This window comes from Spea bombifrons, chromosome 3 (assembly GCF_027358695.1).
Source record: "Spea bombifrons isolate aSpeBom1 chromosome 3, aSpeBom1.2.pri, whole genome shotgun sequence".
In the NCBI taxonomy this organism is placed as follows: Eukaryota; Metazoa; Chordata; class Amphibia; order Anura; family Pelobatidae; genus Spea; species Spea bombifrons.
In genome coordinates this window covers 83,076,271-83,148,359 of record NC_071089.1, presented here as the reverse complement: position 1 = coordinate 83,148,359, position 72,089 = coordinate 83,076,271, and the positions used below count along the sequence as shown (strand labels likewise).

The following is a 72,089-nucleotide window of genomic DNA, read 5'->3' as shown; positions in this document are numbered from 1 at the left end:
AGATTCCACAGAAGGTTGTAGAGAAAAGCAGGGACAAGATCCGTGTGGGCTTCCATATCCAGACGGACAAACAGGTAGTGGCCAATCAACCAAACATTGTGGTGGTAGACATGGGCCAGAAGACAGCGGTGGTGATTGGTGTAGCAGTGCCAAGTGAGAGCAACGTTCAGAAGAAATAGCCTGAAAGAAAAACTAGAGAAGATGTGGACGGGGAAGGCCAAAAACATCCCAGTGGTCACGTGAGCACTCGGGGTGGTGACTCCTAAACTGGGAGAGTGGCTCCAACAGATTCCAGGAACATCAGAACAGTCTGTCCAGAAGAGTACAGTGCTAAGAACAGCTAAGATACTGTGCAGAACCTCACACTCCCAGGCCTCTGGTAGAAGACCTGAGGTTGAGGAAGACACATACCACTCATAGGGGTGAGAATTTTTTTTTGTGTATGTTTGATGAGAAAGGGCAAGGGGTAACCAAGGCACAGGGGAGTTGTTTGGGGGCAATCATGGCACATACCAGCTGTTTGGGGTAAAGATGTTGCTGATAATCTGTTTAGGACACTGACAAGCTCAGGGCAAAGATGACACAGATAGGCTGGGCGTTAGGATGGCACTAATAAGCTGCTTGGGGACAAAGGCACTCACAAACTGCTTGTTGCAAAGGTGGAACACGTTGGTTGGTAAAGTTGGGGGGGGCAGGGGCAATTTCTGCACCAGGGCCCAGTGATTTCTAGTTAGGCCCCTGGCAAGAACATCTTAATTTTAATATACCCCATTGTATCCTTTTTTTACCCACTGTACAGCACCATCTTGCTACATAAATCAATCGATAAATTAAATGAGAATGAAGGTTTAGAAAACAGCAGTAGCGCTGCCAATAATTTTAATCACCCTCCTTAATGACAATATTTTCTGTTAGTCGACTTTTTTGCTAAAATATTAAGGATACGAGATAATATGTACACGACCTGGTCCTTATACAAAGTCATCCTATTCAAACACAAAAAAAGTTAAATATGCCTAACTGCAGAATTGCAAACGGTTTCTGTACTAAAGTTATGGTTAATGCTATACTACTATATAATATACATAAAACCGAGGTTTGTTTTAATATCGGATGGATCTTCCTGAGGGCACACGGTCTTCTGTTGTATACGTTTGCGCACTTGTTGGCGCCTTTCATGACCTACGACAGGTCAAGCACGACGCTTGATGTGCACGCGCTGCTGAAGCTGAAAGCAACGTGCGCGCGCTTTTTTCTGGTGCTGTGGATCGCGCGCTTTCATGCCTCTGCTAGAGAAGCCGGCGGTAGCGCGGCCTGATCCCCGGGAATATCAACGAGAGGCTACCGAGGAAACTAGGCGATTACCGGGTTCTGAGCATGCCGGGTAGGTCTATGTGTAGGCGAGGCTACTCGTCAGTAGAGTTTACTGCAGCATTAAGCAGCCTAACCCTGACTAATAGATATTGCCTTACGTGAATTACTACAATACATGTCAAGTAGTTTGTCAAAAATGGATACGTCTGGTTTTATATATAAATATTTTTTTTCTTCCCAGAAAGTGTCTGTTAATAATCTGGATTACTATATTTATTGCATTATTTAGTTCACGTGATAAATTCATATTTATTCCAATTTAACCACATACTTGGAAACATTTAGCCCAAATTCGCCTGTAAGTGGGCCAAACTATGGCGATGTTGGTTCACGTAAATGACAGCATTGTGATACTGCCCTTTTAATTCAGGTGTTTCATTTGTAATTTATCCTGATGGTAAGGGGGAGATGTATATCATAAGCATTTCCAAAATGAAAAGGTCGGATGTTAAGCTGTCACCATGGAAACCAACCATGTGTTTTCACTATGTGCCAGTATTAAGTAGTTTGGACTGGAATCGCATTTTACGTCATAAATCTTGTATTTTTCATACTGAGAGTATTTATATATATATATATTAAAAAAAATACTTATTTTTGAAGATAATTTATTGTAAATTGTTCCAACAAGCTGATTTCAACAGGACCTAATCTATTGACTAAAATCGGGATGCAAATTAGCAAACGGAGGAAGAAAACTTTTCCATCTTTTCTTAGAATATTCCAGGCGGTTCCTTAAACTTAGCTGGATACGTTATGATGGCCCTCAACCCTTACAGGACAAAAGCATTTTTACACTCGTGGACCACGGTACTTTCAACATTTCTGCTACTTGCTTGTTCGTCCGTAATTGCTTAAAACAATTAAATAAAATCTAAAAAAAACAACAACAAGTTTTAACGTTTTTACACAGCTAATGCAAATGAGACATGAAATCCCAAAATATATTCATATACCTGTCCTGAGTTTGAATACACCCCATATGGCTAGGATTTTCATTTAATGTTGGCGTTATTAAAAAAAATATTAAAAGAGGTGTGTAATTTTTTTCCAAAAATCTAATATTTTCAAATTTGGTGTTCTGCGGCTCTAACTTCAATAGCACTGATAGATCACAAAACTGCTACGTATGAGTATATGTTTCTGAAAAGTACGCAACGCGGGTATTGCACAATGGTCGTTTTGACATAAGTTGTCTATCCATTTTCCCACGAATCTCACCCCCCCCCCCAAAAAAAAGAAATGTAACAAGCTGTTAATGCTGCTTTGGATTTTTTGCCCAGGGTATGTCCACTTGGAAAAAGCAGTAAGCCAGGGGCATCCAACATGTGCCCCCCTGACATCAAGGTGCAGCTGCCCGAGGATCATGTGGACATATATATATCCTGTGTTAAAATGTAGCAGGCCCTACTTGCTGTGGCCCGGTGGGACAGGCAGCTACAGACCATCTCTGACTCTCCCCTGGTGCCCGATCGCTCCATGACACGATTGTGGCACTTCAGGGGGTTAATGCTTGTGCCCATGCTGTACTCATATGTTACATTATAATAGATCAGTTGGTTAGGGCCAGAGGAAAAGAAAAATAATAGCTGCTACAAAGACACTATGCTTTTATTAACAAGCATTCCCGGAATCATCTAATTAGCCAAGTCCTCCCCCGGAGCAGGCAGTACAGCTGTATGTGAGGTTAGTGAAACAAGCAACACAGGGTTTCATTCAACTTAAACACTCCACCCCATTCATAAGTGTAAGAGGCAGGGACGGAATCACATCAGGGACACATACCTCACCCACACTTACTGAAACATCAGGGAAATACACAACATAAGCTTGTTACTTATGTCAGGGGTATCCCTTCCAACCCCTGCACAGATATTAGGACACCACCTCTCGGTGCCAGCGCACAAATCGGAATGCTAATTGTTACAGAACACACATTCCGGAAACTACTTGTTTGTAGTTTATTCAATAAACCGTGAGTTTGCAGGGGAGTTGCCGTTTGAATTTAAAGAATGACATTTTGCATTATGAAGGGCCAGCACAGACTAACTTCTCCTGCAAGAAGAGGTATGTTGACCCTGCGGCACGTGCCCACTGGGGCTAGCACTTTGTAATGCATAGTGACGTTAGTGATTTGAAACTGCAACTCATTTGCAGTTCCCGCTTTATATAATAAACCACTCTTTCACAAGCGTAACAACCACTACTACCCTTACTACTAGCAGAACTAATTTGTTCCTTAGTAGATCTCTCTATTGTGGTGTTTTCAGCCCTTGTGCATTCCAGCTCTCCCTTGTTCTTTTTTTTTTTATTTATTGTGGTTTTGTGTAGTGACTATGATTTTGAACAATATACTACTGGATAAAAATATTTTTAATATGACAAGGAAATGCTCGCTTGGGTGAATGGCATCCATGTGAAAACAGAATTCCTTAGAGACACAGGTCATCTGAACATATTGACACTTTCTGTTGTCATTCCATTTGTTACTTGAAATATTATGATGATATGTTTGTATTAGTTGTAATTTTTTTATTTATTATTATTAAACAAGTCTAGATACATACAAACATAAAAAAACCATAATACACATTGATTACAACGACTTCTGGCATCAAATAACGAGCAAAAGCAAAAAAAAAAACAAAAAAAAAAAAAACCCAAAAGAAAATAAATAAATAAATTTAAAAAATATTACGATTGGAAAGTTGATGAGAGTCCCAGAAGAGAGAGAGACATTTTCATTTGATTTTTATTTTTTTTATTTTTTTTTTGTCTCTACAATGTCCTGGGCTTTTTTTAACCCCTTAACGACAATCCCCGTACATGTACGGGGTTGCCGTGCAACGGGTTAACGACAATGCACGTACATGTACGGGCTGCCGTTAAATAGCTGCATCGCCGCGATCGCGGCGTTTTCGACGCGATCGGCGGCTTTGCAGCATCCACGGAAGCCTCACAAGTGAGGCTGACCGTGGATCCGGGGAGGGCAGCCCTTGGCAGCCCTCCCCGGAAGAAAAATGGCCGCCGCCGCACCGATCATCAAAGATCGCGGCGGCGCCTGGCTAAAACTGCTTAGGAAGCGATCGGAATCGCTTCCTAAGCATAAACTGTGTTGCTGACATGCCTCAGTATCGAGGCATGTAGCAACACAACCCCCCGACCCCCGATCGCCTTGTGATTGCTCCGAGGAGCAACCACAAGTGCCATCCTGTGAATGACGTTGCCGTCATTCAAAGGATGGCATTAACAATAGATCTGAGTTCAGAGGGTCTATCCAGACCCTCTTGTGAACTCTCGAGCTCCTCCTGCAGGTTGAATGCAGGTACTGCATCCAACCATGCAAGGTCAATGGAGCCCAGCTCACTATTGAGAGTGATTAGTATTAAAAAAAAAAAAAAAAAAAATTGGTCAAAAATGTTTAAAAAAAATTAAAAAAATATGGTAACATGTAAAAATCCCCACTGTCACCAAAAAAAAAAAAAAAAAAAAAGTTTTTAATAAGCAAGTCCTAAAATTCTTTATCTTTACAAAAATTCCAGCATGGAAAGAGTTAAAATATTGGCATTACAAATGCCCATAGGGTGTCTAGTATTAAAAAATATATGAGTTGATGGGGTAAATTGAATTGGCCGGGTTCAAAGATGTCCCAAATATGGGACATGGGGCAGATGTCTAAATGGCAAAAAATACACACCTCACAAAGGCGGCATTTTACTTCCCAAATAACCCTACAAACCCATGCATGGGGGGTATCACTGCGCTCAGGAGATGTTACTGAACACATATTGGGGTGTTGTTTGACACGGACATATACCAGGAGCGATAGATTTATACCTGAAGTACAACACGTGTGAAAAAAATACAAAAAAAAATTACTACCATAAAGTTTCACTAAGGGTGGTGGTAAAATTACTGCATGGAAAGGGTTAAAATACCAGCATTTCAGATGCCTTGGGGTGTCTAGTTTTTAAAAATATATGACTTGATGGGGTAAATTGCATTATCCGGCTTCAAAGATACCCGAAATGGCACATGGGGGGAAGAATTACCAGATTTGGAAAAAATGGTTTTGAAATGGCAAAACGCTACCTGTACTTATTGCCCCATAACGTGCAGAAAAAAGCAAAAAAACATAAAAACATTGGGTATTTCTAAACTCAGGACAAATAGTAGAATCTATTTAGCAGGTTTTTTCATTCGTTTTTGCAGATAAGTAAAAGTTTTCTGTTTAAAAAGTGAGAAAAAGTAATTTTTTAACAAAAAATCCCCATATTTTATCATTTTTTTTATAGTAAATTAGATGATATGATAAAATGAATGGTATCTAAAGAAAGCCCTGTTTGTCCTGGAAAAAAACAATATATAATATGTGTGGGAGCATGAAATGAGAAAGAAGAAAATTACATCTAAACAGTAACACTGAAAAACGTTAAAAGAGCCATTGTCCCGCAATATACTACGAGTAAAAACCCCTATTGTCCTTAAGGGGTTAACCAATTGAGGTAAGTCCAAGCAGTCATACCGGTTGTATCTAAAGACCAGCTAATATCATTTTCCATGCTTAGTTGATGAATCAACAGGGCTGAATAATGGTCAATTTGAAAGGGGTTAGTAGATCTCCAATTTCTAGCTATTATTATTTTTGCAGCTGCTAAACAATGAATCGCTAGTGGTCTCCTATCTTTTGGAATATTTTTTATATTTAGAAGGAGCAGCGAGATCTTAGGGTCCCTGTCTAGTTTTATATTAGATGGTTGATTAAACCATTCATAAGCATATTTCCAAATTTGAGAAACTAATTTACAAGACCACCAGATGTGTAAAAAAGAACCATCTTGATCACATCTCCAACAATTAGGAGCCCTCCCTTGTTCTATCCCTTTATTCTAGCTCCTTACAGTGTATTGTAATTACTTTATGAAAAACATTAAAATGTACCTATTGAATTGTGGTTTCTTTCTGCCAGCCATTGAGAGTTTCTCTTGAATAAGTTGTAATGTCACTGTGTAGACAGTGGGGAGCAATAGCCCTCTGGCTCTTGGGAGGGAGCAAATACTAAGGAAGGGGTAAAGAGACAGAGACGTGGTGCACATTTTCCTTCTGTCAGTACCATGTGCATGAAGACAAACGTGCTAGGTGTGCTGGAGTTTTGGCCAGTGTTTTCACCTGCTTTTATATTCTAGTTTGAAAATGGTTAAAAAAAATTTTTCAAGCAGCACGTTTGTCCATAAACACAAAACTGTGTTAAATAAATAACAATCCCCTGGTAATTGTATTAAGTCTGTGTGTTTACAGAAAGAAGGTTCCATAACCTGTTTTTCTGCTGCAGTAAACGTCTGTGGTATTTTCATCTTAATATTGTGAAATTTCTACAGTGTTACTTTTATTCAATTCAAGGGAGAGGCTGTGTGGCTCCAATGTTCTCCTCCACCCCCCCCTGGAAATAGGTAGGCCCCTTAATAGCCTTACAGAATGCTGTGGTCACCCCTACATAGCAATGTACTAATCTTGGTCGTGTTGCTGTATGCAATCTAGATTGCAGAAGCTCAAGCTAAATATGTTAAAATAAGACATCTCTAATAAGCTCTGAATGACCCACTAAAAATGATCCCCAGTAGTCTAAGGCCATCCACGGAAGTAGACAGACATAAAATATTGAGCAAAATACACAATTCTCCTATGCTTTGCGGTTCAGTCAATTAGAATTAGGACTTCCAAGAAAAAGTCATCATTATATGTTCTCTGATCTCCCTCAATCACTTATATTCTCTAAACAGGAATTTCAGGCTGCTTTATTGCTTGGTGAGAGAGGAGTAGCATAAATGTAAAGTCCCAAGTGGCCTGTTAGAGAACTGTTTGTATGTGCCCTTTTTGGAAGAGTGGTCCTGGCATCCACATCCTGTTCACTTTCTAAGCTAGTTTATGTGATTACTGCTATTAAATACTCCAAGTGACAAAGACTTAAGTGCATTATTTGACATTGTTTTAGAGCAAAATAACTCCTAATGATGTAAATCTTTTTGCAAATAATGGACAGAGCTACCTTCTTTTTGACTCACTGTAAATTATGTTTTACAGCATGGTCTGTGTTTTACTGCTGATTGGATAAATGAGCACATAGCTGAAACACACACTGTCCCATTTTTTTTCAGTTAAAGTAGGATGATTATAGTTACAGCAATTCATTATGTGTGTCTTTGGACAGAGCTGAGGGGTTTGTTGCCCTCCTTTGTCTTTCCCCAAGTTGTGATGCCTTTCTTCATCCGCTCACCCATTGATAAGGCTGTGGTGTGAGCGTGGCAGTGATGATTGGCTTTTCTGTCACAGAAAAGCAAATCTGTAATATCTTCCTTGCATCACTTGTAACACTCTGTGCCAGGCATGAGACGACAGTGACACTGAACAACACTATACATCATTGAACACACAACCTTTTATAATCCATTTATACCCTTACAATATTAACCAGTTTGGTATATGGTAACTCATTCCAAGCCACGTAAAGACCCCTACAAAAGACACAGATGTGCACGCTCCCCCCCATAATTGCAGTTAAAATTTTAAAACTAATCTCCCGCAGTCCTGCCTATCAGTATGTGCTCCTTTTCACAAGTTGTGGAGAGGAGCTGGCTCAAGTAGGGGCAAACCTTTGTGGGTTACATATTCTGTGATTCTCAGGCTGCCTCAAAAAACTTGCTGGTGCGGGCGGTGTTGCGGGTGGGAGCGTGGTGGTCAGACAATGTACCTGCGGGTCCCAGTAATCCAGCCCACTCCCGCAAGGCTGCCTTCACGTTGCTCGCACACAGCGTCTCTTCTCTTGTTCCACCCAGGAACCCAGCGGAGTCACGTGATTTTACACGTCACGTGACTCTGCTTTGTTCCTGCTTCCCCTGGGCGGTACAAGAGAAGGGATGCTGTGTGCGAGGAACGCGAAGGCAGCCTTGCGGGAGTGTGTGGGAAATCTGCAGTTCATTTAAGGGTAAGAGCGGGCGGGATTGGACACATATGTTGCGGGAGCGGGTGGGAATGGAACACACAGGTTGCGGGAGCAGACTTTAATGGTAAGAAATTCAGCGGGAGCGAATTCAGAAAACAGTCCCGCGCAGGGCTCTACCCTAGTCCTACCTCCACACTACTGTACATAAAGGTCACCCTTCCCCCATAGTGTCACCTTATATTCAGACCTTTTCTTCCAAAAGTGTGTGGGGAGTTGTCTTATAACTGAGCAAATATGGTATTCTGATACCCAATGTATAATTTTAAATCATTTTAACCTGGTGGTGACTGGTCCATAGACCTACAATACTCACCTGTTCTTTTTAGTTTTTTGCACACATAGACATATGGTTAAAACAGACTGATTGATGAGACCTACATTTCCATTGTTACAAAAACAATTATTACATTCTGCACTAAGTAACATTCTTTGAAGGACAAAGGAAGAATTATGCATTTGATTTGGTTTCTCATATCTAAGATAAAATCCTAATTGAATCCTGCAGAGAAAAAACGCCTGTCATCCATATAGTTGAGATTATGGTTTTAAAGGTACAGTATGCTGACCCAAAATAGCTTCATCACATTGAATGCATATTACTTACTTCTGAGCTGCGGTGTACTGCCCCCAACACTCTCCATCATTCCATCAAGTTTTACAGCACTTGTTTATTAGCTTTATGGGATTTAAAGAGAAAATTTTTTTTACTACAGTTCTTAAACTAAAGGATTTAAACATTTTTGAAAATTTCCTGGCCTCCCAGGGGTAAAAAATTGACCAGACCAAAAAGTCAATCTCTGTTAATCAGGGCTTGACAAACATTTGGTGTTTTACTTTTTGGTGCATAGGGTTTTGCGGGGAAGCACTCTAATTTGGCCCTCACATTGCCGGGGGCCTCTGCCTGTTACTGCCAACACTGCTGCCCCCTGACATACGCTGGCCCACACTTCCTCTGTCCCAGCATGCCGACTGAGTCTAAGTGCAGGCTAATGACATCGTTTCCCAGCACTCAGAAGCAAGCAGCTTGTGACAACTGTGAGAGTGCAGGCAGCAGAAGAGCTGTCCTGAGCCAACAAAAGTGAAAGTACAAATTGCTGTACATGTGTAAGTATGTTAGTGTATGTAAGTATCTTACTGAATGTGTCTGTGTAAGTATGTTAGTGTATGTGTTAGTATACATGTGTAATTATGGTTGTGTGTGTGTTTAAGTATGTTAGTATTTGTGTTAGTAAAGAAAAAAAAATGCTAATTTTTTTCGCTGGCTCCTAAACCAAATTTATCCGCCCCTGCCCAGCATTCCCTGGTGGATTAACTTGAACATCTGAATTTAGTAAGTGAAGGCTTTTTCATTTACAGGTCTTGACAAGACAGATGTGAGGATAGTTCTATGTTAGACAGAAGAGAAGTATATTAGTCTGGCTACTGCCTCAATGCATTTCACTTAAACAAGATCCTTTCAATGTGACAGATGTGTAACTTCTCAATTTAGGCAGTGATGTGAGACTTTCTTTAGTGGATACGCAATGCCTTCTCCCCCTCCGATGAATTGCATGAACCCCACAAAACATACCTCTGTGTCCTGCATACAGAAACAGTAACATAAACAGAGGACTGGGCAATGAATATAGAAATTACTGAACAGCAATTCTGGGATTTAGTAAAATAGTTTTAGAAAACTAGATCTATAATTTTTCTTGATCTTTTTCTTCTGCCTAAATATTCTGACAGACCTTGGATATTTCACATGTAACCATGTTTGGATATTTGCTTATGAATTAAACAACCGTGTGTGTATAAATAATATCCTCATTGTTCAATGAGTAATATGAACTACAAGCCACATGAATTTGTCAGACCTGAAATAGATTCTCATTATGATGTGGCACCACAAGCTACTAAAAGGAAGAAAACTTAAGTATTGTATAGGAACAAAGTTCAGTCACCTCCCAAACTTTGGATGTGGATAGTTTGTGTAAAGGGAGTGATTTATGTACACATCATTCCTTATTAACGTGTAGCCTTTAAAAACCTCCCCAGTACCATGTGACAATTTTAAATAGTAGTTTTGTTATCTTATTTGGCAATAGATTTTAAAGACTGTGGCTGGGAGTAATATGTTAAAAAGTGACTAAGAATGAAGTAATGGCAATGTTGTTATTAACATGATCACTCTGTCTTCAGGCGTATAGGTGTGGACCCAGACAGCACTTTAGGATTCTGTGTAATCACAAGGAAACCATGACACAACCGGAAAACTCAATGCAGGAGAATACAAACCCATGGAATGTAATTCAGGTCTGAGGACGTTGTGAGAAGAGCGGTTTAAGGTCTGGTGTTTAACAAGTAGTATCATGTGACCATGGCAAGAAATGTGTTCCTTTACAACTCTTAAAACATGAAGAATATCAACAGCAGCTCTTGGGCACAGGAGCTTGCAATCTATTATATGCACAGTGTAATTAACACATAACTGTGAACAAGGATTGACTGAGGTGGCGGGAGTAACAGGAGACTGGCAGAGAGGCAACTCAAGCCGGAGGGTCACTTGGGGTAAGTAATTGGAGGGCTTAGGTCTTTCTTAACTGGGCATTGATAGTTTTATGAAGTGCTACATTATATATAAATATCAAGTTAGTTTGAGGGAACCTTTGCTAATATTGACTTGAATGAGGACTAATAATACAGTGTTTTTTGTCAAGGTGTTGTTAGCTTACAATTCTCATAGTGTCAGTGGTGTTGTAACAATACTACATCTACTCCCTTCCATTTATTCAGTAGATGATCACATGGACTTGCAGCTGTTATCAGGAAGTATGTGTTTAATTCTTATATAGTTTTAGTTATATATTCTTATGTCTCTGATGATTTATAAGTCCAATTGTTCCACCCCTTATTTTGAGTGAGATGGGGAAAAATGAAGTTAATCACAGCTTTGATTAGGCATGGATATTTGAGCATTGCACAGTTATAAAGTATTTCTTGGTAGATAAGTAATGAGTACTCTTGTTGGAAGATTGATAAAATAAGGGTAAATGGAGTACTAATCTCAGCATTCACATCCAGCCAAATAACATGAATGTGAAATTCAACATTCAATAACTGAACAGGAGTGGCCCTTGTCCCTCTAGCTTTTTGACATTGGATGTTTAGGAAAGTGGCAGCCAGTATGCGGGTAGCAAGTACTTCCTGCCTGTCCCTCCCCACATTCATTACTAGGTCAAGTTAGCTGTACCTGGGGCAGGCAGGAAGTCAGGCGGCATTCCTGGGAGCATTCCACTGTAGATACCCGCTCAGTGTGGCTTTCTACCGCCTCCTGCTAATTACAGGCTGCATGTTACACCTGTCATTCTTTGAACATATTCTTTGTTGGTTGTGATATGTATGGTTTTGAGGTTTTTTTTTTGTTAAAAAGTAAATTTTAATGAGAAATGGTCGGGGTAACTTCTAACATATGTATCTTTGCAGAATACATATGTTGGTTGTTTCAGTGTGACATTAGCATGACTGTATGTCCGCATATAGTGTTAGTGTGTATTAGTGTATGGTAGTAGCACGTGTGTAGATGAGTGTATAATGTTAGCGTATGTCTGTTGCTGTATGGTGTTTAGAATGTAAATGTATGTTAGTGTATGACAAGGCTCGACAAACCACGGGCACCAGGAAAATAAAAATATGATTGTGGAAGAAACAAAACTAGCTACTAACTTTTTTATTTATGGCTGGCTTCTAGGTCCAAGCCAAATTTGTCGCGTTACACAACGTACAAACCAGCTTGATTTAGTGGCTGCACTTTGCAATATTTTTTTATTATTATTTTGCATTCCATTCCGGCTGACTTCCCACAATAATATGAAAATACATAATGAACTTAACAGTACTTTTTTCCTGTGGTGGTGTTGGGAGAAGTGAGAGACAAGGCAAAGTTAGTGAAAAGATAGTAAGTATATTTTTAACTGTGTGATTAGCTCTCCCTTGCATGTCCCCCTAGACACGAGCTGGGTATGAACCGAGCTCTCACGTGTCCTTCGGGCCTGCAGCACCATGCCTAGCATATGGAGGGTTTTATCTGGGAAAAGCTGATTATACTACGGATCTTAACGTGAGGCTTTTCCTGGGACTAGCCTGTTCTGCTGCTAATTGATCTTGTGTGTACTGCGAATCCTACCCTGTGTGGAGTGCATGTGCTTATTATGTATGTGTAATCAAGTGATATTTATAGAACTCTTTATAGGCATTTTCTAAAATGAAATGTGGATTGTTTTATCTCATGTTATATTTAAAGTGGATCTGTCATTCTGGTTACCAAACTGTTCTTGACCTGGTTGTCTTAACAGGTGCCCTGATTTTCAGCAACCTATCTCGGTAGCTAAAAACACGTGGTTTAGTGCACAGTCTCTTGTATTTGGACTCACTGTGGAGGTGCACTATAAGGAGCTTCTAGGTTCAGAGGTCACTGGTAAACCGTTTCCCCTGTTCACCAGTAGGTACTTTTATGTTCAAATGCTGGGGGCACCAGACACCTCATGAACCCAGGTATTGGGTAGAACTTTTAATTGAAGAAGTTGAATCAATTCTTTCTATATAGCTTTTCTATGGCTTGTCTTATGTGCTGAAATTTGGGCAAGACTGGCCACTGTGCATTTAACCTGTGGGAGAACTCTGATTTTATTTGAAACATATACTTTTGGAATGCTCTGTTTGGGTAAATCAGTTGGTTATGCCCCTAAGAATGGCCTGCCTGTCCAGACTGTGGCACAGTTTGTTTTGCAGGATTTCTTTTCAAGGCAAACCAAGCATGGGCACAGTGTTATTAGAGTGTCATTATAGAAATGTCCAGACTTTATACGGTATGATACCCTGTTCAACAGAAGATATTGGAAGATGTTTCAGAGCAGTGGATGCATAGATTAGCCCTCTAGCAGAGGTGGTGAGGCATGAATAACATAATTTCTGAGAGATACTCCTTGCTTTAGGAAATGTATATTTATACCAAATAATATATTTACACACACATTGTTTGGTGTTAGTAGAGACCTTTACCTTTAAAAGCAGCAAAATAAACTAGGAATCAAGCTAAACATAGATGGTATTCTAGTTCATTCAATCGTTTGGTGTGGAGTTTCAGGATAGATTGTTCTATACTCCATACTAAACCCCCGGATAATGTCAAAAATCTCCTAGGATTAGAGTTTTTCTCCCAAAAAAGGCAGGCTGTATGCTCAATTTCTCCTCATACTTGGTTCCTTGCCAAGTATCCTCAGAGACTAGTGAGTGGGCGCACAGATTGCAAGGAAACTTCTCAGCCTGGTAAACATTGTAGAAAGCCCACAGAATGTTGGAGGCATGGTGACATCACAGCCTGGCCATGAATGGCTCCTTTAAGAGGGCTGTGACATCACACTCACGTGTCCTAGAGCACAAGCAGGGGTTTGCATAAGCTGCTTCAGGTTAGACGCTCGAGCTCAGCATTATGCTGGAGGTAAGAAATCTACAACTCTGCACCAAATCCCTCCTCATGCCTTGTCCTTTAATCACTTTACAGCACACATGACTGATGTCGTGACATAGCTGTGACGGTTTCTCAACGTGAGATAAACAAGGCAGTCAGTCGACATTAGGTTTTAACCAGCAGAGTGGACTGTATCTGCAAACAAAAAAGCAACAAGTACCTCAGCTCTTATTTATTTTGTTTGTCTTTCTGTATTTTCGGGAATAAAGGGCTGACATATCGCAGTTTTCAGAATTATAGCGTCAATGAGTAATGAAAAAACATTTATCTATTATACTGCATGAACTGCATCAAATGAGATCAAAGCACAACTTAGTAACCAAAGAAACATCCTTACATTGTATTTGTGGCTATTACAGTAACACATGCAACAATGTTTTGAAAGCATGGTAAAGCATTGTAAAAAATGCATATTAGTTTGATATTCATTTGTGTTTTTAATTAACTTTTTTTGTATTTCACTGGAAAATGTGTTTTATGAAAGTGGCATAGAAGGAGTAATCTGGGAAAAAAACACTTTTTATACAGACACAAAAATATTCCAATTTTAAACCGTGACCCAGAGAAGCAGTGTTGTGGATTAGAACCCGGATTTCAGCAATCTTCAGGACATGCTGTATTTAGTGGCATATGCAGTATAGCGGTCATTGTCCAACCTTACAAATCAGATTTTATTTTAGAAACATAGAATTTGATGGTTGAGCCATTTGACCCATCTAGTTGTCCGCTTCTCCAGATGTAAAGACCCTTAATCATTCCTTGGTTTTGTCTAGCTTTATGCCCATGCCATGCATTTTTAGTTTGCTAAAACCTTCATGACCTTCATCACATGATCGACCAAGAGAGGATGAATGAACCATCAGGTAGCGGTGTACACAGGTGTGCATGCCACTCCTTTAATCATGACGTTCCATGCCAGCCAATGTTTTCATGATGATAGTAGCGGCATGCACATCTGTGTACACCGCTACAACCTTTTAAAAAAAATAAAGTGTGCCAACAGGTTAAATCAACTTTCTAGTGCACTGGAAAAGCTATCTTGATCCCTAGGGGATCAGCCATTATGCCACAGCCAGCTACCGCCCTCCCTCCACCTGCAAATCGCAAAAAAAACCATACCCTACACCCATATTTTATAAATGTTATAATTTTTTTTTATGTAAATGAGCTGATGGCCATCTGTGGATTACAACTTCCATCACCTTCAATCAGTCTGATGATAAGAGTGTTGTGAGTTGTAGCCCACAAAAGCCTACCTTGTATTATGATTTTTTTTTTAACCCCTTCGTGACAAAGGCTGATTTTACTTTTTGTACTCTTCGTGACAATGGCCGTTTTAACATTTCTGCGCTGCTCATGTTTAGCTGTAATTTTCTTCTTTCCCGTTTACTGAACCCACACAAGTTATATATTGTTTTTTTCAGGACAAGAAGGGCTTTCTTTAGATGACATTGTTTTGATTGTATCATATTATTTACTATTAAAAAAAGTATAAAATATGGTGAAAAATGTAGAAAAAAATGACTTTTAGTTGAAAAATCTTTTACTCATCTATAAAAGGTAATGAAAAAACCTGCTAAATAGATTCTACTATTTGTCCTGAGTTTAGAAATACCCAATGTTTTTATGTTTTTTTTTTGCTTTTTTCTACACATTATGGGGCAATAAGTACAGGTAGCGTTTTGCTATTTCAAAGCCATTTTTTCCAAATCTGGTAATTCTTCCCCCCCATGTGCCATTTCGGGTATCTTTGAACCCGGCCAATGCAGTTTACCCCATCAAGTCGTATATTTTTGAAAACTAGACAGCCCAGGGTATTCCAAATGCTAGTATTTTAACCCTTTACAAGCACTAATTCTACCATCAGCCTTTGTCAAACTTTATGGTAGTAATTTTTTTTGCATTTGTTTTTTCACACACATTTTACTTCAGGTATGAATTAAAAGGTTCTCGTATATGTCACTATCACAAAACACCCCAATATGTGTTCAGCAACATCTCTTGAGTACAGCGATACCTCACATGAATGATTTTGCCTGGCTGTTTGGGGGCAAAAGGGCCACATTTGGGGCATGCGCATTTTTCAATGTTGAACTTTGGCATTTGGGGATCCACTGCCCATGCCCTATTTGGTACATCTTTGAGCCGGGCCATTTGTGCCCAACAAAACCATATATTTTTGAAAACTAGACACCCCAGGGTATTTTAAATGCTGGTATTTTAACACTTTGCATGCACACATTTTACCACCAGAATTTTTTCAAAGTTTGCAGTAGTATTCTGAGCGGTCACAGTCCATCCTGGGGTAAGTGTTTGGTGTCGCTGGATGCCTCCTGATCGAGGCATTCTAGCGACACCGCTTTTAAAACGGGCGTCCGCCCCGGGGAGGGGCCAGAGATGGCCCCTAGTGGCGATCGTGGCGTTGCTGAAGGTCGAGGCATTACAGCAACGCCGTTTGGGTGCAGAAAGCGAAAGTAGATCGCTTTCTGCACCCGTTTAAAGACATGACTGTCCTGGCACGTCAATTGTCGTAAACGACTTGTTTTTCCGTGACGTGCTCGGACCGGCAATTGTCATCAAGGGGTTAAAGAAAAACACAAAAAATAAAAATGGCTGCATAACAATAGCCTACAATCTCATAGTAAAATTCTGGGTTGTCTAATTTTTTAGAAATTGGTACTTTTTAGGTTATTGTTTTCATTCATGTAAGGCATTTCCCAACTCAATGTATTTTGGTCAATTAAACTACTTTAGTGGCAATTTTTTTCACATCTCTCCTCTAAGCTTTGCGTATTGAACTCCCTTTGTCTTTCCTGATTTTTTTTCTTCCTGCCCTTTTAGGGGTCAGAATGTGAATTATAATATGATTGATTTTTTTTGGTTTTCTTCCTACAAATATACAATGCGGATCTTTTTAGTTCTAAATGTTTAATACCTATAAAGTATAGGTGAAGTGGCCATATAAGTAGTAATATACCGTATTTGCTCGATTATAAGACAAGGTTTTTTCCAGAGCTAATGCTCTGAAAAATACCCCTCGTCTTATAATCAGGGTTGTCTTATAATCAGACCTCAACTAGGTCTGACTATGAGACTAAGATCCAGATCCCCCGCAGCGATGCAGGGGACCTGGATCCTCCTGTCTTCCCCCCACTTACCGGTACTTCTGAGTCCCCGGTGCTTAGTCCGGGCAGCGTGTAGAGCTCTTCGCGATTCCCTGTGGACTCTGACAGCCGGGGAAGGTCTTCACGATGGACGCAGACAACCCCCGCTGCTAACCGCACCTCCTCCCGGCTGCAGCGGAAGTTGTCTACACGCTGCCCAGACTACGCACCGGGGAGTTTGGAGGAGGGAGGGGGAGAGAGTGTTAAATGGGGGGCATAAGGCATTTCTAGAGGCAGAGTGCTCTGTGAAATGCCTTATACCTCCCTATATGCCACTCTGCCCCATAATATGCATTTTAACCCCCTAAATGCCAGAGTGGCATATAGGAGTATAAGGCAATTCTGGAGGCAGAGTGGCACATAGGGGGTCAAAAGGTATATCATGGGGCACAGTGGCATATAGAGGGCTAAAAGGCATATCATGGGGCACAGTGGCATATAGGGGTTATAAGGCATTTCTGGGGCAGAGTGGCAAGCCAGGGGGCAGATGTGCATAACTGGGGGGGCAGGTTGAAAAAAAGGAAATAAAAACAAAATATTTTTCTCAATCATAGCTTTTATTAAAAAAATGTTCACATAGTTATACATGAATTAACATTTACTGGTAAAAAAAAATTCCTATAGGGTCATCTTATATTCAGGCTTTTTCTTTTTTTTCATAAATTAATATTCAGATTTGGGGGGGTCGTCTTATAATCGAGCAAATACGGCATGTGCCATGCTGCTGTGATACTACAAATGTAAACATTATTACTGTTTTTTTTTATATATATAAATCTGTACCAGTTTGTCATGTGTGCATAAATATAAAATATTGAATTCCCCAGATAAAATAAAAAGTAAACAAAAGAGGCCCTTGTATATAAAAAAGAGGTGAGGAGTAATACATGATTCTTAAGCGTTAGAATGGAACTAACTAGTTAGAAAACATTCAGTTTGTCTGTGATTGTTTCATTGATAAACACACATATTGATTGTAGGGCTGCTGTTTATACCAACAGTAGGTGAAAAAACTGTAAAGTAAACCAATTCTGTGTCGTGCCTGCCTTTGTTAGACTGCAGAGCTGCAAAGGGAATGATACAAATTGAAAGCTGGTTTTAACAGGGGCCTCCTTGCCTTTCATTTTTAAAATTCTATAAATTATGTCATGTGCTACTTGTTACGTTCAGATGTACATCGCTTCCGAATATATAAATTAATGAATAAAATGGTGCAGTGTACCCTAGAATGTATCCACATTTTGGCTCCCTTTACTTTTGATGGCCAGATACACTAAATAAGTATGTCGCCATACATGGCATAGCGTATAAAGTCAATGTCCAGGTACTGGGTTAGATTACTCCTTGGGGGTCATGGCTCTAAGCAGTCAGGTCAGCTTTGTCTCAGACCCTGTCCATGGTACTGATACCCCTGGCCTCAATACACCTCCTTATGATTAATAATACTATGTGTAACATTGATTGTTTTGTTTAGCTTGTACATAGCTTATTTCCTTTTAGCTGTGTATTTCCATGGATACTTGTCAAGTACAAGTCATAACTTCTTACCTGCTGCGCCGTCCTACCTGGAGCTCAGCTTGGGAGTGTTGCTTTTGGTGGTATGTGACCTATTGTGTTCATCAATCATGGTAACAGGACTTATAGGTTAGGCTGTAGGACCCATATTTTAATAGAAAAATATTATTGACCTGAGGACTTAAGGGAATGTTATCTGAACTTCATTCATAAATGCATAGCAGTGGTTATTTTCTGTCATCCTCTAAATTAAATTCAGTGAATGTTTGCAATAAAATAATAATCACAAGTCATTGAAACATAACTAAAATTGCACAGCACTGGTTAGTTTAATACAGTTCTCTATTACAGACAGATTATAGTCAATTCTATCCCAAAAAAAGTCATTTTGAAGGGTACGAAATAAATAATAAACAAAACTACCAGGCAGTTTTACTTTGTGTTTATTTATTTTAAACCTCATTCTTTGACATTCCAGCACATGAATGAGAATGATTGTAGTTGCAGCCAGAGTTAGCGTAGATGATGCCTGTTGCCATTTTTTTAAGTAAAGTAAAAGTAAAGGCATGTTGATTCTTGAACTGTTATAGCACTTTATAGAGGAATCTATGAGGCTTATAAAATGTTCCTCCTATCCAGGTGTGTGCTTTTCCATTCTGCTGTCTTTCTGCCTCCGCCTCCACCCTCTGACATCCTTCTTTGTCTTTATCTGCCGTCTCCATTTTACTACTACTCCATTGTGCAGGTGTTAGTCTCGCTCACGATCAAATGCCCAGGGTTAGTGGTTGAAGGCATGGTAAGACCCACCAGGCACGGCATTGCCCCAACCACCACCCCACACGTTATATTACCACTGCGTTGCTAGGATGTTGGGGGCAGTGCTACCAAGCAGATGTGCTCAGAGTGATTGCCGCTGGGTTGGGAGGCTCAGCTCAACCTTCACTAATCTGCAGTGAGAGGTGGAGACAGAAGAGAGCTGCTGCCAGTGACACGGAAAGGGAGGGTGCGTTGTGTACCCAGCAGTGGGGGGGGGGCATGAAGCTGCAGTGCAGAACTGCGACAGCCTTTTGTATGGACAGCCCTATCTCTGCTTCAAAAGGATGCACTCAAAATGCTTTATCAATCAGACTCTTAACTCCTGGATTCTGTGTCATGTATACAGGCCGTGCTGGACTTTGTTGAGAAAGCTACATCTGCACAAGGTGCATCTTCTTATGACTGTGTATTGATGCAATAACACTTTGTGTTTTAGTGTATATTTGGTGTCCATGGATCACCCCTGAGCAAGGACATGGATTAAACGCTGACCCGACTATCTTATTGGACTGAACCTACAACACCCCTGTGTTTTTATTATTCTTACACGTGAGCTACTTGTCGGGTAACGGAGGATAATAATTTTTTGCAGAGAAGACTGGTACTTCTGTTAGCCGGCGGTAAAAGCTTCTAACCTCTTGTTATGGCTACTTGACATGCTCAGAATATACACAGAAGTGACTGACTGCAATTGCAAACCTATATCACTCTGCTTGCATCGGTTTTTGATATTCTCATCTTCTACTTCCCTCGTTTCTTGCTATTCATCATTGCAATGGAAAAATTTGATTTTTTTGCGGTGGAAAATATATGAGATATGATATCTGGATATCTTGAGACATTTTCCACATTTTTCTTTTGAAAGGAAATGGTGTGAGCAATGTGTGCTCACTGTCCTTGACCATTTATATGCTTTCTAATGTATATCTTATCCACTGTGGATTTTGTCTTATTGACACCTTGATGCCAGACTGACGCTGTCCTGGCATCCCTGGAGGACATGGGGGAGAAATCTGACTACCAGAGGCTTCCATGCACAGAGGGCAGAGAAGAGGAAGAGGTAACAGGATCATTGTTATTCCTACCAATAACAATGTGCATTACTAAATGCACAGCCCGAATCGGTTTGAATGTGCGCTAACACTGTGTATCACAGGGATTAGTTAGTGATTTACCATAAAACTGTGTGTCTATTGCTTTTTTATTGTAAGCAATGCAAATGTCCATTGAGATTAACATTTGCATTTCATTGGCAAATATGTAGGTCATTGCAAATAAAACATTTGACCTTGTTATTTTTATGTTCCTAGTAACATCTGGATGGAGCTTGAGCTGGAAAACAGAATTTTTAAGCATTTCTGTTATTCCTTAGGGATTTTTTTAAACGGTCTGTGTCTTTAGCTCCATCCATTTTTTTTGTATTAACACATAGACATACAAAATGATAAGGTTCATGGGTTTTTTGTTTTCCTTTTTCACCCCTATAGATACCATCCCTCTCTGTTATTTCTCTCCTTCCATGCTTGTTAAGTAATGAAATTCCTCCCTGGTTGCCCAGAGGTCTCCATAGTAACTAATCAGTTGCTAACTACTGATTGGTTGCAGTATTGTACCATGAACCAATTAAACAGCATTTTGAATTATATCCTCACTATGGTGGTAATTTTTTTAACCCTTTTCTCACGCAAAATTATGTGGCTAAGTGTTGGTTGTAGAGATTATACGATATTCTCAGTTAACTACAGCAGATAATAAATGTATCCGTTTATTAAACTGTATTGGAATTCAGCCTTCAATGATTAATATGTGTTGAGTTTATTTATAAGGGCATCATAGTATATGGCTCTCCATGAGAAACGTGTAGCTCTGTATGTGAGAGAATTAGTACGTAAGCAGTGAGGTGAGCCAATTGTTTTGCAACCAGTTACTATACAAAAGCAGACCAATCAATGAAGAATATGTATTCAAATGCTTTGTAAATACTTTAATATGCATTATTCAACCCAAAATAAAATGAATCACTTGCCCTGCTTTTCCTGCCACTGTTGGTGCTTGGATCAGCCTGTCGATGGAAGGAAAATGCTCCCATTGAATTCAATCTTGTTAGAGCCCCTGGAACTCTCACAGTGCAAGCTTAGGAAATGGGGTAGGGGTAAGGAAAGCGGCAGAACAATGAGGCAAATGCATATGGAGGATTGCACAATCCCTCCATAGATTTGCAAAGGAGGCCAAATGAAAATTTAAAGGCACCTCTCAGCAAGTGCATATGGTGGTTGTATTGTCCCTTTAAGTTATGTAATTACTAGTTAAACAGATTCAATACATAAACTGGTAGGTATGACATAGCTCTCACCCCTATGAAGGATGCTAATGTGAATTAGTTGATTTGTGATATTTGTTGCCACATGTGTGGGTTTATAGCGATGGGGAACCTTTATGTTAAAAGGAGTGATTGTGTCCCTGTTACAGGGATCCCCTAAGGACTGGATAAATATCACCCAGGGATTATATATATATATACACTGCTCAAAATAATAAAGGGAACACTTAAACAACACAATGTAACTCGAAGTCAATTTCACATGCTGTTGTGCAAATGGAACAGACAACAGGTGGAAATTATAGGCAATTAGCAAGACACCCCCAATAAAGGAGTGGTTCTGCAGGTGGTGACCACAGACCACTTCTCAGTTACTATGCCTCCTGGCTGATGTTTTGGTCACTTTTGAATGCTGGCGGTGATTTCACTCTAGTGGTAGCATGAGACGGAGTCTACAATTCACACAAGTGGCTCAGGTAGTGCAGCTCATCCAGGATGGCACATCAATGCGAGCTGTGGCAAGAAGGTTTGCTGTGTCTGTCAGCGTAGTGTCCAGAGCATGGAGGCGCTACCAGGAGACAGGCCAGTACATCAGGAGACGTGGAGAAGGCCGTAGGAGGGCAACAACCCAGCAGCAGGACCGCTACCTCCGCCTTTGTGCAAGGAGGAGCACTGCCAGAGCCCTGCAAAATGACCTCCAGCAGGCCACAAATGTGCATTTGTCTACTCAAACGGTCAGAAACAGACTCCATGAGGGTGGTATGAGGGCCCGACGTCCACAGGTGGGGGTTGTGCTTACAGCCCAACACCGTGCAGGACGTTTGGCATTTGCCAGAGAACACCAGACGCCCTGTGCTCTTCACAGATGAAAGCAGGTTCACACTGAGCACATGTGACATACGTGGCAGATGTGTAGAACGTTCTGCTGCCTGCAACATCCTCCAGCATGACCGGTTTGGCGGTGGGTCAGTAATGGTGTGGGGTGCATTTCTTTGGGGGGCCGCACAGCCCTCCATGTGCTTGCCAGAGGTAGCCTGACTGCCATTAGGTACCGAGATGAGATCCTCAGACCCCTTGTGAGACCATATGCTGGTGCGGTTGGCCCTGGGTTCCTCCTAATGCAAGACAATGCTAGACCTCATGTGGAGTGTGTCAGCAGTTCCTGCAAGAGGAAGGCATTGATTCTATGGACTGGCCCGCCCGTTCCCCAGACCTGAATCCGATTGAGCACAACTGGGACATCATGTTTCGCTCCATCCACCAAAGCCACGTTGCACCACAGACTGTCCAGGAGTTGGCAGATGCTTTAGTCCAGGTCTGGGAGGACATCCCTCAGGAGACCATCCGCAAACTCATCAGGAACATGCCCAGGCGTTGTAGGGAGGTCATACGGGCACGTGGAGGCCACACACACTACTGAGCCTCATTGTGACTGGTTTTAAGGACATTACATCAAAGTTGGATCAGCCTGTAGTGTGGTTTTCCATTTTGATTTTGAGTGTGACTCCATATCCAGACCTCCATGGGTTGATAAATTTGATTTCCATTGAGAATTTTTGTGTGATTTTGTTGTCAGCGCATTCAACTATGTAAAGACGAAAGTATGTCATACGATTAGTTAATTCATTCAGATCTAGGATGTGTAATCTTAGTGTTCCCTTTATTATTTTGAGCAGTGTGTGTGTGTATAATATATATATATATATATATATATATAGCACATATACTGTACAAAAATCAATTGTAAGAATCTAAAATCTAAGGATATTTCACAAGATACATGTTGTATTTCCTCTTGCATTATTTAATACCTAAGAAGAGTACCTGCCTAGCTGTGCTGGCCTCCTTTGTGCATTGAACACAAAATGTATTCTAGGGCTGCAACAACTAATCGATAAAATCGATGATAATCGATAATGAAATTCGTTGGCAACGAATTTCATTATCGATTAGTTGAATCGATTTTTATCGATTATAAAATGAGGGTTTTTTCAGAGCAAATGCTCTGAAAAATACCCCTCCTGTTATAATCCGTTTAGTGTGACTCACAGGAGTCACAGCAGCAGTTGCTACTTACAATTCTTCCCTGCAGTCACTGCCGATTGGCCCGCCCACTTCCTTTTTCCAGTCCCTCCCTGCAATCGCTGCTGGAGAAAGAAAGGGGCGGGGCCAATCGGCAGTGGCTGCAGGGAGGAAGAAAGGGGCGGAGCCAAATGGTCGATTGGCTCCGCCCATTTCATTAGCATCACCATGGCTGTGACACTCATCTAACTGTGAGTATAAAATTAATATTTGGGCTGCTGAAAGTTTGGGGAGGTGGGGGTTAATTTAGGGGCAGTTATAGTTAATGGGGTGTTTAGGGTTAACTTAGGGGCAGTTATAGTTAATGGGGTGTTTAGGGTTAACTTAGGGGCAGTTATAGTTAATGGGGTGTTTAGGGTTAACTTAGGGGCAGTTATTGTTAATGGGGTGTCTCTGCTTCATTCCTGCTCCCCCTGGGCGGGACAAGAGAAGAGACGCTGTGTGGGAGCAACACGAAGGCAGCCTTGCGGGAGTGCGTGTGAAATCTGCCAATCAGCTAAGGGGGTGGGGGAGTTTGTATGAACGAGTATGCATGATTGAGGGAATGAATGAGTATCTGTGTATGATTAGTGTCTATGAATGACTGAATGAATGTTTGTGAATGTTTGAGGGAGCGGGCGGTATTGGATACATATTTTGGCATATTTATAGCAGGCGGGAGTGGAACACACATGTTGCGGGATCGGGCGGTAATGGTCATAAATTCAGCGGGAGCGGGATTAAGAGAACAATCCCACGCAGGGCTCTACAGTGGAGTCACATAAGCTTTGAAGGCCACAGAGATCTACTACATAATTCTTAGTTTATCTAGCTCACTGATCAGTGAAGCGAGTGTGTCTGTATACTTATGTATGTATGATATTTTTAGGGCTGCAACTAACGATTATTTTAATAATCGATTAGTTGGCCGATTATTTTTTAGATTCATCGATTAATCGGATAAAAAAATGCATTTTTTTTTAATTTAAAATAATGTAATAAAAAACGTACAATTTACACTTTCATCTCTTTATTGCAATGGCCTCTCGCTATTCACCTTCTTATTTTAATGACATAATAAAAGCTACAAGAACCCAAACACAGTGTACAAAGTTATTAGTAAATATTAATTCATATGTTAACTATTTTTCATATTTAATAAAAACTGAGAAAAAAGCCTTGTTTATATTTTCTTTTATTTACCAAACTGCCCCCAGTTATGCACATCTGACCCCCAGCTTGCCACTCTGCCCCATATATGCCTTATACCTCTTATATGCCAGAGATTCCACTGTGCCCCTGATATGCTACTGTGCCCCCGATATGCCTTATACTCCTTATATGCCAGTGATATCCAACTGAGCCCCCTGATATACCTTTTACCCCCAGATATGTCTTATGCCCCCCTGATATGCCTTATAACTTCCAATATGCCACTCGCCCCCATTTATGCCTTATACCTCCCTATATGCCACTGTGCACCCTGATATGCCACTCTGCTCCCCATAAATGCACTGCACCGCCCTGAAATTCTCCCTGATTCACACTCTGCCTCCCCCAGATATGCCACTCTGAAATTCATTATACCCCCCATACACCACTATAACTCACCCATACACCACTCTGCCTCCTCCCCCCTCCCATACTCCACTCTGCCTCCTCCCCCCTCCCATACTCCACTCTGCCTCCTCCCCCTCCCATACTCCACTTTGCCTCCTCCCCCCCTCCCATACTCCACTTTGCCTACTCCCCCCCATACTCCACTTTGCCTCCTCCCCCTCCCATACACCACTTTGCCTCCTCCCCTCTCATACACCACTTTGCCTCCTCCCCCCTCCCATACACCACTTTGCCTCCTCCCCCCTCCCATACACCACTTTGCCTCCTCCCCCCCTCCCATACACCACTTTGCCTCCTCCCTCTCCCATACACCACTCTGACTCCTCCCCCTCCCATACTCCACTCTGACTCCTCCCCCTACCATACACCACTCTGACTCCTCCCCCCTCCCATACACCACTCTGACTCCTCCCCCCTCCCATACACCACTCTGCCTCTCTCCCGACTCCCTGGTATTTTGTGAACCTCTGTTGCTGACATGCACTTACGCTGAGGCTTCCATGAAGCTGCAGTGTAAGTGAAGGGCAGTAACGGAGGCTGTCTGTGCGATACAGACCCCCACCAGCTGACAGAGAGGATGATCCTCTGCAGGAGACCTCGATTCTCTGTCAGCCGGTGGGGGTCTGCACGATGCGCACAGACAGCCTCCGTTACTCACCTTCACTTACGCTGAGGCTTCTATGAAGCTGCAGTGAAAGTGCCTGTCAGCAACAGAGGCTCACAAAATACCAGGAGTCGGGAGAGAGGCAGAGCAGTGTATGGGAGGGGGAGGAGTCAGAGGGGTGTATGGGAGGGGGGAGAGAGAGACGGAAGTGAGAGACCGGCCGACGGTGAGGGGAATCCAGGTCCCCTGCAGCGTTGCGGGGGATCTGGATTCTAGTGTTATAATCCGATCTCTGTTTGAGGTTGGATTATATAAGGATAAAATCGATAAAAATCGATTCGACTAATCGATAATGAAAATCGTTGATAACGATTTTCATTATCGATTTTATCGATTAGTTGTTTCAGCCCTAGATATTTTGAAGTCTTTTTAGTCAAAGATAATACATGGAATGAACCTTCGATCTGAAAAAGAACTCACTGAGGCCCTAAAAGCAGCTCATGCAGCTTTTGTTTTTCTTTTTCCTCTTTTTGTTTGTTGGCTCAATAAAGGTCTTATTAAAAAAACAAGTGACACAATAAAGCATTATTGAAAACCAAGTGACACAATAAAACATTATTAAAAACAAAGTTTATTGCTTTCTTTTTGTACTGATAGATTAGATGGAGGTGTTCATCACTATACCCCATTATAAGTTATACGTTTGCTTCTGTAAGTTGTAAACCTCTTATGTTGAAAAACTTTTGTTTCGGAATAACAGCCAGTTTACTATACACAAGAGTTTGGTTTCTCTTCATAGTGCAGTATGAATTTTCTGCTCTGTTACACACACGTAAATCTGAACACCAGCTTTCTATATTAATGACAAGTCTACTTCCTGTGCGAACTGCTTTGCATACTGAAAATCTGTATTCAGAAATACATGTCTATTGTAAAAGAGAGATGAGAAACAGCAACACAAGACTGATCCCAAAAATAATGCCAGGTCAGTAGCTAGACTATATTGCAGTACGTTAGTAACCATGCCGCTAAAAGCCTTGATTATATCTTGATGCTTTCTATTAGTGCATTATGTACAGTGATGTAAGGTAAGTACCCTAGTTAAGGCTTTTTATTCTACCATCTCGTGCTAAATGCCACACATGCTTGCAAAGTCAGACCTCTAATGGGCCCGTGTGAGGCATGTTCCCCCGAAAGAACAAACATGGTCTACACGCTTTAACGACAACTTATATACACAGTGCAGGGTCACTGTATAAAGGTTGGTGCCTCTAAAAATATTGGTTACAAGAGGTATTCGGCTGTGGTAGCTGTCCATTGGGTCAAGAGGATGGTTGAAGGTAGCTCTGCCTTAATTAGGAGAAAAGAAGAGGTATGTGACTAACATCCATCTATCTAAAATCGTCGTCTCTGCTATGTGTACGCTGGGATGATGTGTGAATTGGTCTAAAATAAGGTTGTTTTAATGTGTAGAGTAAATCGTAATTGTGTGAGCTGATTTGCTACCTTTTTCGCTAGTAAGAGATAAGATTATTTCTGTGTCAGTTGATTAGGAGGACGTAAAGGAAGGCAATTATGAGATGGGCAAAGTAAGGACAGTTAAGAAGAATGTATCCTGGTGTCTGATAAATGGAGAATTGGGACTACCTACCCGAATTCTCATACCGCATGTGAAGACGGCTGGCGAGCGGTGCCACGTGTATTAGGAGGAAGTAAGTGAGAAGACTATGTATCAGATGACGGGAGTACAGTATATGTCACTAATAGTGCTTGTTTTAATATTTCACTGTTAGATATATTCATAGGAATGCTGGTATTGGGAAGGAAATATTTTTTCCTGCTAAAAGAGCTTTTCCATGTCAGAATGTAATGAACAAGGGTAAGAATAATGTAATGATGAGTACATATATCCCAAAGTGTAGCAGCTGTGGTCTTATCTGTGTTACAAAACCACTACACTAGCTCATCTAGGGGTAAAAACCGTTTCCGTTCTTGCTGCTTTGTTGATAATGTACATGGGCATGTCCAAAGGATCCGGTGCCCTGAGTGTGTAAGAATGTAGACTCCTGGGCTGCGATGCACTTCCTTTCAATACGTTGTGGAGCTTTGCATTTACATGTGAGATGAGAATTGGTTTTGTGTTTCTTTTTCTATAGTGATGTATGTCTACCATGCAATACATTGTGTACTGTCACCTACATTGGCTCTGTGTGTACTTATTTGTAGAACATATTGTGTTCTACACACAAAGGATTTTAAGAAAAATATTTAGTTTTAGTTACTTTCGATTATTTCTTTTGGCATATACTGAGAAGTAACGGGAAAAGGAAATGCTTTATATATTTTTTTGTTTTCATTTTTTGCATTGTAATCATGTGATTAATGGCTTGGCATAAACTGGGCATTTATGAATAGGAGTCTTTAGCCACAGTGTAGTTATCTAAATATAAACTATATAGTTCACATAATATAAACTATAAAGTGATGCCTCAAGGTCCACCAAACTCAGAACTACCTCAACACGCAAAGGGATAAAGTTCCCATTTCATAAAATCCTGCTGGATCTAGTACTGAGCTGAAATCAGCTATTTGTGTCACCTCACAGGTTCACTTAGATCATGTAGGTCTCAAGATCTCATGTATAAATCTTGAGAAGAACTGAACCCAGCTGGTACCGGAGTTCTCAGATTGCTAAGTGTCCCGTTTTATAAAGTGAATCTTTGCGTTTGATTCCGGAAAGTTGGTTTGACTGAAAACAGGGACCATGTGATCAATAGAAAACCATGAGAGTTGCAGTGACCAATCACATTTGTTCCATAGGTTCATGTTTTGCTAGTATGCATGCTATTGGCTGCCTTCCTATCGATGGACATTCTTCTAAGCATGTGTAAGAAATGAGTATTCTAATGCTTCCAGGTTTCAGGAGAGGAGGAAATGAGGCAGAAATCTAAATAATGGCTTGATTTGCATGATGCAAAATGCTTTTGGTGATTAGACTGTAAACAACTCTGCTGAATTTTGTCATGGACTCCTGCCCTGAATCTTCAAGAAACCTTGTAACACCCATGACTGTGGCATATGCATCTTTTTTCTTTTAAGAATACGTTATACATAAACTGCTTGTAAGTTTGTATGCTGGATGTAAATGTCCAAAACTTGTAAATACTCCTGTTTAAATTTTTTTCCTTTACGTACATAAGTATAAATTGTGATACAAGCTGCTGTGTACCCCAGTTCCCAGTACATTAGGACTCAGAGCATTACACGGAGCAGGTAGGGTGTCAAAGGTTTTTCTTCCTGATCCAGCAGAGCACAGTGCTGTAGCAATGCAGGGGTTAAACTTAGTGCCCCACTGATAACATAGCATTTTGAAACACGTGTTTGGGATACATGGATATCCCTTCCTACGTGTTTGTTTATGTGTAGCGTGGGAATGCAGCCTCCTTACAAAAATGTATTGTTAAAGGTGCAGACTCAGGAAAAGTAAGTTATATCAAAGCATAAAACCAAGTCTGGTAATATTGTTATAAACAAAAATTGAGGGAGTCTTGAGCTATGCACAGTCATATCAACAAATGTGATTATTGAACACAGGCTTGTCTTTCTTTAGTTCGAACTATACATTTGTTTTGGTATTGCATATAGACATTGCTTGTGTGTGCTCAAATCACTTAAAGACACAATGCTGCCATCATATGCACCCAGAGGCGTATCTACTGAAAATAGCGCCTATGGCAAGCACTGAAATTGCGCCCCTGTCCAAATATCTAAAACCCATTTACTAGCCCCTGCTGCCCATATATATATATATATATATATATATATATATATATATATATATATATATATATATATAAATATTAGTCCCTGCTGCTGATAGCAGGTATAGATCAACACACAAACCCAGATCAATTGAAATTCACTTGTGATCTCAGCACTGAAGGTATAGATCAAATAAACAGAATAAGACATACAAATCCTGTATTTGCAGGTATACAATAATAATATATGAAACGTAGCATTGCAGGTATAGATCAAATAAATACATGGAAACAGCATTGCAGGTGTTAATCAACTGAATAAGACATATTAACCCTGTATTTGCAGGTACACATAAATAATGTATGGAAACATACATATAAGCATAGCACATATGGATCTACAGAATAACACAAAAACCCAGCTTTGCAGGTAAAGATCAATTGGAATTCGCATAAAAATACGGCATTAAAAGTATATTTACTCCACAGGGTACAAAACGAAAAATGAGCCACGGTCCTTAAGGGGTTAATTCAGACAATTCATCCACACATTAACTCATGCTCTCCCTCATTCAGACAACTCATCCACACATTAACTTATGCTCTCCCTCATTCATACAACTCATCCACACATTAACTCATGCTCTCCCTCATTCAGACAATACATTCACATATTAACTCATGCTCTCCCTCATTCACTCAATGCATCCACACATTTATGCACACTCTTTACTTATATCTACCCCATCTCCCTCCCTTATCACTTTCTACCCCCCTCTCCCTCCCTTATCACTTTCTATCCCCTCTCCCTCCCCTATCACTTTCTAACCCCCTCTCCCTCCCCTATCACTTTCTAACCCCCTCTCCCTCCCTTATCACTTTCTAACCCCTCTCCCTCCCCCCCTACCCACTATATATCCTCTCCCCCTTACTCACTATATATCCTCTCCCCCTTACTCACTATATATCCTCTCCCCCCTACCCACTATATATCCTCTCCCCCCTACCCACTATATATCCTCTCCCCCTACCCACTATATACCCTCCCCCCCTTACCCACTATATACCCTCCCCCCCTTACCCACTATATACCCCCCTCTCTCACCTTGAAGTCCAGCGACGGGAGCACGATGCTGCTGTCTTCCTGCACCGCTCGCTGGTGCCTGCTGCTTCACTGCTGAGCGCCGTAATATGACGTCATATTTCGGCGCCCAGCAGTGAAGCAGCGGGCACCAGTGAGTGGCTTTTAAACGCTGTCTTCTTTTTTTTGATGCAGGGGAGAACGAGGGGTGCCTCCGCATCAGTGTTTAAAAGCCGCTCGCTGGTGCACGCTGTTTCACTGCTGAGCGCCGCAATATTCTGGCATATTGCGGCGCTCATCATGAAATGCCGGCACCGGGACGGGGGTAGAGGGCTCGTGGAGGAGAATGAGGGGCGCCGAGCGGTTGCTAGGCGCCCCTCTCTCTCCTCCGCATCAAAAAAACCCAAAAAAAAAACGGCATTTAAAAGCCGCTCACCAGCGCCCCCCTTGAGATGGCGCCCATGGCACATGCCATAGCTGCCATACCCTATATACGCCTCTGTATGCACCTTTTAAGTGATGCATTTCCCCTTTGGTAATGCAAGATGGTATTTATCAGAATCACGTCCCAATGTATTGGTATTTCCTTGCCCCTGCTTTATGGCTTGCATGAGATGCATTCTGTCGAATATCTCTCCTGCTTGCCAGTATGCATGCATGCTATACCCACCGCCAGCCAGCTTTAGCATGCGAGTAAGAGGGTCTACTCAGACTCCCACATTTGCAAGAAGAACTCCCATACAGCTACTTTTAACCCCTTAATGACAAAGCCCGTACATGTACGGGCTCAAAATGCATTGTTTTCAATGGGTTTTGGGACCGCCTATTGTCCTTAAGGGGTTAAAGGCAACACCGAAACACACACATACCAGGACAGGCTTTGACACCCAGACACAAAAACACCAGGACAGACTCTGTCACACTGACACACACACCGGGACAGGCTCTGTCACACAGACACCCGCATCAGGACAGGTTAAGCTACACAAAGCATAAAAAATGCTTTCCACACCAGTTTGTTGTTTCTCAGGTTTATAGTTTATCTGCTATACTGCAGCCCGCACACATTTTACATGAATAAAAACCAACTTTTAGGGCTAAAAAATGAGTAGCATGATTTTTTTAGTGTTTCTTTTTTGTGATTTTCTGTTCCAGATTTGGTGCACTTCTAAACACTTCTGTCTAGATCTTTGATGGTAGCCAGTTCTTTATTCAAATCTGCTTTTGTATAGCCTTTCTCAAGTAATTTCTTATTTAGATGTTCTGCCTGCTGTACAAATGTATCTGTGCGTCTTATACAGATCATTTGGCTTTTCGGGACGCTTTTTAGCCAAGTGGGATTTTGACAACTGTCTTGGCTAATAAAAATTTACACATCCATTTTTTTTTAATTCTTTTTGGTTTTTATTAAATAATCTTCTACAAAAATCCAAGCATTGGACACTAACTTGGCTATTGAGCTCTATGTTAACATTATTATTAAGGCGTTTTAAAACGTCTGGTTTCCTTTCCATATAATGAATACATCATCGATGTATCTACAATATAGGACCAGGTTTGCACCCCAGCCATGCCGATCCCAGACCGAATGGTTCTCTGTCGGCCGTAAATATGTTTGCATAGCTGGGACAAACCCGGTTCCCATAGCGGTTCCTCTTTATCTATTTCTAAAATTCTTCTTAAGGCTTCACATCCTTTTATCATGAACTGTGCTGGTATATAAGGGTGTTACATCTCCTGTCACAAGAAAGTAGTCTGATTCCCATTTTATTTGTTGTAAGTGATTTATGATACTCTGTGTCCTCCAAGTATGCCCTAGTTTTTTGTACTGTTGGCTGTAAACATATCAATATATTCTGAGAAATTGCTAAATAATGACTCCACACCTGATACGATTGGTCTTCCAGGTGGGTTATTAATATTTTTATGTATTTGGGGTAGAACATATATAACAGGTAATTTAGGGTGCAATACATTTAAATATTTATGCTCATTCTCATTAATAACACCCAATTTATTTCCTTTGTCTAAGAACTTGGTTAGAATTCTCTTACAGCTATTTGTAGGGTCATACTTTAGGGTCTGATAGGTATCCAAATCTGTTAATTGATGATATGGACTAAACGTCAAAGGAACCTCACCCAGTTTTATTGCTCCTACAAAGCTGTTTCAGTTAATGATTTTTGTCAACCTACTCATATTAAATTAATGATCATTAGGGACTGTTTAGTACAGGGCTCGACAAATCCCAGGCGCCAGGTCGCCATGGCGACAGAGAATTTTGTCCTGGCGCCTAGGTTTTGTCAGCCTCTTACATCCAGAAAAAATTGTGGATGTAAGAGGCTGAGTCACCACACGGGGGCGCTGGTGCTGTCTGCCCAGAAGTCTGGGCAGACAGCACAGCCACTCCGAGCCCGGCCCCGAGCCTGAGATCACTCCCACGGAGTGAGCCTGTAGGCTGAAAACGCGGTTGCTGGAAAAGCAGCAATCGTGTTTTCAGCTGCCACAGGCAGCCTCAGGGAAGGGGTTTGTGTGTTGATTGGGTCCCCACACAAGTCTGGGGACCTCACCCAACACCCCCCAGCTGCCTGATCGCTCCATGGGAGCGACAGCGCAGCGTTAACCCCTTCAATGCCGCGATCGCGGCATTTAGGGGTTAATTCCCGTTTTGGGGGCTTTGCTGCTGGTGGTCTGCCTGGAAGCCCAGGCAGACCAGCAACAGCAAAAACGAGCCCCCACAAGCCCTTTGATGACTCCTGTAGGTATGGAAGCCTACCGCAGTCATCAAAGAGACTCCCTCTGCAATGGCTGGTCCATAGACCAGCAATTGAGTCCCAGCTGCCAGAGGCAGCTTCAGGGACAGGGGAGAGGGTTCTTCGGTCTCCACATGAGTGTGGAGACCAGCCCCAACACCACCCCCCCCCCCACTGCTTGATCGCTCCCTCAGAGCGACAGTGCAGCGTTAACCCCTTCAATGATCGCGGCGTTTTAGGGGTTAACTCCCGTTTAGTAAGGGGCTCTGCTGCCGGTGGTCTGCCTGGAAGCCCAGGCAGACCAGCAACAGCAAAAAAACGAGCCCCCACCAGCCCTTTGATGATTCCTGTAGGCATAGAAGCCTACAGCAGTCATCATAGACTCCCCCCTGCAGTGGCTGGTCTTCAGGGACAGGGTGAGAGGGTTCTTTGGTCTCGCCATGAGTGTGGAGACCAGCCCCAACCCTCCCCTGCTGCCTGATCACTCCATGAGAGCGACAGTGCAGCGTTAACCCCTTCAATGCCACAATTGTGTATGAAACATTCGTGGCATTGCAGGGGTTAACATTTGTTCCCACAAGCTTGTGGGGACTAAATATCTGTCAATGCTGTGCTCCAATGGAACATCAGCATCGAAAGAGTTAAAAAAATGAAAAAAATGTATTTAAAAAAAAAAAACAAACAGCACTGACCTGAAAGTCCAGGGTGCTTCCAGGTCAAATGCTGTGAGTTTAGTAAGTGGGCTGATGATGATCGGATCCCTCCTGACCAACTGTTAGTTTAAAAAAAATCCTGGCTCCTAACTTTTTTCACAAGAAAAGAAAACTTTTTTTACCTGGCGCCTAGATTCACAACAAATTTGTCAAGCCCTGGTTTAGTATAGTTGTTTAATTATACACATAACTATATTCCGTCAAAATCCCTGTGCAAGTGTAGATAGAAGAATTGATGCTGTTTTTAAGGCAAAGGGTGATCACACCAAGTATTGATTTCATTTAGATTTTTCTTGTTCACTAACTTTCAGATTCCCAGGTTGCTGCTACAATAACAATGACCAAAAGATACACGAAACAAAGCAAGAATTCAGCACATACCCAGCGAATACTATTAAAAAAAATGGCCATATATTGTTTGGCCCACCACTACATCAATGTATCCCAACGTTTAGCAAATCCCATCTACTTTTACATGCCTGTATCAGGAGTTGAATCAGAGAAGGCTTTAAATTGCTTGAGAGTCTCATTTGGGTAAAAATGCAGTGAAGTCCTTGGTAAGCAATATAGCCATAAAAAATCAATAAGGACTCACGGGCTAAGCAACACATATAGGGTGACGGAATCCCCCAAATTAATGCCGTAATGTATTCATTTATGTTGTGCATTATATTCCACAGCGCTGTACAATGGGTGAACAGGACACAACAGGTAGTGCATCGCATAACAATTTGAACCAGAAACAAAACGCTAGAGGCATCCTTCTCTAATGAGCTTACAAACTAGAAGAAACATGGTGTTTTCAGCAAGTGCCTCGATGGCATAGGTATATCCACTAAAGAAGTCCAAAATGTTTGTAGGGTTATTAGAGAATGGGACAGAGTATCCTCAAATTAGTAGTACCTTAAATTTGGGCAAGGTGGCAGATCTGTATAGATATTTCCCACTATAGCACTAACCTTCTGTTCTCATTCTAAAGTGTACAGCTTTTTTTTTTCTTTTCTTTTTTTTTCTTTAATTTATTAAATCAAGCAGTCCAATGGGTCCAGATGATTAACAAAGCCCTCTAACCCTTGAGCCTGGGAAAATGCACGTTGGAGTCTGTGATGCTGATATACATAGGGCAATAAAATTTTGATAAAAAAAAAAAGAATGGCAACACCTGATAACAAGCTGATTAATACAGAAAAGGGGAGTGTTGGTGTATACATGTGAAAAAGCTATAGCTTGACACATAAAAATGTCCGCCATAGTTATTTAGAATGCCCGTGTGATTTCACACATCACACCGAGTGTACTGAGGAGACAGTTACATTTGTAAAGTGGTATTGTTACCATAGCAACCAGTAGAATGTGCCTCCTGATTGAATGATCCTTTGAGTTACTGTGGTGGTGACTTTTGTAGAGAGGCGACATGTATTAAAATAAATAGTTCAGGTAATCGTGCAATGGACACAGCTGACTATACACTACGATGTGAATTAATTACGCCCTCAGAATAGCCTAAGACAAAGACTTTACTGCCATAAAAATTAAGACAGTTTTTACCATATTCTTGTAACTATTAACCTTGTTCTGGTCCTAATGTCGATCCCTTATTTAGTTTATGTTCTAGGTGTGTGCTTCCACAACCGAACAGTAATCCTGATGCCATCAAAATAATTAAATACCAAAAAGAAAAGATGGAATAACCCCCCTCCAAATTCCCTACTCAGAACATTTATGACCCTCTGGAGGGACACATACTTTTACAACATCTCACCCTCCCTTATCAGATCTGGGTAGTAAGCACCCCCCCTCTCCTGCCACACTACATTGAATTCTATGTGTCGTTTTGCTCAGATATGCTTTAGACTTGAGAAAGGGAGAAGAGCTCCCGAAAGCTTGTCATTCTAAAATTCTGTTAGTCCAATAAAAAAGGTATTATCACAAGATACTTATTCCATCTGTTATTTGATATTGACACCACTGGACTAATACGGCTACAACCTCTACTCTACTAAAAAGAAAAGATGTATTTTTGCATTCATTTGGTTGTCACATAGTTCACTTTAGTCAAACAGGACAGTTCTTCCTCTAGCAGAGTGGGGGTTAAAACGATGTTGACAGACGAGAGAATGGGACTTGTTTAAATCCCAGTGGAGGCTTCCACAGGAAATTAACTCTCCATCCTGCAGTTAAATCTGACCCCTTGGCTCTGGTTCAAACAGTTAGCCATGTGAACACCATAGAGTATCTGTTTTTAGCTGGGCAGACGTACAATCCAAGAGGACTGTGCTTCTAGGAAAGAGCTGGGACCAGAGGCTACACCCCCTGAACAACTTATTTCCGAGTGTGTTGTCAGACACACAGAGACGGCTGGGATGCAGGGATTCCAGTGAGAACGGGAGGCACAGGAGTTTTCATTCAGCTCTGATCCCTGCTGCAATTTTCTCGCTTTAAGAATGGATTATGATAGCTGGAAACACCTCATCCCGCAGGATCTGTACTCATGAAGCCACAATCCTGGAGAGCATGCCTCGTAGTTACAGAGGTATACAAGTGGAAGTCTGCTTTCTGCTGGACTAGTTCACTCTTTTCCATGTCTAGCTTTGCTGTCATAGTCCTCCTCCCTCTGGATGTTATAACACGACAGGAAGAAGTTTTGGGTGTATGGAGTTCTAGAAGCTAGCCATCCAGATAATGATACTGTGAGACTGTTACTGATCCCCCGAATGCTTTTCTACAGATATAACATGGAAAAATGGAAACAACATTTCAATTATAGCACATAGCAATTCTGGAACCTGGATGTAGCACATTCATTTACGTAATTCTTCTGGCATTATGGGTTTTATTATCCAAGACTAAGCAATTTGCTCGCAAGCAGTTTTACTTTGGATTCCCTGTTTAATTGCTGTAAACTGCACATATTTTACGGTGGTTATTTTTGTATGAAATCTGACTGCTATAATTTTCCGCATATGGTTTAGCAAAGGCATTTTTTTACTGACCCAAACCAAACCCCTGAAATGACATCTTAAAAACATAATTTTGTACAGTTTCAACTCCGTTATCACTTGAAATTCTGATAAATTAAAATTATTTTGTTCCAAAAATCAGGCGAAGAGGTTTTGAGATCTTTTTTGTTCGGTCAGCATTTTTACATATCTTTTTGGGGATTAAACATTATGCTGAAGCCAGTGTGCGAGCCGACCTGTAAAGATTTAAACTCAATCAAGGGACACAGGGATTGCCTTCCTCTGGTCCTCTTGTATTTGATCCCATAAAGGGAATGATCTTTTTTTCTCATCACCCTACAAGAAGCAGAAAAAGAGATTTGAATGTGTAAGTTACTGGCCTGCAGTCACCTCGTCACCTCTCCATGCCACTGGAAAAACGCTGACAACTTCCATGAGTTGGAGAAGAAAAAGTTGCATTGTTAAATTTGTTTTTCACGTGATGTTTTTTGGGGGGATGGAATAACCTGTTATACAGACATGAAGCGATTCCAAGCCTGGAGGAATTCTCTTCCCTTTTTCTCCCATTTTAAGATTTATAAAGTAAGTACAAAAACATTCTGTTATGCAATTGAAAGGGTGAACAAATCTTTTGAATGCAGGAAGGCCACCGAGCTTGTATAGTACCGGCAGACTACTATCGGTAAGGAAGGTCCCGCAGTAATACAGTGCAAGCACACAAATGGATACTTTTACTTTCATGTATGTGGCGAGCTTAGTTTTCGAAATATTTACATAGAAGTAAATATTTATAAATATTATAACTAGGCATGTGAAATGCATGTGTTTTCTTAATGGAACATTACAATACTTGCAATTGACATGTTGAAATAAAAATGACCTTTTAAAGCGAGAGTGTTATAGCTGGCTGAGCATGATGGGATTGAATTTCCAAAGTCAACCCTACGATGTTGACAGTTTAATAATCTCTGCAAAACCATTACTGTTCTTGGGCAGAAATTGAGCTTATATCAGTGCATGTTCCTCATCCCAGATTCCTCGTTTTAAGTCAAATAAAGCATGTTTTTGCTGCCATGCGATATAAGATGTATAGATGGTTAATGATATTCGGTGGCATTTGTGTCGCAGGGCATTGTGCGGTTACCATCCTAATTTCCTGCAGGCTTGACTTTTTCATGCTCCCTTTGTGCCCAGTGGATAGTGCCAGAAATTCCCATTATGGTTCGTAACAAAACAGAATGCAGTACTGAAAGATCCTGTCCTGTCCCCTTTCTTATAATCGTTCAAAGCATTGTTTAATGCCGTGTTAATGCAAGTTAAATGTATGAAATCCTCTGAAGCAAGACTCCTCAGTCCTTGGATTGGCGGTGATGCTACCAAAGATCCCACAGTGGCTGGCATGCCGGTTAATCAATTGGTTTCCCATCTCTGGGAAGCTCTGTCAGCATTGGAATCGATAAACAAATTGTGGATAAAATTAGATTGCACTAAATTGCTTCGGACTATTAAAGAAGTGGTGAATTATTACATTACAGGAAATGCACTGAATTTGTCCATCACGCTGTGTGATCACTGGACTGTTAAACAAAATTAATGTAATGAGAGCTGAATATCTCTGCCAGATAGAGGAAAACAAATCAGATTTTATTCTTTGTATTTAGCATTGGATGGAGCAGTAACTTTTCTGGTGTCTGGGAAAGCTTAGCGGCCTTTTGGGCGCCTAGGAATAATAACATATTATGCGTTACTCTTTCTCACATGAGGGTCTTTATTACATTTATGTTAATTTTGCCCCTCTTTTAGTGCTTTTTTGGCAAACCGTGAATTTAGTCAGGTTGGGCCACCGTGAGATGTATCACTATGGATTATGATTATAAAGAGGACTATGCATTAAACACATTCATATACATATGTCAGGCGTTGTACACTTTTTTAAATCTTGATGAGGATGCAAAGGTTGATTATTAGTTATTGTTTTATATAGCGCCATCATATTCTGTAGCACTGTACAATGGGTAGACATAACAAGTAGCATATACCATAACAATGCTCAAACATGCTTACAATCTAGAGGGCATTAGATATATCCTGTATTGTGTTGAACCCTCCATTGATAAATCACAGAGGGCCCCCGCCCTTACTGGGCTCTGGCCTGCTTTCGTGTACCAGAAAGCTGATCATACATGCTTCCAATTTTGTGTTTTGATTTTCTTTTATTCTCCAAATACTATCACTGGAGACTAATTGTGGCCGGATCGTCCTGTTTTTCACTGAGCCTTAAATGGAATTATTTAATTTCTTCATTAATAAAAAAAAAATAAAGTCTCAGCCATGAAATACGTAGAAAATAGTTGGATATTTCTCAGATGATATTCTCAAGAGACAATTGGGGCCAGAATAAAAAAACACATAAAATCTCTGCATTTTTACCCATCCCCCGGCTCTATAGCCAGTCCTCTTCCCTGTCACTGACTAAGCAATGATTTTGATAAGGAAATATTATTTACATTGCCAATGATCGTCAATAACATGGCATCAAATCAGTAATAATGGTGCAGTGCACATGAAAGAATGCACTATTATGTTTTTTGGGTCCATTGTGCCCTTTAGGTTATAACCTTGTCCTCTGTTCCTTCAAAGTGCAAAACCTCAGAGAAAGCCACACTGGTACAATACATGGTTCAACTACATATGTTAATAAACATTGTGGATGTTCATCAGTGATACAAACCATACTTGACCACTCGCATTTTTCCAAATTTTTTTACTTTCTCTGTAAGGATAGATCACAACAGGTTGATTTCTTCCCATGGGCTGTAAAAATTGTGCTAATTTTCACTTTTGCAGGAAAAATCTTGCCTGCTTCTGCTCACTCTTGTACTAATCTGTGATTCCAGTGGCATTACTTCAAAAGCAGGGAGCAAATGCTGCCTTTTTGGGTATCTCTTACAAAAGCATTTTTTCCTCATTTCACCCACTGTTGTCCTACATCTAGTTAAACATGATATATAATAGTAGTGAATAATGGCATTATGAAGAATGCATACAGGAGAATGCGTATGGGATAAGAGTCTGCTCAGCCTACTGCAGTTTTACCTTTGTGGTGGATTATAGTCCCGTGGACCAGCAGGGAGCAGAACAAAGAGATCGCCTGCTTCTGCTTACAGTGCCCAAGCTGGATAACACTAATACAATGTATTCACCACATTCAATATAAATGTGCGACATGTAAAATCTCTTATTAGTGTTTACACCTGACAGGCACAGGACCTTTTTTGTCATAGAGCCGCAATCACTATAACTAGGCTTTGTTTCCTCTTCATGCGCATAGAGCGTTAATGTAAACTTTTAGTAAGCAGCCGTGACTGTTAACCCGTGACATGTGAGCCCACATGCAGGAAATTGGCTAGTTTCTAAGAATCTGTCAGCAACTTCATGTGTTAAATGAAGTCAGGTTATATCAGAAAAATACAAATAGGTACAAACAGACATCAATATATAACTAATTGGACTAATTGGGACCTTTTGATTTCAGCTCCAAGACTTTAGTATGCAGTATGCAACTCCTGGGGACATTCCCCAGCAAAAGGACACTAGGTACTCCATATAATAATTCAGTTGGTAAATTTCAAGAGCTTTTGTTGATTTCACTATACATTTTACAGGGCCAGCTTGGCTCTTTTTGCAGGTTAGACCTGTCCTTCATAATTTAGTTAGTGAATTTAGTGAGGTTATGGAGAAGTATATTAATGGAGCACTGACATTTCCAGTAAGTATTTATTCTAATGGGTTAAGCAAGAAACCAGCCCAAAACCAGTCATTCTTAGGTCAGGTATATCCTATGCCTTGACAAACAGTCAAGGTAATCTGACTTGCCTGGAGTCAAGGGAATGTGAATTCATCTTCTAAGTTTCCTTTTATTTGTGTGATATCGGGTTAAGTGCTCAGTTACTTGTCATTTTTTCTCCTGTTTAATAAAATAAGTTGTTTCTTGGGATATTGATTTCTTAATAACGTTAGGTAACCTCTCCCCCCCAGTATGTTTCACAATAGTGTGAAAATTCACACAGGAGGTCGGATTTGCCTGGATGTGATACATGGAGTCCGGAGGAGAAAGAAAGTTATTTATCAAGCCTCATGCCTGCCAATGTTTTTGTCTTTGTGTTGAACTTTTACTCTCCTACTTTCATTCTGTCATATCCTCCTGTGTGTGTTAGGCAAATTGAAAAGCATCCTAGAGTGAGAGAATACTTATTTTTTTGGGTCTTCTGGGATTAACTGTGCAGTACACATTTGGTTGCTCCTGTTTTCACAGTTCGCCAATCTCTCCTTTAAACACGTTCTTTTGTCCTGTATACAGAGGCTGGGGAGTAACATGCATTCAGATGAGGGCTCAGAATGGCTTCTGGAACTCCTGAGCGAAGTGCAGTTACAGCAGTACTTCCTGCGCATACGCGATGACCTCAACATCACGCGGCTTTCCCATTTTGATTATGTCAAGAATGAAGACCTGGAGAAGATTGGCATGGGCCGGCCTGGTGAGCAGAACAAAGACTTTAAAAAGTACTCCTAGCTCATCTAGTCTGTTACCTCTCATGAGCCATAAATCCTCTTAGGTATTTCAATGAGAGGTGTTCCTTTTTAATCATTTTGTTTTTCCTCATATGAAAATGTGCAGTGTGGAATTGATGTGCAAAGAAGTTGATCATATTTTCTTACCATATTGTTTTCAGAGCACTTTTGCTGTGTATCAGAATAGATAGTGTCATGGATTTTGTCTGTCAATTCAGTTATTAGTAAATCTGAAGTGTTGGCATGTCAGTACTACTGTACACAAAAGGTAATGCCATCCTGTGCATATCTGTCCTTAAATATGTGCTAGGTATATTTTCTGTACCTTAGTACCTGAGCTCATCACATTACATGGTATATTTTACTGCCTTGATAATGAGATGATTAAAAAAAAACATTTTGAGTGCATCCTGGGACTAATTTAAAAATGTAGTCTAATTTTTTCTTTTCACAAAATTCAAAGTTTGTAAAGTTGTATGGTAGCTGTCCGTAGGTCAAAATGTATGTTATGCTTGTCTGCTAGACAAGTACCTGATATTGATTTATAACCTAATAAATTCCGATCGGACAAAAAAAATGCAGTGGAGTGGCCAACACAATAGTTTCTGGAATAAAAAACATACTGTTTAAGACTAAAAAAAAAATTAAATAATTTTGATATGCAACATAGTGAAAACACAGAGCCATACTGAGTTTTAACTTGCCGCTGTCTAAATTTTGTTGACTTACTTTTCATAATAAGATTGCAGAGCCTAAAATATTCAGAATAGTGACATATCCAGTATTAACACAGGTGCCTGGCGTCAGCTATGATATTTGTGCAAGAAACCAGCGATTTTGCACATGGTTATGCCAGGTTGATGATCCACTACCTTTCAGGGATAGGTTTGCAGCAGAACATTGGTAATGGAAGGCGTACTATCTAACCGTGAGCACTATGCCTACCGAGCATTGGGGAAGTAAGTGACCGTAGACATACATGGTTTTACAGTTTAGCAAGAATAAAGGTAAATACAATCCAAATGACAGCCCAGTTTAAAGTTACCTTGTGCCTTTTTTTTTATTTAATAGAAAATTACCAGTGTGAAACAAAAGTCTGTGGTCCACACTCATTGGTTTTTTTCTTCGTTAAATTGGTGATTTGTTGTGTTTTTTTATTTTTTCATGTTATTTTTCTTTTTTTCTGTTCACTTAGGCCAGAGGCGGCTATGGGAAGCAGTAAAGAGGAGAAAAGCTATGTGTAAACGGAAATCTTGGATGAGCAAGGTAACAAGCCTTCATTGTCTGGCTTAGTTCATTTCTTATTCTGTTTTACAAATGTTTGCACTGCCGGGTTACATTGTCTACAGTTGCTGGCATAAATCTACAAGAAATGTACAGTACTTATACGAGGCACTGTACTTGCAAAATATTTACTTGTACACACAATTTAGGTTTTTTGCATATTTTCATCCAAGATATAAAATAGATTTTTTTGTCAATGATCCACACAAATTAGATGATCCTGTTGATTTCATTATAGTTCACTCACTTTACCTCTAAATAAAGTCTCCAATAACAGAGAAGTCACATAATTAATTACACGTCCTTACCTTTTACAAAGCCTGCCGGAAACGAATCAATAAAAATAGCATCATGAAGACCTACAGGTTATCAAAACAATTCCGGAATAAAGTTCAAGGAGGGTGTAAAGCAGGAAAGAAAACCAAGGCATACATTTTTGTAAAGATCCATGGCTAAGAGGAAAGACACTCATTTATGGCGCAACTGGCAGGAGTGCCAAACTCCAGGCCTCAAGGGCCAGAACCAGTAGATTTTCTGGCTATCCCAATGGTTTGAACTGATTAAATCACTAATGTTCAAAGAAAGCTTTTACCCAAATCCTAGTCTGTTTCTGACTGTTGAAGCCTAGTGAGTGTGCTGCTTCTAAATTTAATTCTCCACCAAGCTGGGCTTTATGAAACGGTGGTCAGAAGAAGTTCTGACAGAGTATTAAATGATGTTTGAATTTTTACAAAAAGGCTAACTTATAGGAACTACAGGTTGATGTGGCCAAAATGTTTACGGCCTTTGCACATAATTCTATGTGTGGAGACTGGCCATCGACCAGAGTAGACCCACTCCCAATTGAACTATGGTTGTGTTATCATCATACTAAAGGGGTGCTTATTTTATTGGCACCAAATGAGATAACGGCCGTGACAAAGGGAGGATCGACAGAGAAAATGACTGACCATTTTCAGATCAAAACCATTTTTAATCTACAAGGGTCCTGGCCCGGGGATATAAGCGGTTCTTTTCATAGGATAGTGACACTAAACATGCTACTAAATCACCAGTGATTAAAAGCAAGAACCTTAATGTTGTGCAGTGGTCAGTCAAAGCCCAGACCTGAATCTGGTTGATAATCCACATTCTTCAGCGATTATTGTACAACCTAACAGAGGTTGAGCACTGTTCCAAAACAGGAAATATATATTTGAGGGGGGAAAGGCATTACAGCTGTATTTTAATACATGGCTGTGACCATTCCTGTCCCTGTGGGTATTATTCACAATGTTTCAACTTAAGGTTTAGTACAGCCACCACTCTCTGATATCTAAGCTGTCACAGGCAGGCACTGTGTAACATACAGTGCTGACTTCTGGACAATAATAATATTTGAATCTTTGGTTAATAGAAATAATATATTTAGTGACAAGCAGTAAGCCTAGCCTGACATTACATGTGATGCTGGCACGCATTTTCCAGGTCTGTAATTTAACATGGATATTGCTGTATTAGTCCAAGAAAAGATACTATTATGTGGTTTGCAGTGGGGCCATATATTTATATACATATACATACGTATAAAGTTTATTAAAGGCAAATTGTGTTCTCTGTCTTTAAGATGTTTGGTTTCACATTATATATCTATATATATCATAACACCCAGAATGGTTCTCATACTACTCACCCCAGACACAAACTAAAATAGAAATATATATATATATATAAGAATTAGCACTTTACAAAAATAATATAGCACTGAAGATGTTAATCTTGCCACCATGAATCCTTTGTCTGCAGTGTTGGAATATTTGGGTCTGGGGTTACTCTGAAAATAGAACCCACCCACTCAAGGTATCGGATTTCCTTCTAGTCTCAGAGCTGGGCTGGGGACTGTTGACACACACATACTGTACAAGTGTCAGCAGTTGTCCCAGGATTTCCTTTCTAGGGACAGTTAGCAGGAGAAGGAGAGATTGATTCAGCTGCAGGACTCTGGCAGCGGAAACTGATAATCCTAGTTGAGAGATTTGTTGCACTTTTCCAGGAAACTCAGCACACTATAAGTATTAAGTTTGTTAGAGGCTGAAATTCATAGCTCCCATGGGTACCCCCGCATTACACCATAGCTATGTAACCTACATCTCTCTGACTTCTGACTTTTGGTGTTATCTTTACAGTATGAAGGCAGTCATGAATATAATCTTCCATTGTTATTTGTATTTATTACTGCAATTTTATATGTGGAAATCTATGCATCCACGTTTCCCAGATATGTGATGTTTTTCTTGTCCTTTCCATTAAATAAACATCCTGCCAATTTGTCCCCAGGTGTTTAGTGGCAAGCGTCTAGATTCAGAATTTCCACCACAGCCCCAGAGTACTTTCCGCAAACCTCCAAGCCCACCACCACCAGAAGGTCAGCAAGCCTTGACATGCCTCATCACAGAGAAGGACATCTCCCTCTTTGAGAAGCTAGGAGATGGCTCATTTGGCGTGGTCAAGAGAGGAGAATGGAGCACTCCTAATGGCAATTTGGTAGGTTACCAATTAGATTTTACCCCCATACTTTGATGAAGGCCGCATTGTTTCATTGCATTATTCCTATGTGTTTTCAATAGGCAAATTGTTAAGTATGTTGTGTTTTAATGTAGCTTTCATTATAATGGATTGTTAGCTACCCTAGCATTGAGCAATTTGGTAGGTACCCTTGACGGTTTTCAATCTATCCTTTTTTAAGGTACAGATACCATTCAGCTTTTTACATATATAGTAAAAGTAAATCTTCAAGGAGTCAAATAGCTGCATACGTTGCCAATGTTTTGAGTCAATTTTTAAGCATTTCTTTAATACAGTTAGGTAGTAATTTAGGTTTAAAAAAAAGACACAAGCCCATCAAGTTCAAACCTACAGTTAACCCAGAAGAAGGCAAAACCCTCACAGAAATTCCCAATTCTGCTTAAAAAAGAGGAAATACTTATTGACTGCAAAATCATTTCTAACTGGATCAACAAGTTATAATTAATCATGTCCTCTTGATGGTTCAATTGTATTCTTCTCATTCTAAGTTGAATGTTGCTGTAAAGTGTTTGAAGACCGATGTCCTAACGCAGCCAGACGCCCTGGACGATTTCATCCGAGAAGTGAATGCCATGCATTCCCTTGACCATGTAAATCTCATACGATTATATGGAGTAGTCCTCACACACCCCATGAAGATGGTAAGAGAAGGGAGAATGGTGTTTGCATGAAGGCGTTTTGTACTTATTGACATCTCCTTTTCATGTTATTTCACTTTCACTTACTTCATCTTCTTTAAATAATAAATACAATACAGTAGAATCTAGTGCTGTGGCCACATAAGTCCAAGATCTGTGACATCCAGTAACAAGAGTATAATGCAAGGTGTTATCGTTGTATTAAATTTAAATTCATCTCCCTATCCCCTTCATGTCTATCAAATATTTTGTTTTAGAACTCGATACTCTAAAACACGATACTATAAAAACAGTTATCTAATTTGGTTGGAGTTTGTGTCCTAAAGTATGTTTTTAAAGTTTTAAAGTCTGTCTTTTCCAGGTAACAGAGCTTGCTCCTTTGGGCTCTCTCCTAGACCGACTGCGAAAGAATCTAGGCTATTTCTTGATCTCCACACTCTGTCACTACGCTATTCAGATTGCCAATGGCATGGCTTATTTGGAATCCAAAAGGTTCATCCACAGGGATCTTGCCGCCAGGAACATTCTTCTCTCCTCCAATGATTTGGTTAAGATTGGAGACTTTGGTCTTATGAGGGCATTACCTAAGAATGATGATCATTATGTCATGCAAGAGCATCGCAAAGTGCCCTTTGCCTGGTTAGTTTGATTTTAGATTGCTCTCCTATTAAGTGCATAAAAATGCTCATTCATAGAAACATAGAATTTAACAGTGGAAAAGAACCATTCCTAGTCTACCATTTTTTTCTGAAGTAAAGGCATTTATCAGTCATTGGTCTTGCCATGGATTCAGGATAGCTTTATGCCTACCCCATGTATGTTTAAATTCCCTCATTTTATTAGCCTGTACCACTCCCACAGGGAGACATTTATGAACCACTCTGTCCGTAAAGTAAACATTTTGACATTGGCCCAGGTTTCCCCTCCAATTGTTCCTTTTCACACTGCCTTTGAATGTCACTATTATTTCCTTTGATAATTGTCTTAAATACTTCTCTGTCCATGTGCTAATATTTATCAGGTGTGCACCAGAGAGCCTAAAGACTCGCACTTTCTCACATGCAAGTGACACATGGATGTTTGGAGTAACATTGTGGGAGATGTTCACCTATGGGCAAGAGCCTTGGATTGGACTCAATGGTAGCCAGGTAAGGAAATATAATATACATGAACCACTTGATGACAATTGCCATGCCAGGCACGTCACGGAAATGCATCCCTTTAACGACAATTGATGTGCCTGGCACGTTAAGGGGTTAAACGGGCATAGAAATCGTTCAACGGTCACTTTCTTCGCTCAGCTGGTGTTGCATTGCAAAAAAGCATAGAGGGCCCTGTTCGTCCACTCCTAGGAGCGACCTTATTCACCATATTGAAAGGCTTTATGTCTTCAACATCACCACCAGACATTGTCAAAGTTTGTGGTAGTAGAGTTAGTGCATGGAAAGAATTAAAATACCCTGCGATTGTCTAGTTTTCAAAAATATATGGCTTGATGAGGTGAATTTAAAGAAGTCATAAATAGGACATGGAGTCAGAATGGCCAGATGTCAAAATTCCAGATTGAAAATTGGTCTTTTAGCCTCTACACAACCTGACAGCCCCATGCATGGGTTGTATCACTCTACTCAGGAGATGTTGCTGAATACGTATTGGGGTGTCATTTGGCAGTGGCATATACCAGTAGCTGGGTGTTTCATACCTGACACACAATATGTGTGTAAAGAAAACACACGAAAAATACTACAGCAAACTTTGCCTAGGCTGGTGGTAGAATTGGTGCATGGAAAATACCCCAATTTTAAATACTCTGGGGTGCCTAGTTTTCAAACATATATGGATTCATTGGATAATGAATTGAACTGACCAGCTTCAAAGCTGTCACAATATGATTTGGAAAAAATGGTTTGTAATACGTATTGCCCTATTACTTACAAAACAAGCAACACAACAAAAAAAACATTGGTCATTTTTAAACTCAGGACCAATATTAGAATTTGTTTAGCAGGTATTTTCGTTAGCTTTCGTTAGGTTTTGTAGAAGAGTAAAATATTGTTCAAATAAGAAAAAGTGTTTTTTTAATATAGTAGCATAGGTGATATGATCTAAAGAAAGCCCTTCTTGTCCCTATAAAAACAATATATAATTTGTGTGGGTACGCTAAATAAGGGGTTAATACAAGTCAACAGGAAATAATATTATAGTACTGTTTTCCGTAAAATAAACATGGACAACTTCAGCAAATGTGATTCTGCTATTCCATCTGTTTTACTAATTTTGCTACCTGTGTATCTTGTCTGTGTCCTGCTATATTGTACTCCCATCAGCATACCTGGGAACTCTCCGGATATTCCCGGGTGAAGCACCGGTTCTCCGGGTCAAGACCCGAATCCTCCGGGAGCGGGGTCTTGACACGCCCCACTACCCGCTCATTTTCCCTTTAAATGGGGGTGTTTCCCGCTGCCATCGGCAGGAACGCCCCGGCGTCAGTGGGAATGCCCCCAATGTCAGGGGGACCTCCCACTGATGTCAGGGGACCTCCCACTGACCTCAGGGGACCTCCCACTGACCTCACGGTTAAATTTTTTGAAAAATATTTCTAATTTTGATCTAAATGATTCCTTTTAATGTTCTTCCCCATCACCGTGTAATGTTTACCTGAGGCTGTGTCTGGCCAGTAAATTGTTTTTCTTTTCCTTCTCTCAGTAAAATAGTGAGACCAACATTCTGTTCTCATGTATTGTTGAAATGTTCTTAACATAAATTGACCTTATTTCATTTATAACAAAAAATAAAGTTTAACAAGCAAATGTAGTTTATTATTTACTGAATAAGCTGTACTTTTATTTCAAGCATAATACTTACTTTTATATACACTGCATTTCATATTGCCAGGATAAGAAAATAATTTTTAATTTGTAAAACTACTCCAGCCTGCGTTTTGTCAAAAACTTTTCCATGGCTTCAAGATTTCCGGAAATGTTATATATAACTGGAATATGATATTCGTCTTGCCCCTTAATTAATGGCTTTGGATTTATAGAAGCCTCTATTGTTGAGAACTACATTTCTAAATAAATGTATTGTAATCCTTACAGATTCTTCATAAGATCGATAAGGAAGGAGAGCGATTGAGTCGGCCCGAGGATAGCCCACAGGACATCTACAATGTCATGCTGCAGTGTTGGGCACACAAACCTGAGGACAGGCCAACCTTTGTAGCACTCAGAGACTTTCTGGTGGAGGTGAGACCAGGGGCCAAAGAGAAGATTTTTTTCTGGCTGTCTCAGCCAACTCCAGCTTTCTGCATAATTTGCAACCTATATTAGGGACAGGCAGTGTCTTGTATATATATACTAGGCTAATCTGAAAGCAATGAAAAGCAATGGTAGTGATCGGCATTGGGACCGAGGCCGTAAGTACTCATATAGTGCTAGCAGTGCTAGCAGTTGGTATTATCTGGTTACCTGGTGTTATGATAAGTGAATAAGGTTAAAATTGGTTTTGCTTCCCTGCTGGCCCTGCTTGTTGTGTAGTAGCAGTAGTTCTACCTTATGCTTCTGTCACACACACAGGCTGGTCACACTCTTATTATCCTTTGTACCCCAGGCTCAGCCAACAGATATGCGTGCATTGCAGGACTTCCAGGAACCAGACAAACTGAACATCCAGATCAACGATGTCATAACGGTCATCGAGGGCAGGTACTTCTTCCATATTCCTAAGTGACTTTAACCCTGTGTTTGTCAGAGGAAATAGTATACTTGCAACACCTGTATTGTTGTGCAAGGCTTCTCTGGTAGTATATGAGTTACGCTGTGATTTTGCTACTGACTTACCTTGTGGGTTAGGTTATCAGTTCTGGGTGGGAAGCTGCTAATGAATCACAGAGGAGCGCCAATCTCAGCCACACCCCATATGCCCAGGCTTTAGGGAGGCAGCACAGGTACATAACCCTTGCCCTGCTGTACTGGAATATATCTGTGTAATTATTAACTTCTTCATTACTGAAGAAGAGCTGTTCAATGTGTCTGCATTATTATAATGGTGCTGACACAATTCCCAAGCACTGTATATGTATGTGGGTCTGTTTCTGTCACATTAACAGAGTGAAAACAATAAAAATTTGCAATTTACACAATGACCCTTTTCATATTTTCAGCCCTTGTGGAAATGATTACTGCTTTGTGGTCCCTTTACATTTTTCTGGTGTTCTTTCTGAACACATCTGCCGGCACGTGGCAGGAAATGTCAGACCATGGGGAACCAGTACAGGGTACTCCTTTAATGGGCATATTGGGGACATTAAACTGCCCATTTAAAGTGCCCTGGGTGGTGCATCTAAGTTCCACGTTTATGATCTACAATAATATTCTCACAGACCTGATGGAAACCTACCTACGTTTATAGTTTTATACTTTACAATATGTTCTTGCCTCTACTACAACAGGATATGGTCACCCTGACTGACCTGTGGCTACGCAACAAACTGTGATGCACTGTATGTTCTGAAACCCTTCTATCAGAACTAGCATTAGCTTTTTCAGCAATTTGAGCTACAGCAGTTTGTTGATTTGGCCACACGGGCCAGCCTTCTCCCCACGTGCATGGACGCCCATGACCATGTCGCTGGTTCACCACTTTTTGTTCCTTGGACCACTTTTGATAGGTACTGACCTCTGCAGACCCGGAAGACCCCACAAGAGCTGCAGTTTTGCAGATGCTCTGACCCAGTCATCTGGCCATCGCAATTAGGCCCTTGTCAAAGTCACTCAGATCCTAAAGCTTTGCCAATTTATGCTGTTTCTAACGCATCAACATTGTGTTTGAAATGTTCACTTGCTGCCTAATACCGTATTTGCTCGATTATAAGACGACCCTGATTATAAGACGACCCCCCAAAATCTGAATATTAACTTAGGAAAAAAAGAAAAAGCCTGAATATAAGACGACCCTAAAGGAAAAAAGTTTTACCAGTAAATGTTAATTCATGTAAACTATTTTTTTTAATAAAAGCTATGATTGAGAAAAATATTTTTTTTTTGTTTTTATTTCTTGTATTTTCCAACCTGTCCCCCAGTTACGCACATCTGCCCCCAGGCTTGCCGCACCAATATGGCACTGTGGCCCATGATATGCCTTTTAACCCTCTATATGCCACTGTGCCCCATGGTATGCCTTTTGACCCCCTATGTGCCACTCTGCCTCCAGAAATGCCTTATACCCCTATATCCCATTCTGGCATTTAGGGGGTTAAAATGCATATTATGGGGCAGAGTGGCATATAGGGAGGTATAAGGCATTCCAGGAGGCAGAGTGGCATTAAGGGAGTTAAAAGGCATTATATAGAGCACTCTGCCTCCAGAAATGCCTTATACCCCTATATGCCACTCTGGCATTTAGGGGGTTAAAAGGCATATTATGGGGCAGAGTGGCATATAGGGAGGTATAAGGCATTTCAGGAGGCAGAGTGCACTATTAAATGCCCCCTTAACGCCACTCTGCCTCCTGAAATGCCTTATACCTCCCTATATGCCACTCTGCCCCATAATATGCCTTTTAACCCCCTAAGTGCCAGAGTGGCATATAGGGGTGTAAGGCATTACACACACACACACACACACACACACACACACACACACACACACACACACACACACACACACACACACACACACACACACACACACACACACACACACACACACACACACACACACACACACACACACACACTTACCGGTGCTTCCAATTTCCTGCTGCATTGCCGGGGCAGCGGGTTGACGTCTCATTCCGCGGCAGCCGGAAGGAGGTGGAGTTGGCAGCGGGGGTTTGTATGCGTCCGTCGCAAATACCTTCCCCGGCTGTCAGAGATCAGGAACTCTGGAACTCTAATCTCTGACAGTCGGGGAAGGTATTTGCGACGGACGCATACAAACCCCCGCTGCCAACTTCACCTCCGGAAGCACCGGTAAGTGTGTGGGGAGGGGGGGGGGCGACGACAGGAGGATCCAGGTCCCCTGCAGCGGTGCGGGGGATCTGGATCTTAGTCTACTAATCAGACCTCTATTTGAGGTCTGATTAGAAGACGACCCCGATTATAAGACGAGGGGTATTTTTCAGAGCATTTGCTCTGAAAAAAACCTCGTCTTATAATCGAGCAAATACGGTATATCCCACCCACTGACAGGTGCCATGATAACAAGAATATCAGTGTTATTGCAGTTACCTGTCAGCGGTCATAATGTTATGGCTGATCGGTGTATCAGCTGCACAAATATCCCTCAAAACATTTAGCTGGGAGGCGTAAAAGGGACAAATCAAGATGGGAAGGGGATTGTGCAGAATCCCCATGCGTTCACAAAACTGGCATGAACATTTAAAGGGACCACACAGCTATTATGTGCACAAAAGTATGATGTCTGAAGTGTCCCTTAAAATATTGGAAGAGCCACCCCATATAATAAAAGTTGAAAGGGGAATACTAGTTTTTGTTTTATAGCTATTCCTGGAACAGACTAAACATATATATATATATATATATATATATATATATATATATATATATATATATATATATATATTACATAACATATGGGGAACTCTCTGCCTTAAGTAATATAGCATCGTTGGAATATGTTTCAAAAATGTGGGACAAATGCATGTCACTGGCACCTGTAGTATGAGAGGTCAGAACTTCTGTTTCAGAGCACATCAGCGTGAGAAAAATGTGCGTTTATTTTAAGCTTAGCTTTTCTGAAATCTATAGAAAGGGTTAAACGAGGAATAGCGAACTTAAATGCACTCATTTCCTTTGACCCAGTATGTGTACCAATGGCGTGCTGCAGCTTAGTTACACTGTAACACACCCACACACTGCTCCCATTCCTGCTGGCAACAGTGCGGCGGGGGCAGGTGAGCAGATCTTCAGAGAAGGGATGGGTTATCGTACAGGGGGAGGAGGAGATGTGCTGGAGTAGAGAGGACAGAAGTCCTGTATGAGCAAAGGATTGACACTGGGCTTCAAGGCTGCTGGAAGTTCTGTAAGTAACGAAAAGCAAAAATCTTTTAAAATTAGGGAAATAAGGAGGGGCAGAGGATCATGCGAAGAAGGGATTTCTGCCCAGGTGCTGCAGGACTTAATACCCTGTACTATATATTTTATCTGTGTGACTTACCTAGGTGTCTTTTCACAGTAATAGGCTTTTAAAGCTCATGTGGATCTAGAAATTAGGAGAGACCAAAGGAAATATTTGGGGACAAATTATTTGGGGGATAAATGATCTAGTTCTAGTAGTATTAGATGATGAAAGCTTGAGTAACCCAGAACCCACTTGTAAGTTCGTTTTGACATTGGTCTGATTTGTCATACTGCTAACATATCCCTTTATCCTGATTGCTCACTAGTTAGTACTACATTCAAAAGTGTGATTATTTTAAGACAGAGACATGTATTATCTGGCATTGTTACCTCCTTAGACTAAACAATCAGCCAAATTGCACAGCGTGATGGGAGTTGCAGATCTGATATATCAAGGATGCCAGAGAAGTCCCTGCTTTGCAGCAACATTGTCGCTGATCTTTTGACCATAATGAATGAAGCATTGTGTCAAATGGAAAGCCTTTGAAGGCTGCGTCCTTAACCTCTTGCATGCTTAGGAAATAATCTAAATATTGAGAATCAGAGTTGCTTTTGCAGCTCTGCTCCCTGTCTATCTCTCCACTCCAGTTACTGATTCCACTTAACTCTCTCTAGGCCAGTTTTTTTCTCAATAAATTACAAAAGTGTTGTCCATTGACAGCAACATAGATTAATTACACCCTTATTAAATTTTCTTTGCATATTCATGTACTTATGTTATCTCTGCTGTTTCTTACTAATATGTCAGTTTTATCTCCACCATGATTTAAATTAAACCGTAAATATCTAATAAAACTTTTTTTCAAGTATCTAAGCATACACCAGAGAACAAGATGTTGGGTATATAGGTGTAAACAATTATATGCTCTTAATTGCTTTTTATACCTTCATAAATAGCACTTTATAATATGACAGTAATCATGCTTCAGTATAATTCTTTCCTTTTTTTCCCTGGTCAATTAGAATAGTTAGCGCGTGTCTCATTTTTATTATTCAGTTCTAGAGGCAGGTTCTCCAGAGCAGGATGCTTTACTCACCTTTTCAGGAAAGGTTTCCAGATTTGCATGTAGCACTCAGCATATGTTATGATGATAGATTTGTATCTTTTAAGGTCATAGAACCTTTGAGCAATCTCTGAGACTTAATCCTGCTGGTTTTTGCTGAAACTGTATTAAAGCATCTTCAAACATCAAGAGCTCTCTCTCCAGACAGAAACCTAAAATAACCATGATCTAGACTTTGTTCTTCTCTGGCTCCAAACACCAACCTGATTTTTTTGCCTATTTAGGAATGCAAATGGTGTTTGAAGCAGTTAGATCTTTCGTATAAACAGAGATTTAATTTCCATGTTTAATTAATCCGGTATACCTAGTTGTAGTGGGAGGAGGCCTGCCACATCTTGCCTGGTGTCCTCTGGCCGCTGACGTCTGCTGAAAGGTAATTAGTGAAAGGCGGAAGGAATTCCAGAGGAGGCAGGAAGGAGTGCTTGTGACAGATTAAAGTCTCAGATTCTGTGCTTTGTCTGAGCGTGTTTCTCCAGGGATGACAGGAAGAAGGGCTGACTCACTCTTACTATGCAAGCACCCACGTGTTAATTGGGCAGAGAGTTAATCAGCTACATTGAACACGTAGGCACTTCAGCAGAAAACACTGTTGTACCCAAGTTGTTTATAGTAGTCACAGACTTTACCATGTTTTAAAAGGTAAGTTAAAAGGAGCACATATTGTAATCTTGTTAGAGGCTACAGCCTGCATTGACTTGGGAAAGAAAATTACTACTACAGAATGGAGGGTGTTATGTTCATTTCATTGCTTGATGTTGCATCTCCTATAATCGAGAATTTGTCTTAACCACAGGGCAGAGAATTACTGGTGGAGAGGTCAAAACAAGCGAACGTTGAAAGTTGGGCAATTTCCAAGGAACGCAGTAACATCGGTGGCAGGACTGTCTGCTCACGATATCAGCCGGCCACTTAAAAATAGCTTCATCCACACAGGCCATGGAGACACTGTACCTGCCCACTGCTGGGGCTACCCGGACCGGATTGATGAGTAAGGAAAACAATCACCTTACTGTGATTTGTCAGAGCATGTGATCGACTGGATGAGCTGTATCAGAGATTGTGAATGTCACAGCTTCCCCTGTCTGCCTTTTCCTTCCTCTACGTTTCTTGTTATGTGACCCCACTGGGTTTTGACATTAACACTTTTCCATATCAAGTGAGATTGAGTTATCATGCTTAGTTGGTGAATGAAGACTACCTTCAGTGAAAGTGAGGCAATGCTATTACCTTTATGGCAGCTTATACCTTCTATAATGCTCTACACTTATGCACCTCAGTATTATTGTATTGGTTGGCTCGATTATCACAAGTTACCAATCGAGTTAAATTCTACTTTAAAAAATGAATAAACCCAAACTGAATATATTTTATAAAGGTAAGTTAAGTTACTTAGTGGTCAATGTATCTGTTTCTCAATTCTCTCATGCATTTTCTTTAGTTGAAACAGAAGTTTAACACTCGTATATCATTAGGTGTTCTCTGCCTCCCCCTACAGGCTGTACCTGGGAAATCCCATGGACCCACCTGATATACTAGGATTGGATCAAGGTACTACTCGTCCAACTCGGCTCCCTGGAAGGGCAAAAAGTAAGTGAAGTAACCTCTTAATGTGATATTGCTCTGTAGCTCATTTTCCACATAAAGGCCAATGCTTTTTGTTTTTAGCAATTAAAATGAGTATTTACATACAGCGTCAAAATATGTAGCAGATTTAGTGGAGCAGTATTATTCACGTATGAAGAGTAAGTGGTGACAATACAAGTGAAGATAAACTGGTTTCTGTTTAAGCTTTTTTAATAATGTTTAATGAGTGGTAATTCTGACAACAGACTTGTCATTCATATAAAATGACAAGCTTGCCCACAGTTGAACTGCAGCCACGACAATCATGCGGTGTAAGTATTTTCGTGAGTAAATGTAGTGTTGCCAGCACAGGTTAAGAAATATGTACATTAGTCATGCAAACTCTTCTTGTACAGTCTGTTTATACAAGCAGTTTAGCCTGTTCTCTGTTTGTTCAAAAAATATGTAATCAGAATTCGATATGCTACAGTATAGTGACAGATTGTACAAAAACGGAACCGTAATTAATATAGCTTAATCAGTTTAAACCCTTTGTAATGTACAGAATAAGGTAAGCATTTATGAGACAATTTCTTGTATTGAGTATATTAGCAACTACTTTCTGAAATGTGACTGTTCTCTTGGGCGTTTTCCTTGAGGCTTCATGTTTTGTGTGCAGCTCATTTAATGGAAGTACTTCAGGACCCCATGGCTACATGCAATTATGCACAAACTTAAAAAAATATGATACACATAGCCCGCTCCCCGCCAAAGCCAACAGAGATTGCTTGCCATCCTACGAAAAGCACATACATAATCTAAACCCAGGTTAGATTACAATTAACACACAAACTGCTGTTTTCCTTTAATTGAAAATTTACTTTTTTAGACCCTACATTCAATTACTTCATAATGAACTCAACTCCCTTCCACAGTGACTTTGCCCCAGCTATTAAATCTATTTCCCATCACTCCCTGAACTACTAGGGTATGGCAGAGCTACAAGAGGTGATCTTAGGTAGTTTGGCAATCATTACGCATGAGTGTCACGGTGCTATAACTGACCCACCCATCTTTTAAGCTCATGTAAGCATATTTATACTACTCAGAGCTCCATGTTTACCTTGTTTAGTTAGTTTTTTCTTTTTCATGAATTCTTTCATTAACTCTCATATTTTCCTTCCACTCTCACTTGCTGTTTTTGTTATTTCCCCTGCGCTGTCTTATAGCTTAATATTTTGTGGCAAACAACATATATATATATTTTTTGGTCTCTTCTTTTTAACTTGCTCCTTTTCATCTCCAGTTGTACTAATTTATTTACCTTTGTGTCACCCTCTTTCATCCACTGCCCCTCTCTCCCTCTTTCCCCTGTCCTTTGCCACCCTTTCTAAATGCTTTGTGGCCTTTCTTCTCTCAGGAGAACCCCCACCACGCCCTCCTCAGCCGGCCGCCCTGTTTAAGAGTAAGTTCCGTGGCTCCCTTCTCCGCGCGCCATGTTCCTGCCCACTCTGTGCTCTTGTAGTTCCTCTCTTTCAAGGTACAGAGTTATTTGCCTGCAAACCAACTCCACACTGCTTGGCCTTTGGCATGACCTGTGTGCAGTGATGTTCGTGACTGCTTTCTAAGTCTTACAAAGCAAAACCTTAAGCTTAATTAAAATTGCCCACTGTTTCTCGCAGTTTCTCGTTCTCGTTCGAGTGCACTTGTCATCAAGGCCTCTTTCACCTCGAATTCCCTTGATCTGTAAGAACCCAGTACATTGGGTTGTGTTAAACAAATACATCTTGATTACTAGATCAATAAAAACACCTTGAACACATTACTGTCCTGGAAAGAGAATACCCTTTCTGTGTCAAAATTTCCAGAAGACATGCGCTTGTTTGTTGTGCCTGCTAGTTGTTGGAACCACCGTGTTTTCTACACTAATGCGTTTGCAGTGGTGGTAGTTTGCACTAACAGGTACGTGTTTAAAACTGGTGAGAAGGGTGCTTTTTACTGGAAAATGCATATGAGTGAGTCTGTTTGGGGAATGGTCTCTGAGTTCTGGCCTCGCCTTTTTGCTTGGCAGAAGCTTTTGGTATTAGAATTAGTACAAGAGAGAGCTGTGAAAACAGGCAGAAATGAAGCGAGAGCTTGTTTTTATTGCTCCACCCAGAACCTCTGACATGACAGAAGCACATTATATGCTGAGAACAGGCTGTGTACCTGTCTTAAGTCATGTCAGTTTATTAATAAGGCGTAGAGTGCAAGGGTGTAACATCTCATTACTTACTATGGATATTACATTTATTTTGAAGGGCTGTTCCCCTTGAGTAAAACATCAAAACATGCGTAACTACATTGGCTGTAGGATGTGCCATTACTAGAGTTATTACTGCTCAGCATTGTGGGGGAGCAGTATCTCCCACCGACTGTGTACCTCTAGGTGTGCCGTTTGCTGCTGTGACCTACTATAGCTGTCAATAGGCAGCATTAGCAGACTAGTTAACCACTTCCATTAAAAGGCACTGTTTCCACTGCCATGAAAGAAACGTTTAACTGTTTTTTAGATTGTACCCTCGAATATTTACACCAAGCTGTATTGCCTACCACTGATAATTTAAAGGAACAGAAATATACATTTTAAATTGACCTGCTTAATTTCCAGAAATATATAATTTCTCCCAACCTCCTGCTCTACTAGGGATGAATGCAGCTCAGGTGCATGGATGCGCTTTTGCTTTTGACCCTGCACTGCTGCCTGCCAGAAACTACTATATGTTTAGCATTGAGATCAGTGAAGCGAATACTGTATGTTTCACAGTCACTTTAAATGTGAATATTAAACATTTAGTAGGATTCTACTAAGAGTTATATTTATATTTTACTTATTTTTGTTTATAGTGGTAAGTGTAAATGTGTCTGTTACCAATCCATGATAGGATGAAGTCATACTAGAGTTAATCTTCTCTTAGATTAATACTGCTACATAAACTTTCTTATTAGAATCCATAGAAGGTTCTATAAACTAAACAATGAGTTGATGTTAGATCTAATATTTCTTCTGTGTGTTTTCACTATGCGTTCTGAAGTGCCAACCTCTGCAAGTTTCTTCTTTTAAAAATGACTTGGCTGTCCATAATACAGAATTAAGTCTCGCTGTCAAAGCGTACACAATTATTTTGGGCCAACATAGAAAACAACAAGTTTTCAAAAGTGAATTCACATAAGCTTTTCCTACCCAAGGAGTCTGCTTCTCAGATGGGATTTTCAACTGATTCTATCCTCTAATGTGGCTTTATCAGTTTTCCATGTAGATATCTATGATTTACCGTATTGGCTCGAATATAGGCCGCACTTTTTTCCCCCACTTTAAGTCTTTAAAGTGGGGGTGCGGCCTATATTCGGGGTCTAGCGCCCGATGCCCGGGACATGCAGCGGGGTTAGGATACAGATCCCCCGCAGCGGTGCAGGGGACCTGCATCCTACTCCCCGATACGCTCAGACAGCCTCCCCTGCCAGCATTTCCCACGGGGGGGGGGGCGGCACACCTGAAGTTGTATTGCGTAGATGTCCCCCGCCGGCCCCGCAAGACACCCGGGAGTCTGCTCCGGTAAGTCGGGGGGGGGGGGCAGAGGAGGACAGTGGTAGCATATCTCGGGGGGGGGGCAGAGTGGCAGCATGTTTTTTTGGTGCTTTTTTAAAGAAAAAAACTTTTTCTTTAAAAAAGCACCAAACTTTTAGGGTGCGGCCTATATACGGGGGCGGCCTATATCCGAGCCAATACGGTACTTACGTACCCCTACCTGCCTTTCAGAATGTACAGTGAAACATTCAGCCTGCCTACATCTCTCGGTGGGGGGATAGAGCCCTCAGATGTGACATCTCACAGAAGTCAGCCATTGTTCTCTGATTAACCACTTTGTGCTTCTTATTATTGTAAATATTCTGTTACCCTTTATGTTTAATTTAGTAAAGCAATATTTACGCATATTTCCATTTGACTTGGAAATGCTTTTGTTTTTAGTTGTCAAGTAGCAAACGAGATTTCCCTTTCAGGTTTGGAAAATATTTTATTTCTCTACCTCAGAGTAAGCATTTGTAGTTCTATATTAAATCAGTACCCTTATCTGTGTTTGCTTTTTTTTTCTGTTTCTGAGATCATTATTCTAAGAACTAATATGTTTGTTGGGGAATATATGTTTTTAAAGGAAATTACTACCAGTCTCATTGTGTAACCTCACTCCTGCATTTTAGAATCTTCCTACAATCCTGTCAACGAGGACGACGACTCCATTTCATCAGGCGTCAAGAAGCTCTCGCTTAAGAAGCTAACACCAGCCAAAGGACTCAAATTGGTGAAACCTTCAGCACGTGTGGCTGGCACTAAAGTGACTGATCGTCAGCACCTTGGCATTAAAAGCAGTAGTTTTTCTTCGGGAGACGTGGCTCTGATTGATTTTGGAGAAGCACTCAGCCCTCTAAGTCCAGGTTTCATTTCTCCTGTAATAGAACAGACTGCTCCCTCTTTAGCTAAACTGGCCATGGAGGCTTTCTCGTTGCTTGACAAGACACCTCCTCAAAGTCCATCACGCTCCCTGCCCCGTCCTCTTCATCCAACTCCAGTGGTGGATTGGGATTCTAAACCTTTGCCAGCTCCTCCAGCATATGATGAGGTGGCACAAGATGAAGATGATTATGAAGTGTGTACAATCAATAGCACTGATTCGCTTTCCCGGAGAGAGAAAGTAGCTCTTAATCTGCTTCAGAAGGCCAGGGAAAAAGGAGAAAATTACTATGGTGTGCAGCAGACTGAGCAGCCCCAGGGTAAAGTTAAAGTGGAGGACAACCTCTTTCTACCTCCTAAGGATGGCAAGCAGCCCAACCATTCTCAGACATCTGAGATCTTTGAGGAACTACAGCAAGAATGCATGAAGAGACTCAATGTCCCAGTTTCTTCCCTTGCTTCCTCACCCAGCCCAAGTTCGTTTGTTACCAGCATCAGTGTGACTGTATCAGAGGACAAACCTCAAATTCCTCCCAGGATTCCCATACCTCCAAGACCTGTTAGGCGTAATGAACATGAACGCTGGTCTGGAGATCTATCTCCAGCTTTTGGAGGAGAGGAAGTGGGAAGGCCGCCACTTCTACCTCCACGTGACCCAATGTCTCAGCCCACCTCTAGGACACCTAGTCCTATGTTGCTTCATGTGGGCTCCCCACAGCAGAGGTCTAACCTCTGCTCTCCATTGTCCATAGGTTCTTACCTTTCTACGTCGCCAAGTAAGCCCATGCCAACCACCCAGAGCTTTGCATCTGACCCTAAATATGCCACCCCAAAAGTTATACAGGCCCAAGGTAAAGAGGCTCCAAAAGGACCTTGTATCCTTCCTATTGTCAAAGACGGTAAGAAGGTTAGCAATACACATTACTACCTTCTCCCAGAGAGGCCTTCTTACCTAGACAAATATGAAAAGTTTTTCAAAGAAGCTCAAAGCCCAGAAGATTCTCCTGTCAGCAGGAACATTACCACAGCAACAGTGAGACCTATGGTACAGCAGACAGACTATAAAGCAAACTTTTCATCCAACAACAGCAACTATTCAGCCAAGGCTGGAGTAAAAACCTCTTGCAGCTTGCAAAAAATTGTTTACGATGGGCCTGGTGGCTTTAGGCCTACAGAAAAAATCAGACTAGTAAGTTTTTCATTGCTCTCACTAGTGTAGTCTTTTTAGTTTTTAAATACCTTTGGGAATAGATAGAAATGGTTACTTGAAAATAGGCTGTACGAGAGAACAGAGCTTTGTTCCTTGCATTATCGGCGATTGCCCTCAGAAGAATAATTGCCCCTTATACACTTCTCATCAACGCTAGCCTGAAGTCATGTTGTATAGGTACAGAGTTGAAAGGATTTTTTTCCATTGGAAGGATAATGTCTGCAGATTTTATTTGTTTTAAAGGTACTAGGGATAGAGGAAAATGTTGCTTTACTAAAATGCGTACGTGCTATCTGACAGTATCTGCCAAGTTAATTTTGTTCACTGAAAAGCAAAAAAATCATTTAAAACAGTTTCAACTTGAAGAGTTCACTTATTTAAAGAATATATTCAACTTTCTCCTCTACATGTAAAAAAAATGATATATTTAAGAAAATTAAAAGAAATAAAAGTATGTTGGCTCTCAGGTGTTTGTATCCACTAGATGAGAGCTAGGGAATGTTTCATTGTCTCCACTTCCCACAGCTGGAAGTGGGATGTTTTAGGCCCCAAACAATTGTTGGGGAAGGCATGAATCTTAAAAATAAAAACTCTCCTGCATACAGTGGGGAGGGGAAGCACTTAGAGCCCAATAGGTAGTAACTTTACCTCCCCCTTCAATGTAATTTACTTGTACAGAAAACTTGAGTCACCTCCTAGAATCTGGCAGGGGTCATAGGCTCTGATACCTAAAATTCTCATACTTTATTTCTGATGTATGGGTCGAATGATGATGTTCATTAAAATAGGAAGTTTCTACATATTTGCTTTTAAGAATCGAACCGCGTTTAACCAATAAGAGTGGGTTTTTGAGTAACTATTTGTATGTGTGTTTAATGGCATGCTCTTTGTTATTGTGATATTATTTATTGATCAGCAAATCTTGATGTTTCTGCCTGTTACATTTTGAGGTTATGTTTCTTTTTTGTGCAGGTTCAAGACATGGTCCATGGAGTTACCACGGATGAATGTCAAGCAGCTTTGCAGAACCATGGCTGGAATGTACAAAAAGCAATCCAGTATCTGAAGGTTTGTCCACAGGGAGACTAATTCCTTTATTAATGGTTTGTTGTGATTAAAGGGAAATTAATTTGTGTTCCCTAGCTATGAAACCTTGCAGTATGTATGCTTATTTAAGGATCATGCCGGGTTTTGCGGCCTTTCTAAAGGCTTCAGAGATAGATTTCTTCCTTAATTTTTTTTATGTATCCTCTTCTGCAATTTTTTCATCTTCATCCTTCCGCTGCCTTCTCACCGTGATACAACAGCTGTTCCAGTATGTTAAATATTAACTAGAAATAAAATACATGTGGTGTCCCATGTAAAAATCTGGAGTTTCTTCAGCACATTTCTTGGCATATTTTCAGGAAATTGTCAATAAATTAGGAGTGGCTGGTTCAGAGGAAAGCTCCTGGAAAGTTTCCTGATGTGCATTTGTACCTAAAATGCTGTTCCTGGTAATACTCTACCAAAGCACTCTGGAGCTACATTGAAGTTATTGTTTAAAGTCACTATTTTAAGATATGTACAATGCACTTGGCTTAAAGCCCTGCCCAGTGTGACCATGTATTTCTACTTTTATATAAAGATTGCTCCTCTGAGGTGGTACTGCTCCTTCAGTTATATAGAGATTTTATCATCACTGACTTGATGGCATCTACTCTAACACAGATTGTAGTGGAATTTCATACAACGGGACCGTATTGGCCCGAATATAGGCCGCACTTTTCCCCCCACTTTAAATCTTTAAAGTGGGGGTGCGGCCTATATTCAGGGGATAGGGCCCGACGCCTGGGACATGCAGTTCCGGGCGCCGGGCAGGCAGCAGGGTTAGGATGCAGATCCCCCGCAGCGGAGCAGGGGACCTGCATCCTACTCTCTGATACGCTCAGACAGCCTCCCCTGCACTTTCCACGGGGGGAGTGCCGGCACGGGAGAGTTTAAGCGCATCGCCGCAGCCAGTGAACGTCTACACGATGCCTTTAGACAATCTCCTGTGCCGGTGGAAGTGCCGGCACCGGAAGTTGTCTATGCGTATTGCGTAGGTGTCCCGTGCTGGCTCCCGCCGGGAGTCTTCTTTGATAAGTCGTGGGGGGGGGCACATCTTGGGGGCAGAGTCGCAGTATATATCGGGTGGAGGGCAGAGTGGCAGTATATATATCGGGTGGAGGGCAGAGTGGCAGTATATATATCGGGTGGAGGGCAGAGTGGCAGCAGATCTATTCTACGTTTTTTTTTTTTTTTTTTTTAACTAAGAAAAATGTTTCCTTAGAAAAGCACCTAACTTTTAGGGTGCGGCCTATATCCGAGCCAATACGGTATGTTATGAAGCATCTTACCATCTTCACTAGTTGCAGTGGTTGTGTGCTGACAGCTGTACTAAATTCCCACTCATTGTCTTCTGACTTACTCTGGACATTATTCATTCTATGTTTATTCTTTTGGATGTAGGTTGAGCAGCTCTTCTGTCTTGGACTGAAGAACCGAGTAGAGTGCCACAAAGTTCTAGAAATGTTTGACTGGAATCTGGAGACTGCCAGCTCCCATCTCCTAGATTCTTATAGCAGTGGACAGCACAAGTATGCTCACTTTAGATTGTTTACTAATATTATCAGCAAAAAGTTATTAGTGTTATAGAAGTAATTCATATTAGACCATATGCTGCAAAATGCCATAGCTAAAGTAATATAGACTACAGTAATATACAATATATATATAGTTTCATATAGTAGTTTTCCCTTTAAGAACTTTGTTGGAAATGAAAAATAAAGTACTATGATTTAAATGCATTTACTAAATTTATGTAGTATTTCACGTGCAGTTCGGGAATAAATATGAGAATTTAACTTAACGTTGCTGTTTTTCTGCAATATATGGGTTTTGGGGAGAAAGAAACATGAAGTTAGTAGCAAACAGTAGCTGAACAGCAAGCCATAGTTGCTCACTCCAGGTCTAGTCATTTCAACTCGAGAGCAATTACGCTGATAAATATGCAGCTGAGTTTATGAAATAACAAATCCAAGTCTCATAGGATGCATCCGTGTTTTTTCTTTCAGACGATGATGGTAGCACCTCTGGACAAGTCTTTAGATACATGGCCTACTTGCACAAGCTTACACCTCCTCGTCTGCTCAGTATATCATTGACAGAAAGGGCGATTCTAGAAGTGAAGCTGTCTTGGAACCTGCCGGGACAGTGGTTTCCTTCCCTAAAATGGAAAACTAAACCGACCCAGTGTTCTGCTACATGGACTTGTTGGTGTTGAATTCTCACTTTTAATGTGTTGTGTTATTTTCCCCACCCTGTTGTTCATTTGGATAACTCATTGTTTTTATAAAGAAAAAGATGTGTAATTTTAATATATATATATATATATAAATATCTATATATGAATATATAAATATGAGATATAAAGTTTATTTGAACAAATACCAGATTGTTGAAAGCTTAAATGTGAAAATGCTTCATGGATTGGTATTGAGGGGGTTAATTTTGTTGCTGACCAGCATGAATACCAAAAGAAAATAATTCTGCAGATCTCTCACAGGCAGCTGCTCCATTCTGATTTAGTTGCGTAACATGGTATTTTATTGACAACTTACTAGCATATTTCTCAGGGAAACATTTCTTAACTGCAATTAATGTGTTAAGAAAGGAAAATTACTTCACATGGGAAATAACAAACTAAACATAAGCACATACAGAAATTGAGAGAGAGAAAAATATATGTAGCTGTAAATCATGTAGAATGTCTATTGTTAAGCACAATATAGCTACTCTACACTTAAATGTATCCCAAGCAGCCATATACACATATCCACCAAGTTGCCCAATGTTTAAATTGGACTCTCCCCCATTAACAGGTATTCACAGATTTAGGCAACATTTTCAGTTGGCAAGGTCTTGACATTTACAAGTCTCTTTTTGAGTCACAAAATACTTATTTTGTTTTCTGCAGAGAGTTTTTGGTAGGACTCAAAACCCAAGTCACCAGCACCAGTCTCTCATGTGCTATATACACCCATATAAAATGTATGGAGTGTGGTCTTGTATTTGTATCTCAGGACAAACCTTTTTTCCCTTTTCTTTTTTTGTTTCAGCAATTAGCCACTCTATTCCAAAAGTAAGCAAGAAGAACAAGTCTACAGGGTTGGGAATAAAGACACCCAAAAGCAAATGTTTTGAAGCAGAAAATAAGTTGCATTGTTAAATGTTTTAACACATGTCAAAAAATTAGATGCTATTCTTTACATGATTGTTTAATCCCTTCAGTCCCAAACGTTTTTGTACCTCGTGTCCTGTAGGTATTTTGCATTTTTTTACCATATGTGGGTTTAATTAAGATTACGCTTTTTGTGTTTGATGTGCCCAAACAAATTATGCATCCTTTTTTCCCCCAGAACAAACAGGGTTTTCTTTTGAAATTGGAGACATTTGAAAAATAATCGAGCGATAGTATGTGTAAAAAAAAAAAAAATATATATATATATATAAAAAAAAGTTTTTGCAATTTTCTTCTACACTTTAGGTTCCCCTGTTAAACATTGACTGAATGTATATTCCGCAACATCCCCTGATTACAGACATACACCACACATATGCTTTATCATGTTCTAGATCCACATCCCTCAAATTTTTTTCTCCCTCACACTATTTTCAATAGTTATGGCTTTTCAATAGTTATACTTTTTACATGTACAGCTAAGGCATAGCTCTACATGTACAGGTTTTTTTTCACTGGTACAGCATGGATAGAGATCCCTTTAGGGACCTCTGGAACATGTCATGTATGTCAGTAATGTCATGTTGTTTTTTTATTATATTATTTTTGTGGGTTTTTTCTTATTTTTTATTCTCCCTAAGTAAATGAAAATACTTTTTCCACTTGTTGGGAAGTGGGAGAAGCGTTATTTCTCACTCTCTTCCCTGTGACCATCCTGTACTTATCACACTACTATCACTAAGCAAGTCTCCAGTAGATTTGCTTTGGGCATTGCAATGCGTGTGATCGGCCAGTAGGGACAGACCCTGCAGGAGATATACCGTCCTGTAACCTTAAGGTTGACTTCATCAGCTCGCTCCGGCAGCCGTTACAAATGATTGGTTAGCAGAAAGCCAGCGATGCTGTCAAAGATTTAGGACGTATGTATCTGTCCTAAATGGCTTCTAAACAAAGCATTTTAGGACGCACGTGCACACCAACAGAGGACTACATGAGTTAACAATATAAAGAGCTAGTATAAACTGTCTTACTTGAAGGTACCAAGTAACCCTGAGTGAAGATGAAGAATTTTCACCTTGGCTTCCTTTTCCAACCTTACTTAAAGTCTGACCCTGATCTTTGTGCTCATTCCAAAAAACGGACAGGACATTGCCTTCTGTTAGATGCACTGTATTTAATTATTTTAAGCCTAAAGGGCTAATTGAAGTATAATGGCAGAAAAATTGGTTGCATGACACTGGTAATCAATAAAAAATATTTAACAGTGTATTTTACTTTAAAGGTAAGTGAATCTTTTTGCCATCAGATTAGCCTTAAAAGCCCTTACTAAGCCCTTCCAATTGATGTGGTCTTATTCCAAGACCTACTTGGACATTATGATCTAGGAAGGCCCTTATGTCCACTCACTATTGATAGTGGAATACAGGATTATGGCTTTAATGTTTTAGACTAGTTTGCACTGTTTTAACATTTTTTACTTCACTGCCATTCCTCAGAGAAGCACACCATAAAAGGACTATGAATATTAAACACTAGGTTGTTGGGTTTGAACTGCCCCAACTTACTCACCCAGAACAAAGTGGGTCAGTGCCTGGTAGAAAGGCCAAGGATAACACTCTAAAGAGTTTTGAACCTCATTCATATGGCCAGAGCCACAAATTGAGATTGTGTGTTGCTGCTCACAGATGCCGAAAAGACCTTCCACAGAGTGGACTGGAAGTTCATGGCAGCTACTCTGTCACACATGAGCTGTGGGGATAGTTTATTGCACTGGGTTATTTCCCTCTACTGCTCTCCCTCAGTGAGGATCAGAATTAATGGGGCACTATTCCGCTCTTTTGAGATCTAAAAATGGTACGAGGCAAGGTTGCCCTTTATCTCCCCTCTCTTGTTCATAGTCACTCTGGAGCTGCTTATGGAAGCAATTAGGAATAACCCAGATATCCAATGCCTGTGTGTACATCACAAATTATTAGCATACTCTGATGATCTGCTCTTTGCAGTTTTCCTGTTGTCCATTTTCATAACAAGTATTAAGTTAGATCAGTATGGGAGCCTTTCCAACAAGATTACCAGGACAAATCAAAAGTGTTTAAGGTTCCTGCTCTCAAGCCTTAGTTGCCACATTAAGCTCTTTCTTTTAATTTAGATAATGTCAAGAGAAGTTGAAATATTTTGCTAGAGACACCAAGGGTTTGTCCTTTCTTGGGGAGATGGTGGCCACTCTCTGCAAGCATATTGTTATATATCTACAATCTGGGCACTCCTCTTAGACATCTTCTCAAGGAAGGGGGAGACCCCTTCCTCCTCACTGCCCCTGCAACCGACGCGGAGAAGGTGGAGATCCCCCTCCACCGCTCAACTGCTCCTGCAGTGCTGGTGCGGAGAAGTGGGAAAACCCACTCCAGGACCACCTCAGCCACAGCCTCCATGGAGAAGAGGGAGACCCCCCCCTCCACTCCAGGTCTGCCTCAGCCACAACCACCATGGATTCTCCGAATCCATTTCTCTGGCCCACACTCTGCGTTTGCAAGTCAGGAGGGTTAGGGGGCAGATCTCATCGTACCCCTCTCCAGAGTTGTCCTTGTAACTTCTAACCCGGATTTTCCGGGGGCTTGGAAAGGTGGTCTTTGGACATCCTCCCTGGTCAGGGATTCTCAACTCATCACTTGTGACGGCTTATCCCTCTGCGCCAACATTGTATGGCGACGTACACCAGTTTTTAAAGCGTTTAGGAGGCAAACAACGATCACCTCCTAAACTTCAATGGTGTCGCTGAAATGCCTCGATCAGGAGGCATTCAGCGACACCAAACACTTACCCCAAGACGGGCTGTGTTATAATTAATGATTCCAGTATATAAAATATATATACTGTTGGGCTATACTTGTTGGCTTGTAGGTCATAGGTATCCACATTCTAAATGCAATTTTTGTATACTTAGCATGAAAAGAGTTCTACACAAGCCCTTATATTAAAATATATTATTTTATTGTACAAAAACATATAGATAAAAAACATATAGAATATTACATAATATAAACAACAGAGGTTTCTAGGAAACTAATCAGAGCATATGGAGGAAATATGGCTATACATATATATAAAGTGTCTCCAGTGCATGTAAACCATCAAATAATCATAAAGTGCTAAATCATTCAAGTATAATTTATATATTACTCTCTGTAGAGTGCACTTATTGATTTTGAAAATATTATCAAGTGCATAATCAATATTGCCCACTATGGAGTGCACCTTTAAATTTTGTAAATGTATAAATCACCATAGACATCAAAAACCAATATGCAAATAATCCAAATAATCGGAACCATATCGCTGAGAAACCCCCTTGAGAAAGGAGAACCGAAACGGCGTAGGGGAAGTGGAGGACAATATGGGTAAGGAGCATAATGCTCTCAGGATATGGTTCCGATTATTTGGATTATTTGCATATTGGTTTTTGATGTCTATGGTGATTTATACATTTACAAAATTTAAAGGTGCACTCCATAGTGGGCAATATTGATTATGCACTTGATAATATTTTCAAAATCAATAAGTGCACTCTACAGAGAGTAATATATAAATTATACTTGAATGATTTAGCACTTTATGATTATTTGATGGTTTACATGCACTGGAGACACTTTATATATATGTATAGCCATATTTCCTCCATATGCTCTGATTAGTTTCCTAGAAACCTCTGTTGTCTATATTATGTAATATTCTATATGTTTTTTATCTATATGTTTTTGTACAATAAAATAATATATTTTAATATAAGGGCTTGTGTAGAACTCTTTTCATGCTAAGTATACAAGTTTTCAGGAGTTTCCCTGTTTTGAGGATGAGATCCTTATATATACCACAATATTTATAACATCATGTTATTTGTGAAAAGTGTGGTTGGATTCTTTTGTGTTATATATTCTAAATGCAATGTATTGTAATCCTTGGTTTTACAACCCATTTCTGCACATCAGAGGACAATAGATTCTAATGATCATATCTATGAAATAATGAAGAGCCTTATTAGACCAAACAAATTGTGAATCCAAAGACAGCTGCACATAGAAGAATCCCCAACACCTTCCAAAAAAGTACAATTACAAAAAGTGATTACTGCTATGAGATAGCATCACCTAGTGGGGAAATACATAGCACATGTCAGGTACTAGGTGAACTAAAATAAAAAAGAGGAAAGAATGCAACATCACATGACAACTATTTAGCCCCCACAGCATCATTACATAAATATAACAAGGGTTTTCAAACCTCATTTATTAAATTATGATTATTAGGAAAAACAAATAAGTGGACTGTGTCGTTAAATTCACAAGCACTATAGAATGTGATATCACACATAACAATCAATACATAGAATAATAATTAATGATAATCCTTGGCGGTCTTCAGTATACATGCTTCAGCAAATATGTAAGATATAAACACATAAAATGAATATAGTGTAGTAACTCTGTGCTAGAAGGGATTAAGGTGATATGTAAACTGGTCGTACTCACTTTTACAAGAGCAAAACCTGATCTAGGATATGTGGACCTGCTCCTTAGAATAGTACATTTTTCTTAAGGAGTACTAAAGGATGCCTTATGGACTAATCAAACAGGTCCAGGAGTATGGTGAAACTTTATACAACGCATTTCCCTATAAAGTTCCTGCGACCTCGGGAAATACAACAGGACTTTTTATTTACACCTGAGGAAACTGAATGAAGGATTATCATTAATTATTCTATTTGTTGATTGTCACGTGTGATATCACATTCTATAGTGCATGAGATTTGTTTATGTATAATATCTTTTTATTTAGTTCACAGTGTATAAAGAACAACAGATCACAATACTCTGAGATTCAAAGAAACAGAAATAGCTAAGGTCCTCCCAGAACCGAAGACTTCCGAGACAAACCTCGACCAACATACAGCTTATATAATACAAATTAAAAACGAAACATAAATAAATAAATAAAACCTGCGTAACCTTTGTAACACTAAGTAGACCCATAACGGATAGCCCTGGCTCAATTGAGCAATAAGGGCGGCATGTGGTTGTGGGGATAAGGGGTCATGCAAAGGTCAGTCAGGTAGAGCAGGTTAGGTCAAAAGTTTTACTTTATTTTATCTTTATTCATAGGTATAGATATATATGATGTGTGTTTAAGTGTTTTTGTCATTTTGTGCTGGTTTATATGTCCCTTACAACCACATGACCTCCTCCTGGGAATAGATGGGACTTGTGAAGCATAGCTGGAATCCCCATCATCCACGCAGGGACCTACTTGACCCACCGTTCATTAAAATATTTGGTTGACCCGTAATTGCCCAGAGCTAAGGAGTTGAGCCCAGGCAAGCCATTTCAGGAAGCTCACACAGCTTCCTTGCCAATTGATGCTTGAACTACATTTTCCTATCCACCTCTTCCGCCCATTTTCCTACAGTGGGTGCTAAGGTGTGTTTCCAATGTCTAGGTATGACAGCACTTGCTGCATTAAGCAGGTAGACTGTCAATGATCTTTTATAAGTTCCCAGGGATCTGGGTGTGTGGTGTACCAAGACCGAGGCTGGGCATTAATTACTACTGCCCAGTAGGGTTGAATTTTTGGCCAACCCCACCAAATGTGTAAGTATGACCCCTGATCCTCAAGGCACCTCCAGCACCTATCTGATTTTTCAGGGTCATCTCTTGAATGGCCACTGATACAGAGCATTTCTGTGTAATTATTAAGATTTTCTACCTTTTCCTGCCCGTAAAGCTGACCCCAAAATAACCCTGCTGCTGCCCTGGGGGAAACGCCATGTTTTATGGAGAGTGGATTAACTCAGTCTTATTGGTAAATTCTGTCCATACCTTTAAGGTCAGAGGTATTGTAGAGTGGTCCACCGCAATACCCTTGTCGCCGGGGAAGAGCACAGGCATAGGGACCGAAAGGTATTTCTACTCTATTGAGTCAGCGCCCACGACAACGCCCCATTAACTCAAATACGAGCCAAGGGGGTATGCTACAAAACCACAATGAGGTTCATCCGAC

General features: G+C 40.5%; 1 protein-coding gene across 1 annotated transcript; it reads left to right on the top strand.

Annotated features, from left to right (window-relative positions):
* The first annotated feature begins 20,188 nt into the window (after positions 1 to 20,188).
* TNK2 (tyrosine kinase non receptor 2) lies at positions 20,189 to 64,453 on the top strand. The gene is made up of 15 exons (XM_053460371.1): positions 20,189 to 20,438; positions 41,612 to 41,789; positions 43,019 to 43,089; positions 45,424 to 45,630; positions 46,161 to 46,313; positions 46,672 to 46,949; positions 47,332 to 47,458; positions 49,409 to 49,555; positions 49,920 to 50,014; positions 55,309 to 55,503; positions 56,011 to 56,102; positions 57,499 to 57,543; positions 60,318 to 61,756; positions 62,750 to 62,845; positions 64,268 to 64,453. The coding sequence occupies exons 1-15, from the start codon at positions 20,379 to 20,381 to the stop codon at positions 64,451 to 64,453; spliced, it is 3,369 nt and encodes a 1,122-aa protein (XP_053316346.1). The 5' UTR covers positions 20,189 to 20,378.
* The last annotated feature ends 7,636 nt before the right edge of the window (positions 64,454 to 72,089 follow it).

Coding starts and splice junctions, on each gene's coding strand:
- TNK2 (XM_053460371.1), top strand. CDS start 20,379: ATGGGGGAGAAATCTGACTACCAGAGGCTTCCATGCACAGAGGGCAGA. Junction 46,314..46,671: donor TCACACACCCCATGAAGATG/GTAAGAGAAGGG, acceptor TGTCTTTTCCAG/GTAACAGAGCTTGCTCCTTT. Junction 47,459..49,408: donor TTGGACTCAATGGTAGCCAG/GTAAGGAAATAT, acceptor TAATCCTTACAG/ATTCTTCATAAGATCGATAA.